This window comes from Schistocerca serialis, chromosome 7, assembly GCF_023864345.2.
Source record: "Schistocerca serialis cubense isolate TAMUIC-IGC-003099 chromosome 7, iqSchSeri2.2, whole genome shotgun sequence".
Lineage (NCBI taxonomy): Eukaryota > Metazoa > Arthropoda > Insecta > Orthoptera > Acrididae > Schistocerca > Schistocerca serialis.
The window spans coordinates 340,827,991-340,900,079 of record NC_064644.1 but is presented as its reverse complement, the minus strand read 5'-3'; the positions used below and the strand labels follow the sequence as shown (position 1 = coordinate 340,900,079).

The window sequence follows — 72,089 nt, the reverse complement described above, 5'->3', positions numbered from 1 at the left end:
ATTTTGTGAAGACGCTTTTAAGACGTAGGTGAGACAGTTGTCTCTATACAGATTCATTTTGTTGCACTATCAGAACACTTAATAATCTTTGGTGACTGTAATCTTTTTCAGATCTAACTATTAACTTACACCAAATTCGCTAGTGTAAAAGAAGTTCAGCGGTCATTCCACAACGATTCGTGAGTTTTTTCTCATATTCATATGAGGTAGCAGGAATAAATTTTCTGCAGGAGGGCGGAATCTAGAGCCTTATGGCGAACATTTATATTCCTATAATAAAATGTGGACAACACATTTCTGCATGTACATAAGCCATTTCAAAGACATTTCAGTCGGAAGATTGATAGTTTAGTTTCTACGGACTCATACTATAAAGAAAAAAAAGAGAAAAGAAAAATAAAGTAGTTTTAACAGTAAAGTTTCCACGTGTACGTAAATATTGGCCAAACTCCCGCAGTTTTGTAATTAAGGTATATGGCTGTTGAGAAGGTACACTGATGTCCATCATCAGATAGTGTGTCCGTGCTATGAAATGTAACGATACGTTCAACTTCTCCTCTTCTTTCACATTAGGACTACATCATATTTTACCAAACGGAATATTCATTACATAAGAAAATGGAAAACATAAAACTTTTTCCAATAAACGCTCTAAAACCGATATTATTAGTGATAAGTCTATGATTATACCTATTACATATTTTGTGTCTGCAGCGTAAATTAATTTTTTAGCTTCGTTAATTGCATCTTCATTACATTTATATTTCCTGCTCCTTAAGCGTTCTTACTTAATTCCATTAGAACCTAGTGGCATTTTAATCTTTTTATTATTACTTTTTCCAAATTACATGGTGCATTTCTTGTAAAAGTGAGCCGAAATTTGAGAAGTATGGCATTTTTCTCTTCTCCCTTTTTTATAACGTCTGCTTCTGCCATTTTCCAACATTTATGAAAGCGACCATGGATGAAGCGTTCCTTAAGTAATCTGACCACTTAAGGAATTACATAGCGACTTAATGATTGTAATTCCTCGTGTCGTTAAGCCGTCGGGATCTGGAGTTCCTTTCACGTTAATATCGCATACGACTTCAGCTAGCTCTACGTCAGTACATGGTATGTGGCGGCTGTGTTATCATAAAACTTTACGAGCTCTCTCTCACTTTTTTGTGATATTCATAGAACCCCTTTTTCTCGTCAACTGGAGGAAGAACTTGAAGGAGATCTTCAGCGTGATCCCTCCAGTTTGTTGTCATCCGGATTTCAGTCTGGACTGTGATTGATAGTGTAGAGGGAGGATACCTATTTTCTGTTATAATTCCGTAGGGTGTACTCCAAGGGTTACTGCCATGTTTTCAAGAACAAATCTCTCCTAGCTAGCTCGTCCGACAGACCATATCTCAAATCTACACCTCTCTTTTAGTTTCCTATATTGCATCGGTCTAAATGCTCTGCCGTACAAACTTCATTGGTATATTCTTCATGCCTACCGAACTTGTCATCTAAGTTCAGCAAGATGTGAGCTCCTAGGTGGCAACTGTACAGCATCGACATATTTATTCAGTGGCGAAGCCCTTTCTACCGCTTTCTGTATAGCACACGATAATTCGATGGCTTCTGCTTCAGCACTACCTCCCGTATAGATGAAGGATTGGGAAACGTGCTCTATGTGCAGAAGCTCCCATGCAAATGGTGTGTCCTGTGCGATAATATTGCAATGTTTTGCAGTAACCAAGGGTCGTGTCCACAGTCGAGTTCTTTGTCTAGTGCCGATGGGCAGTTGACGCCTTGAGCATAAACACGGAGAAGATAAAGCTAAGGAAAGCTTTCGGCGGGACGCCGTTTGCTGGACCATAACTCGAAATCTTTGCGAACGGCGATGTGCAATATGCCGGCACAGGGGATGTCACTGAAACTGCTTAAGTCGCTGGAAATTTTACCGAAAGAGGAGCATTTCACGTCATACAGCCACACTTTCATCTGACCAATACATCAATGTTTTGATTCTATCAGAATGACCACGAGTTCGTTCGATATCTGTCGGTCGTGCACACTAAAATCGATCATACTAGCGTCTTCGTTTATAGAGAATACACTGAAGAGCCAAAGAAACTGATACACCTGCTTATATTGTGTAGGGTTCCTGCGAGCACGCAGAAGTGCCGCAACAAGACATGGGATGTACTCGACTAATGTCTGAAGTACTGCTGGGGGAAACGACACCATGAATCCGTAAGAGCACGAGGGAGTGGAGATCTCTTATGAACAGCACGTTGCAAGGCATCCTACATATGCTCAATAATGTTCATGTATGGGCAGTTTGGTGGCCAGCGGAGGTGTTTAAAATCAGAAGAGTGTTCTTGGAGCCACTCTGTAACAATTCAAGGCGCGTGGGGTGTCGCATTGTCCTGATGGAATCACCAAAGTCCGAAAGAATGCACAAAGGACATCAATGGATGCAGGTGATAAGACAGGATGCTTTCGTACGCGTCACCTGTCAGAACCGTATCTAGGCGTATCAGGGGCCCCATATCACTCCAACTGCACATGCCTCACACAATTACAGAGCCACCAGCTTGATCATTCCCCTGCTGATATGCAGGGTCCATGGATTCTTGAGGTTGTGTCCATACCCGTACACGTCCATCAGCTCGATACAAGTTGAAATGAGACTTGTCCGACTAGGCAACAAGTTTCCAGTCATCAACAGTGCAATGTCGGTGCTGACGGTGGTAGTCGAGGCGTAAAGCTTTGTGTCGTGCAGTCATTAAGGGTACACAAGTTGGCCTTCATCTCAAGTCCATATGGAAGATGTTTCATTGTATGGTTCAGACGCTGACATTTTTTGGTGGCCCAGCATTGAAATCTACAGCAATTTGCGGAAGGGTTGCACTTCTTTCACGATGAACGATTCTCTTCAGCCGCCGTTGGTCCCGTTCTCGAAGGATCTTTTTCCGGCCGCAGCGATGTCGGAGATCTGATTTTTCCCCGGATTCCTGATATTTACGGTACTCTCGTGAAATGGTCGTACGGAAAAGTCTCGACTTCATTGCTATCTCGGAGATGCTGTGTCCCATCGCTCGAGCGCCGATTATAGCACCACGTTCAAACTCACATAAACCGACCTACAACTGCGCCAGACACTTGTCCTGTATAGGCGTTGCCGACCGCAACCCCGTATTCTGCCTGTTTACATATCTCTGTATTTGAATACGCATGCTTATACCAGTTTCTTTATCGCTTCAGTGTATGTGTTTGTGTATGTGTGTGTTTGTTGTAGGATAGAATAGGACAGGATCAGAATTCAGCAGAATTAAGTGCAATTGGGAAGTGCTGATTTATTTACTGGATTACAGCGTGTAAGCGTACAGTCAAAATACCGGCACAAATATTACGTATCTTGCTCTTGTTGCAACATCTCGAGCCGAACACTAAATTCTGCTGTATTGGTCCACCTCTGTTGAGTGTCGCGATTCTGCATTACATGGATTAAACAAGCTGTTGACAGGTTGAAAGGGAAGAAATATTGTCTACAGAAAGGGTATAAAAAGTTCTACAACACTGAGCGACCGACTAGCGTTAGTGATATAGACCTGTGGATGTATGAATCAGAATGTTCCATGCACATTTCTGACGAGCAGTGCAACTTTTGAATCGGCAGATCATTTTTCATCTTTCTTGTGGATCAGACACATGCACACAAGCTGCCAGGGCAGAACACTCATAATGCGAAAATGCTGATTGTGCTTTAAGCTATCCAACAGTCATATTCTCTTTACAACTGGGTCACTTTTTTCCTTATTTAAGTTATTATGTGGGCGGCAATCGATTTTGCACATAATCGAATGATAAAGGGTAGCGGGAATTCTATTACTATGCTTACACGCTTCCATATAACCCAAATCAATAACGACGCAGTGAGTGTCAGGTGAGAGAAAATCTGTAACCCTGTGCAAATACTACGGAATCCGTTCTTCGTAACGTTAGTTGATTTCGCGATTTCCTATCGAACTCACGAAATGTAGAAGCTTTTACATCTGCCGGTGCCACATCCAAAGGGACCACTTTTCTAGCATCTTAGGGGAAACTTCCCTTTCGATTTAGTTAAATTGGCGTCTTAGATGAACAGTGATAAGAGTTGTAGAAGACCTTACATATCCATCAGGAGGTATATGTATCTTAGAAAACACCTGGAATACTACTCCAAATGTTTCTGTTACACCTACAGAAGCACACAAAAGGACAGAAGCTGTATATTTGCTCTTGCTCTTAGCTTGCGAAAAGCAGTATCTGACGAGCAAGATCTAGAGAAAAACACTTCTCCTTCTCAAGAAGAGTTCTGTTCCAACCAAAGAGCCCCCATCTCGTGGTCGTGCGGTAGCGTTCTCGCTTCCCACGCCCGGGTTCCCGGGTTCGATTCCCGGCGGGGTCAGGGATTTTCTCTGCCTCGTGATGGCTTGGTGTTGTGTGATGTCCTTAGGTTAGTTAGGTTTAAGTAGTTCTAAGTTCTAGGGGACTGATGACCATAGATGTTAAGTCCCATAGTGCTCAGAGCCATTTGAACCATTTGAACCATCCAACTAAAGTCATGAAGGGCGTAAGCCAACACGCTGCAGTCCCCTCGAGACTGTACGGTCTACTGAAGAAATATAAGAATGGGTCTCCTCTTCGCCTAAGAAACATTGGAGTTGCTACGTATTTCGTGCTAAATATCTTAATTAACGCTTGCGACCCTCATGCCCGGAATTCAGAGTACTTCACAACACGCGTGAAGACATGTAGCCTGACATTGTGTCTCTATTTACGAAAGTACCTCTGCAGGGCGTTTTGGAGCTTATTAGTAGCAAGTTTGAGAAAGAAATCGTGGCATTGTTTAAGCATATGCTTACCTCAACTTATTACTTATGCAATAGTCAGCATTTTGAACAAGTGCAGAATGTCGGCATGATAAGTCCTCTGTCTCCCATAGTTGTCAACAATTTTATGGAAGACTTGGAGGAAAAAGCGCTGCAGACGGCAAGTCTCCAATCTTCCTGCTTCTGGTGGCATGTAGACTATACATCTCCGATGCGGCCCCGCGGAATAGTGACATTACCTGTGTTTCCCCGGCAACTGAACTCGCTCCATCCAGATACATAGTTCACTATGGAAGTGCAAAAAGGTGGCATCTTACCACTCCTGGATGTCATGTTTAGAAGAAAAGCCGACTGTACACTGGAACAGATTGCCTACCGCAAACCAAGTTTCATTTGCGTGGCTCAAGCTGTCGCCATACTGCACAACGAGGTAGTATATTATGCTCGTTGGTACATAGAGCACAGGTGGTCTCGGATACCGACAGTCTTCGTGGTGAGCTACACCTAGGAATAGCACTCCTACAGAACGGCTATTGCGATAGACAGAGATGCGATGCCTTCCGCTCTAAGCAAGTTCAGTGCAGGTATGTAAACGAAAATGAGGAGATACCCATTGCACATATTCAAGAATAGAAATAGAACTCAAGAGACACGGCATTTATTTTGTGCCACCAGCAAAACTGAGGAATTTTTTGTGTTCGGTCAAAGACGATTTTGGTTTTAGGAGACGTGACGTATGTAAGATCCATAGCAATGGGGGAAATCTTACGTTGGGCAGACTTGCCGAAAGGTGCGAGAGCGTTATCTGGTCACCATACTCATACCCGCACATGCCTGGGGCAACCTGATAAAATCAGTGTAGCGGAACATTGCCTGTAAACGGAGAGTCGCAAGTTTTACGAGAATACGTGTCATCTTTGTGGAACCGTGTTCTTAAGGTGGGCCACACATATCCGCACGGCAGACAATCTTGTCGAAAAGGATGCTTGTTTTTAAATAAGCGCCTCCTGGAATCGAGCACTGGCTGCCATTAATTTAAAACAGAAGAGACATGACCTTACACAGCGCACGGTTGAGATTTAATTCAGTTGTTAACCACAGGAGCGTACGACAGTTCAGTTTTGCCCCATAGCGCACGCGCGGAAGGCCTTCCTGCGGTTCCCAGCAGGGGACAATATGGGTGCTGCTTTTCTCCACTTGCGAATGTCTTCTTCGCCCCTGGCCTCATAAATATCGATGCCGTCGATCGATTTTCACCAGTCGCGTCTTGTAATAGTGACAACACCAACTACCATGATCCGGCGGCAAACCCACGAAATATATTTGCAACAGATCCGTCAAGAAAGCCTGAAAAGTCTTATGAGGCATTTTTCTATTGTTCACTGGATCATTTCTCACGGAATTCCTCAAAAACACATCTCAGAACGTTTCGGTTTCGCATATGGAGGACGGGAAGCATATTGTTCAACGTACTGGTATTTAACCAAGTGACATTTAAGTGACCTGTCCTTCCGAGAACGATAGGACGACTTCTACGAGTCTGGAATCATTAACAGCTGAATGCTGTGATGTCTGAGGAAAGACTGACACCAAATAACAGCGGTATCATTATTGAATACTACTACTGAGGGGGATATTTTCCTTTGCAGGTATTACTTCTGTCTGCAATAGATGTTGATTGCGACAGACAAAGCTTTCAGCACTGGCAGAAGAATGCTCTGATATCTGGGGAAATGGCCATATTATTATTGTAGGCTGCTGTTGAAAGGGCTTTGTTGACAACAGGAAGGGCGGAGAGCTGAGTCTGAAATATCTCAGGAAGGACTTTGGCTGTGAAACTGATTCTCAGAGTACTTTAGTTACGAACTGAGAGCAAGTCTGACGGCGTACCACAAGCAGGTTTAAAAAAAAAATATCCAGTTTCTCTTCCCCTGCAGGTGTTTGTTATATCAGACCGAAGCCATCTGATAGAAGCAGCAACTAGAGTCGATAACACGATCCAGTAATAGAGTCAGAATTTAAACGACCTGTCGAAGATTTGAGATGCAATTAAAGTAGAAGGGATAGGAAACATCCCATAGGAATTTCTAAAATCATTAGGGAGTAAAGGCAGCCAAACGACTATCCAAGTTGGTACGCAGAATCTGTGAGACTGGCGGCGTACCTGTGAGTGGAAGGGATAGGATGAAGTGGGTGTGACATCCATTTAAGACAACATCCATTTGTTACAATATTAGAAGCCAACAAATAGTTCATTAACATAATTTTAAAAATCCCCACTAACAATTTCTGTGTTACAATTTTAAAATTTCAATAATCCCAGCAAGTTTATTGTAATGTGTCCCTCATACAATAAGAACAATAATGATGATAATAATAATTATGAATATGAAAACACTTCTGACACTTCCTCACACAATTATATCAGTAACAAGGGAGATATTCAGAATAATTAGTTACAAGTAATTTCTCAGAAAACTGTAACAAGCCAGAATTTCAAACACTTGCCTCCATCCAAAAGAAACCCTGATATAAATTTATGACTTAGGTTTGCAAGCTGTCGCATAACATAATGAATTTGCGAATGCACACCTTTTACAACTGAAAAGCTTTAGCTGAACAGTACATAGCCATATACTCGATTTACGAAGAACGTGCCTGGATAACGATTCTGCAAGGCACACAGGTAACACTATCTCTCTAATTTACCAAATGATAAAACATTACAGTTCAACACCATTATCAAATTGTGTTCTTCCACAGTAAATTCTAGGATCTACAGCGAAGTCAACATTACTTGCTTCTCAATAACATTGGCCCCTCTTTACGTGCCCTAACCAGCAAAGCAGCCACATAGGCACATCAGCGACGTCGTTTAACGGCGCCCAACAAATTTAAACCTCAGCAGCAAGCTGTCTTGACCCGTAGGCACCATCTAGCACACCAGTGACATGTGAGATGGTGCCCGTCATGGTCACCGATCCGACCAGGTGGACGAGCTGCGTCGGTGTATCGAACAGTGTACTGCAAGGAGAGCGAGGAGAAATTGACCCTTGCAGTTTTGCAGACTCCCTCCAGACAGCACGTTCCCCGATGTGTCTGGCAAGCTGCAGCTGCATGTAGGCGGCGCCGCACTTGGCGCTGCTTGTGCACAGCACTGTAGCGAGTTCAGCAGCGGAGGGCGCGGGAAAACAAGTGTCCACAACTTGGAGCGAATAAGCTGGCACAGTACCGTGAGACATTTGGAGAAATGTCAACCTCATAGTTCCGAAGATAGCAGGGGCGGACAGGAGCGAAATCTATCGCACAATCAGGCTAACATCGTATGCAACCAAACTGCTGAAAGACTAATATTCAGAAGAATGAAAAAGAAAAATGTAGAAATGTTGCGACATGATTTCGATGTCTAGGACCAATTACGTTTACACATAAGTATCTGTCTGTTGCGTGACTCAGCTGTGCGAATAGCTGTATAACGGTGACTGGAAAATTCGATTTCACTGATCGTTGTTAATTATTCATTAAAAACTACGGATTTAAAGACACATATTTCCAAACCAGGATGATGTAAGTTTGGAATGTCTACATTCTAACACATATTAGTATACACTAATAGGGATTTGGATACATTTGATAGGGCTGTGATATGACTGCATATGTCGATCTCATTGGCATATTTGAGTTCCATCTACTCTGAGGTATATATATTCAAACTCCACTCATTAATTTGGTAGGAACCAAAAGAAACGCTTGTACAGGGGGAAGATCCTGGTTGGCGGGTTCAGACACATTAGGTGTTGTTGCCCTGCACAACACAGGTGAAACTAAAACCAGTTCTTCTTCTTCGAGGATGTTTCTGTCGGCATTCACCTGTTCTCCCAGAAAAAAAAATCATCAACGCCAGTTTTAAATCTGGGATGTGTATTATTCACAAGGCCTGCGTTCCAGAAATGTCTTTGTCAGTGTCCACCAATCCACTCCAAAAAGTGGTTGGCGGCTGCATCAGAGCTAAGGTCAGCATCCTGGCATTTACCACACAACTTTTCCGGATGCCTTCGATGCAAACTGTTACATGTTGAATAGGAAGCACAGTGTTCTTAGTCAGCCGTTCTAGGAAAGTCTTTGAAGCTGCCACTAAGGTCTACTGGCTCAAACATGCTAAAAGATGGGCTGGTTTGCAAGGGAAGAGTGCTTTTCAGCCCAAAAGTATGCTGATAAGTGTGAACACCTTGCAGGACATGTAATTAATGCAACCACCACAAGCAACCAGACCACATCAAAGTGGGACCAATACAATGATCACCATACCCTGACAAACATGGGCTTTTGGGGCAGTAACGAAAAAAAAAGTCTACACCGTCTGGCTGCAGCCACTGCACACAGGGTGACATATTCTTTCTACCAAGTACGGGATGTATTTTAAGCAGCTACGACTGGCAAATAGACATAATGATAAGCAGGTGGTTGGCTACTGACAAAGAAGACAGCCACCAGCGAACGTCTGTAGAGGATTACAGCTGTTCACTGACTTGGGTGGGATGCCAAGTGCAGACAAAATACAGGGTGGTCGGAAATTCCAGTTACAAACGTCTAGGACTTGTAGAGGGTAGTGAGTACAGAACATTTCGAATGGGAACCCATGTCCGGAATAGTATCGTTTCCGTTCTACGACAGTTTCAATTCAGATGTGTACCTCGTCAACGTCTGCTTAGAGCAAGAGAAACGTCTCAGAGCTCCCTGACCTGGAATACAACAGGGTAGACACGATGACGTGTACTACGTCAAACGATCCTCAGATGTCACTTACTGTCCGCTTTACTGGGAGACCGAGTCAATACCTGTGCGTCAGCGACAGAGGAAACATGGTGCAGTACACGTTTGCGGAATACACAGACATGCTCCTTGTGTATGGCGAAGCTGGAGGTAACGGAAGAGCTGTAGTCGGCTGTATCACGAACGTTTCCCATACCGTCACACTCCGTCGCACAAACTGTTTGCCCAAGTTACACAACGGCTACGAGAAACGGGTACCTTCACCGTGAGGAGGCTGGACTGTGGTGATCCACGACGACGACGCACTCCCGAATTTGAAGAAGGTGTACTGCGTCGCATTGAGGATAGCCCGTCAACGAGGTCGCGAACAGTTACGTGTGCAATGGCTGTCAGTCACAGTAGCATTTGGAACGTCCTGCATCAACAACAATTATATGCGTACCACTTACAAAGGTTACACGCTAGGGGTGCAGCAGACTTTCTACAACGCATCGCCTTCTGCACATGGTTCCTGCACCGTTGCATCGACGAGCCCCTGTTTCCACGTCGAGTTCTCTTCGCAGATGTATATAGGTTCACAAGGGATTGTGATCTGAATGCTCGATGTGGTGTTACCGCCAGACACCACACTTGCTAGGTGGTAGCCTTTAAATCGGCCGCGGTCCGGTAGTATACGTCGGACCCGCGTGTCGCCACTATCAGTGATTGCAGATCGAGCGCCGCCACACGGCAGGTCTAGAGAGACGTCCTAGCACTCGCCCCAGTTGTACAGCCGACTTTGCTAGCGATGGTTCACTGACAAATTACGCTCTCATTTGCCGAGACGATAGTTAGCATAGCCTTCAGCTACGTCATTTGCTACGACCTAGCAAGGCGCCATTATCATTTGCTATTTATCTTGTGATGCATGTACCGTCAGACCGATGTTCACCAATTATGGATTAAAGTTAAGTATTCCAGCAGCTACGTACGTTATTGGCTATATCCATTACCTTGTCCTGTTCCAGACCTCACGCCAGCCTGCGTGAGCTTAAATGGGTGCCTTTCTGCTTCACCTCCTAGTGGCTTGGCTGTCTTGCCAAGTCACAACAAATGACGACGAGGATTTTGCGTTCGAATTGATATATTGATTTGCCCGCATCTCGTGGTCGTGCGGTAGCGTTCTCGCTTCCCACGCCCGGGTTCCCGGGTTCGATTCCCGGCGGGGTCAGGGATTTTCTCTGCCTCGTGATGGCTGGGTGTTGTGTGCTGTCCTTAGGTTAGTTAGGTTTAAGTAGTTCTAAGTTCTAGGGGACTGATGACCATAGCTGTTAAGTCCCATAGTGCTCAGAGCCATTTTTTGATATATTGATTTACTTGTCATGGCTTCGCCACAATCTCCAGATGTACTGTCCGAATTTTATCGCTTGCAGAATCAGCAGACGCAGGCCTTACTGGATGCACTTGGACAGCTTGTCCAGGGTCAACGTGCAATGCAAAACGATGCGGCAGCCGCCGCTTCACCGCTCACGCAGCCACAACACGCAGTTGCACCACCTTTTCGTCCTTTTGATGCGGCACTGGAAAGCTGGATGGAGTGGTCACGCCAATTTGGATTCCATCTCGCCGCCTACAGAATTCAAGGTAATGAGCGGCAGCCTTTTCTCCTTTCCGCCGTAGGCGTCCGAACCTACTGTGTGATAGTGAAATTATTTCCCCGACGCGACGTGGCAACGCTGTCCTACGAAGAAATTTTGAATGCATTAGATGCTTATTTCAGAGAATCAGTCAATGTAGTTGCAAAAAGGTATACCTTCTTTCATACAAAACATACGGCAGGTCAGACTAATAGGGAGTGGGTTGCAACTTTGCAAGGCCTTACTAGGGATTGTGCTTTTGAGTGTGAATGTGGACTCCCTTATTCAGATACTATGGTACGTGATGCAATTGCACAGAACGTTTCTGATGTTCGTATACGGGAACAGATTTTAAAACTACTCAATCCCTCCCTTCAACAAGTGATGGACATATTGGATCGGCAAGACACACTAGACTTTGCTCAGGAATCATTTGCAACTTCACCTGCCGTGTGTTACATTAACCGGCCCGCCGGGCGCGCTGCACGGAACAGTGAACAGCCCTCGCGCCCGTCCGCGCAGCTGCCGCCAAGCTCTCCGCCACGTATGCCGCGTCAGCAAGCAAATGCAGTGCTAAAATCATGCCCGCGGTGTGCTACTAGACATTCGCGTGAGAATTGCCCGTCACGCCAAGCTGTTTGCTTTTTCTGTAATAAATGAGGACATGTTCAGAGTGTTTGCCAGAAAAAGATCTGAGCGGACACTCACAACCATTTCAGGCCCTTAGCTTCGCGCCGGAATCGGAATCGAACCCAGAATACTCAGGCTCGTGAACCTTCGCCCATGGAAATTCATGTAGTTCATTCCACTCCGCCTAGTGCCACTCTCTCTAACAGTGCCTGTGTTTGTCCCACAAGAAGTGTGCGTCGACATTGACGGAAATCCTGTCAAGTCGCAAGTGATTCTGTACCAGCGTCAGTTCACGTTGCACAAGACAGTCGCTCTTGTCGCCAGCAGGACAGTAAACTTTTTGTAGACTTGGACATTCATGGCAACATGATACCATTCCAGCTCGATACCGGAGCTGCAGTTTCCTTGATCAATCAAGACACATACAAACAGCTGGGCACACCTCCGTTGCGTGCCGCTAATGTTAAGCTCAGTAGTTATTCAGGACAAGCAATCTCTGTGTTAGGACAGTGCAGCCTTCCTGCAACATACAAGGGACAAACAAAACTTGTGTCATTGTACGTCCTTCGTTCTTCTTCTGCAGTGAACTTGTTTGGTCTAGATTTGTTTCAGTTGTTTCACTTGTCTATTGTAACTCAGGTCCTATCTGTGAACCAGACTGTGCCTTCAGCAAGTGTTACTCGTCTATGTGAAGAATTTGCAGACATTTTTGCACCGGGCCTTGGTTGCGCTAAGAACTATAAAGCACATTTGGAACTGAAAGTACACGCGCAACCAAAATTTTTCAGAGCGCGCAATGTTCCCCACGCATTGCGTGATGAGGTCGCAAGAACATTAAACGATTTGGAATCACAAGGTGTGACTGAACGTGTGCAGGCTTCTCTGTGGGCATCACCCTTAGTAATTTTGCCAAAACCTTCCGGAAAATTGAAACTTTGTGTGGACTTCAAGGCGATGGTGAATCCACAACTAGTGATTGCAACTTTTCCTTTACCCCGCCCAGAAGATCTTTTTGACAAACTGTGCCCGGGTAAATATTTTTCGAAGTTGGACCTAGCAGATGCGTACTTGCAAATACCGGTGGAATAAGAATCCCAGAGCGTCTTGGTGGTTAACACGCATCTTGGTTTGTACCGATTCAAACGATTGCCATTCGGGTGTGCATCCGCCCCTGCATTGTTTCAGCAATATCTACAAACTGTTTGTGCGTCAGTCCCTACTGCAGCAAACTATCTGGACGATATTGTGATCTCCAGAAAGACAGAAGAAGAACATTTAGCCAATCTCAGAACATTATTTCAGGTCTTGCGACAAAATGGTTTTCGCTTGCGGAAGGACAAATGTGTGTTTTTTGCTCGTGACTTACCCTATCTGGGTCACGTAATCAATGCCCAAGGCATACATCCCAGCCCAGAGCACCTCCGTGCCATACAAGACTTGCCTTCGCCGCAGAATTTGAAGCAGCTACAGAGTGTGCTGGGAAAAATCAATTATTATCATCGCTATGTGCGCCACGCCTGTTCCATTTCAGCTCCGCTTCATCGCTTACGCCGTAAAGGTGTTCCGTTCGTCTGGACGACGGAATGCGAACGCGCCTTTCGCCAGTTGAAATCGGCGTTGCTTTTCAATACTTGCCTTACGCCATTCGATCCCCAGAAACCCCTTTCGTTGATGGTGGATGCATCGGATTTCGGGATCGGTGCTGTGCTTGCGCACAAAGATGGATCGCACGATCACCCTATTGCCTTTGCGTCCAAATTGCTCTCGTCTGCGCAAAGAAATTATTCACAGATCGAGAAAGAAGCTTTGTCTCTAGCATTTGGTGTTACTAAGTTTCATGATTTGCTGTATGGTCGTCACTTTACCATCATCACAGACCACAAACCTTTGGCATCGCTTTTTCGTCCGGACAAGCTTGTACCTCCACGTACAGCGCAGAAATTCATTCGCTGGTCTATTTTCCTCTCGCAGTACCGCTACGATATCTTGTATCGGTCCACTGCTAAGCACGGAAACGCCGATGCGTTGCCCCGTTTGCCTGTTGCGGAGGATAGAGTATTCGATTCCTCCGGACTTGCTTGCATGTTCATTGATTCGGAAACCGATGACGTGGTCGAATCGTTTCCGATTGATTTTCGTCGTGTAGCTACAGCCACAGCTGCTGACCCTGTCCTTGCTACCGTTCTGCGTTTTGTTGCTACGCAATGGCTCTTGTCACAGTCACGGATCGAGGATCCGTTGGTTCGCTGATTTTTTGCTCTCAAGGAGAGACTTTTTGTACGACGTGGTGTTTTGCTGTTGCGTTCTGATAATGATCAGTCCAGGGTCGTGGTCCCACGTTCGTTACAGTCCTCTGTCTTACAGCTTCTCCACCAAGGACATTGGGGTATAGTGCGAACGAAACAACTTGCTCGTCTGCACTGTACTTGGTTCGGAATCGATGCTGCGATTACGCATTCTTGCATGGCGTGTGCCGAACAACAATCCGCACCACTACGGAAATTCTTTGCATGGCCAAAAGCCACTTCCCCTTGGCAACGCTTACACATCGATTTTGCTGGTCCATTCTGGAATGCTCGATGGTTGGATCTGGTCGATTCATTCAGTAATTTTCCTTTTGTTGTCCGGACGTCTTCCACGACGTCATCTGCCACCATCCAAGCGTTATCAGCTACCTTTTGCATTGAAGGTGTTCCACAGACTATTGTTTCCGACAATGGCCCACAATTCATGTCCGCAGAATTTCAGTCATTCTGCAAGGCCAATGGTATTCAACATCTGCCGTCCGCGCCGTTTTCGCCGCAGTCAAACGGTGCCGCTGAACGATTGGTCAGGACTTTCAAGTCACAGATGTTGAAGTTGAAAGAGTCTCATTCTCGGGAGGACGCGTTATTGCTCTTCTTGTCATCGTATCGCTCTCAGCCCCGAGATGGTCGCTCGCCGGCTGAGTTGTTGCACGGTCGCCCTCATTGCACCTTGCTGTCTTTGCTACATCCGTCGCATCAGGTTCCTGCGCAGCGGCAGACACCTGCTTTTGCCCCAAAAGACGTTGTATACTATCGCAACTATCGAGGTTCACGGCGTTGGCTCGCAGGGCGCATTCTTCGCTGCCTCGGCCGCGCTATGTATCTGGTTTTGGGGGCCTCTGGTGAGGTGCGTCGGCATCTCAATCAGCTGCGCCTCTGTCGTCGCCCGGGTTCTGCCGCTCCCCGTCTGCTTTCAGCGACGGTGCCGTCCGGTCTGCGTCCTGGGGACCCATCTACTGGCTCGCCTGAGCCCCAGGTGTTACCGACGCTGCCTTCCATTTTGCCCCATGGCGACGCGCCGACGCCGCCGTCGCCGCCGCCTGTTCTCCCGCCGGCGACGCCCACAGTGGACGCGTCGCTGCAACCGCCGGGCGCCTCCTTGGGTCACGCGCCGCCAATCGCTTCCCGTGACCAGTTGTCCTCTGCCATGGAACTCTTGCCCGCTCCGGACCATATGTCGTCTTCGCCCGTCGGGTGCCTCGGCTCGATGGCGGTCGACCCTTCGGCCCCTACTGTCTAAGGGCGCATACACCGCATGTTGGCGTGCAGCCTGGACTAGGTTTTCAGGCGTTTCCTAGCTCCCCTCGGACCGAATGGCAGGGTGCTGGTGGCAGAGCCTCGCCTGTTGTTAGGCTCCCCACCTCGTCGCATACGTCAACATGGGGTCCTCCCCACGGTGGCCGGAAGCCTTATACCACAACCATACGCCGATTTGCGGGGAGGGGGGGGGGAGGGAATGTGGTGTCACCGCCAGACACCACACTTGCTAGGTGGTAGCCTTTAAATCGGCCGCGGTCCGTTAGTATACGTCGGACCCGCGTGTCGCCACTCTCAGTGATTGCAGATCGAGCGCCGACACACGGCAGGTCTCGAGAGACGTCCTAGCACTCGCCCCAGTTGTACAGCCGACTTTGCTAGCGATGGTTCACTGACAAATTACGCTCTCATTTGCCGAGACGATAGTTAGCATAGCCTTCAGCTACGTCATTTGCTACGACCTAGCAAGGCGCCATTATCATTTGCTATTTATCTTGTGATGCATGTTCCGTCAGACCGATGTTCACCAATTATGGATTAAAGTTAAGTATTCCAGCAGCTACGTACGTTATTGGCTATATTCATTACCTTGTCCTATTCCAGACCTCACGCCAGCCTGCGTGAGCTTAAACGCGTGCCTTTCGGCTTCACCTCCTAGTGGCTTGGCTGTCTTGCCAAGTCACAACACTCGAAATAGCCATGTCTGTGCGGACAAAAACCCTCTTGGCAAGCTTGTTCAGGAGTTTAAAGACAGGTTTGGAATTAACCTGTGGGCAGGTATTATGGACGGTCATGTGATTGGACCATACCTCCTTCCATCCAAGCTCACAGGTCCCGCATACTTAGTCTTCCTACGACACGTAATGGACCCGTTCTTGGAAGCTGTGCCATTGAATGTCCATCAGGAAATGTGGTTTCAGCATGATGGAGCACCACCTCACTTTTCACTGGCTGTCCGGAGACGTCTCAACAGACGGTATGGTGAAAGATAGATAGGTCGTGATGGTCCAACTGGCCACGTCGCCGGATTTAACCCCTATGGACTACTTCTTGTTGGGTCATATGAAGAGCCTAATTTGTGAGACACCTGTAGAGACAGTGGGAGATCTGCTGGCACTAGTTCTGGCCAAGACATTGAAGAGACACCAGGTGGGATGGAGAGAGTGTACCAGAACATGCTTCGGACGTACAATGTGTGTAACAACGTTGGTGGTCGCCATATCGAGCCGCTGTTGTAATGCATCGGTACGTTGCGGCTGGAGCCGCAGATGCTGGGTTCTTGTTGTTGTCGACTAATATAAACTATTAGGTGTAATTTGTAATGGAAATGCGTAAGTAATAATGGAACGAGTCAGTATTCTTTTCAGATGGATTGCAACAATTGTACTGGGTCACTCCTAAGTACATTCCTCACATGGATGTGGATGAGATAATCATCTGCATTGAAACTGTAATAGAAGGGAAACGATACGTTTCCGGACATGGGATCCTATTCAAAATGTTATGTACTCATTACCCTCTACATGTCCTAGAAGTTTGTAACGGGAATTTCCGACCACCCTGTATGAGACCTGTCCCCTGGCAGCGCCACCATCTGCTTGCCGCTGTCTGCCAGTTGCCACGCTGCCGACTTATTGTATAGCACTGCCCTCTGATGGCAGCATGCAGAGCTATGACATTAACTCACATGCCTGACACAAACAGAGGTAGGGTGTCAGCAGACAGTGGTCTGTCTTCCGAAAGAAGTATGAGTTCAATGCATGTTCACAACATACAGGGATTGCTCCGATCCCATGAAAAATGCAAGTGTTCTCCGAGGCATGTAATTACGTTTTCCATATGTGATCTTTTTCACTGTTTAGTAAAATTTTTGTAAGTGGCTGAGGTGCTGTTTTTCGTGATTTATACGATATCACATCAATTTCTGCATGCGTGATCGGAAAAAAAGAGGACAGGTTTCCTGCAGTTTTCCGCGATTATTTTTAGCTACATTCCTCACTTGGGTGTGGATGAGATAATCATCTGCGTTGAAACTGTAGTAGAACGGAAACGATACTTTTCCGGACATGGGTTCCAATTCAAAATGTTGTGTATTCACTACCCTCTACATGTCCTGTGTTTAGTTAAATACACGTTTTTTCACGATATGTATGATTTATCATCAAAATGACCTCTCCTTTTCCACATATACCAAGACTGTCTATATTTAGCGCTATAATTGCATTCCGTCGCTATGTAATTATGCGAGGTGAGTGTATATGTTGACGCCAATTTCGTGGCGCTGTTGCATGCACGACTGGAGAAAAGGGATCTATTTGCGTATTTAATTATTTTTTGATGGGTCGATAATTTTGAAGTATTTTGCAGCATTTGCAACTTCCACAATTAAATAAAGAAAAGAGAATGATGAGCTTCGTATTTCAAATAACGAAACACACAACCTTCAAACTGATTAAGTAAAGGATATGAAAACTTAATTTTATAAATAAACAATATACCCACTGCAATACAATTGACATTGCTTTTAATTTTGTGTCATGAGGTCCTTCCAGTCCAACAGCTCAGCACAGATTGAGTGATTTCTCCATCAATTTTGTTCTGGATCAGGCGGGAGATGGGGGGAAGGGGAAGGGGGAGGGTTGGGGATTTAGCAGAGTGGGAGACGATAATTGATTGATAAATTAAAAATGTCGCAGGATGAACATTATCCCACTACTTACATGGTGCCCCAATCTATAACATTTACCACAGTGAAAAAACTCGTAAACTTCAAAGTTTCTTTGTTATGGAGCAATGCACTTCTTGAAAACTTTGTTTCACTAACTGCAGAGCACAGACCCTTAGACAACAGTATGCATTGAAAACTGAAAATTTTAAACTAAACTCCACCCGAACAAATCTGAGAAAGGTACTGAACGACCGCCATATCACCCTCAGACTATCGGCGTCGTTACATGCGTATATGAAGAGGCGTGAGGTCAGCACACCGTTCTCCTGGCTATTGTTAGTTTATGTGACCAGAGCCATTCCATCTCAATCAAGTAGCTCCTCAATTTGTCTCACCAGGGCTGAGTGCACCTTGTTTGCCTACAGCACTAGGCAGACTAGATAGTGAGCTATCCAAGTGCTAGTCAAGCCCAACAGCACTTAATTTAGACGATCTGATGCGAACCTGTGTTACCACTGTGGGAAGGCCATTGGCAACAGTATGCACTAGCATTTGAAATAAAAACTGTCTTTGGAAATAGCACATCAGTAGGGCCCAATGTTAGTTTACATCTAACATGGTGGCCATCTTGTCTCCTCTTGAGTGTGACACTGAAAGTAGCCGAAGGAACTTCGTTATGCAATGGATACAAATGGCATGTGTATTTGGATACAATCATAACACAAAGGACACTGGGATCGATGATAATCCCCTGGATATTACAAAAGGTGAGACATGGCCCTTAAAAGTGTGTGTGATCACCACAACGACAATGCCTGCTCGGTATTGCGCTCCCTATCTGGCTACAAGTTTAGTATGGAATTCTTGTGGTAGGCTTTCCATTCACCCACCAGTGCAATTGACAAAAACACAGTGGATGTGTCACAGTACGCCTCTACAACATATATGACACACAATCACAACCACTGAGGACAGTAAAACACTTTTCTTTTATTACAAACTTTTCCACTTACACACACCTCAAAACACAAATAAAACCTACTAAAAGCGTAATCACAAAAAATGTATTGTCCCAAGTGTACAATGTCTACATTCAGAGCGAAGATTGGCTCTACACACCTATTTTCTTGTTGCTATAAGAGAGGCACAAATTAGTACACTGCATAAAACTTAGGTATTACTTATTTTCTTGTAGTTCATTATTATTATGATGTTCACGTACACTTTTCTGGTCATAAATGTAATAAAAAATAAAAATTCACTATGCAGACGACAAATTTTTATGTATCGCTCCATAAGGGAGACTGGATAAATCAGAAGAATACCAGGGATCGGAAAAATACTGGCCCATGGTCGATAAATTCATAAGTGAGGTGACAGTTGAGCAGTTTAGCATGCATGATTACACTACGGATAATTGCTTATCTAATGAAATTACCAGGTGTGGCATATTTAAGTATGAAAGTACGGGTACTGCACCTCACACAGTCATATTCATAATAAGATCCATCAACCTATGAAAGAAAACTAAGGGTCACTATAACCATCTAAATTATTGCTAAAAGACACAAAAATTGTTTTATCCATTAAATCACGAATGCAGTCAGTTATTAACCACACAAGGGATTGTAAATACATACAATAACTTGACACAAGTGGGTGGATACATGATAGAAATTATATAAACTGTGTAGTAAACTTGACCGTTCAGTGCAGAAAACGTTAATAAGTTTAAAAAAGGTAACCAGAAAACCAATGATAATTTACTAAACATGCTAACGAATTCCCCATGTGTGTATTTTCTTGCCATCATGAACCAATGAAGTATATTCCTCTCTTGGTTTTGGGAAGAAGGCAGAAAATCTCACTCATTATGTACATATTTCTAGTTGTAGCCAATGAGATCACATCCACATACACGTGTGCGACAGATCTCCCCCACTGGAAAACTAATTACTACGAGCTACTCTTCTAACCAGATTTTGTGCGCAGCTCGTGGTCGTGCGGTAGCGTTCTCGCTTCCCACGCCCGGGTTCCCGGGTTCGATTCCCGGCGGGGTCAGGGATTTTCTCTGCCTCGTGATGACCGGGTGTTGTGTGCTGTCCTTAGGTTAGTTAGGTTTAAGTAGTTCTAAGTTCTAGGGGAGTGATGACCATAGATGTTAAGTCCCACAGTGCTCAGAGCCATTTGAACCAGCTTTTTGTAACCAGATTTTGGACAAATATTCCATGTGACCTTCCCTGGACTTAACGTGTGGTCGCATTTTCCTAGTCTCATGTTCTGTCCTGTCCTTCAGATCTTGATCTTTGCTATAAGTAATTCTTTTCTTTTACACTGCAGCGATGGATTGGCAGAGAGCTCTCCCTTCCATCACGTGTGTGAAACTCTAGCTTTCAGTAGGAACATCCTTATGACCCTTGCGGTTCCACCTTGTGACTCTTTCCGTTTACCGGCAATATAAAACCACTGAGGCTGCCCTGCCATAATTGTGTCCCAGCTATCTTGTCCACCCAAAATATCTCTGGAACAATAACAGCAATTGGAAAACGACTTTCACCGGTATGAATGTAGGGCTGTGGCCCTTGAATGTACATATTTGGAAACATTCTAAAACGAAAGCATATGTGTTTTTTAACAGAAACTTATGTTTTTTTAAATGGATCTCTTCAGCAATCCATAGCATGACAAAGCACACACACAATGGCGTTGATTGCATCGCAATATTCCCATTACATCCCGAGATATTAAGACGCGAAGTTGACGCTTGGAACACCCGACATGCGCTGCTAGCGCACGTCCTGAGGCTCAGGCGTGAACCCCATGCTGCCCGCAATCGCGATGTGATTGACATGCGTAATCACACTTCCATACTTATCAAGAGGTCCGAAAAGAATAATACGGTCTGCTGCCATCCTGCATTAACATCATACAATCCAGCAGGTATTTATCCCACAGGCTAGGGTTAATGCGGTTCTGTAACATATCTGTGTACCGCAACGTTAGTCACAAAGCAAACTTCGCTTATCGTTAATCCGTTACTAAAAAGGTAGTGCCGTTCAACGTTAAAACTTTACTTTACTGTAGATCTAGAGCAAGTGACAGTTAATCATTCACTCGTAATAGTAAATTTCAGGTTGATGGTTTTAGTGAAACGAGCAAGTGGACTAAAAGTTTTACCGTTGTTTAGGTAAAAATGTTTTGATTTGGGAAGTTCAGGTAGGACATAGAAGAGGAATGTAAACATGTTTAACCAATTAGTTTTATAATCACATAATTATCAATGTTATGTTTATCTAATGTGTTAAATGACAAATTGTTGCAAACAAATGTTTCTTAACATCACCGGATAAAATGGCCCTTTGTAGAAACTTCCACTGTGATACCAGCACTACATACTAAACATAGCGTTCACATCTCATGCTCAAAGTGATGCCCATTGGCTTGCGTACATAGGGTCACTCTGCGGATGAAGGATGCCCTACTTCGTGCTACTGTTTCCTCTTTGATGGCTGTACAAGCATCAATAATGCGTTGCTTCATGTCCTCTGGTGTTGTTGGTTCATGTTGGCAAACAGCATCCTTCACTGCTCCCCAAAGAAAATAATCCAGCGGTGTAAGGTCCGGAGATTGGGCAGGCCACCTTACTGGGCCACCTCGTTCAATCCACCTACCAGGGAACTTACGGTTCAGAAGTCGTCGTGCTCGTAAGGCGTTATGCGCAGGGCATCCGTCATGCTGATACCACATGACCATTCTCCGGTTCGGAGGTACGGTGTCCAAGAGAACAGGAAGATTGTGTCGTATAAATCTGGAGTATTGTCTGCCATTTTGGATGCCATTTATAAAGAAAGGTCCGATAATGGTATTTCCAATAATCCCACACCAAACATTAACTTTCCACGGACGTTGATGCTCTACCTGACGGAGCCATTTTGGATTGTCTGCGGACCAATAATGCATATTCCTTATATTGACAATTCCTTTGTTGGAGAATGGTGCCTCGTCGGTAAAGAGAACATCTGCAAAAAAATTTGTATTAGTCAGAAGTTTTTGCTGAGCCCACCGACCAAATGTTACCCTATTGCGGAAGTCATTTCCATGAAGATCCTGGTCTAAATAAACATGGTAAGGATGAAATTTATGACGTTTAAGAATACGCTGTGCACTTGATTTCGACACACCAACTTCACGTTCAATTTGACGTGTGCTGATTTGAGGATTCACAGCTATGGTAGCGAGCACAGCAACTTCAGCACGTTCATCTGTGCGTGTTCTAGGACGATGTGGAGGGCTTGGATTTAAGCTTCCCGTTTCACGTAGACGAGATGTGAGACGACCAAACATCCGGCGCGAAGGCGATGGCTTGTCAGGGAATCGTCTTCTGTACAGTCGTTCTGCCTGAACAGCATTTCGTCCACCTACAACAGGGTACAGTACGGGTAAGTAGAGTAGGGTAGAAAACAGACATATTAACTTAATAATCATAATGTTCGCTAACAGTACTATCAACAAACAAGCTATCTCATAAAGTATTTCACGTCAACGTACATTCTCCATAGATCAGCAGCATTTCTACCATATCTTCATGTGTGTACATTATACTGTACAGTATAAGTTCCACAACACAACGTTTATTCACAATGTGTACTACCTCCGTGCCGTCACTAGATTACTCGGATGCACGACTACACTGGCAAGCGGTGTACTGCACGCCAAAGCAACAACAAATGGGATGCTCGGAGAATGGTGGAGTGCAGGAGTTTGCATGGGTTGCAAATCATAAACAAGGCGAAGTGGTAACTGTGGCAGTAGTGGAAACTACGTCGGACACTTGACTAGGTAAAGCCAGGCCCTGCGCGACAGGCACAATGGGTCATATAACGCATTAGATAAACCTTATTTTGGGTGTGCAGCATAAATAAGACAACCTGATGGGTGTACACCGATCGGTACTTTGTTCATATTGTGTACGTAGATACGTAAAACGTGCAAGAGGGAAACCATTATGTGCTTATGAGAGTTGATGGCAGCAGACCGTATTATTCGTTTCGGACCTCTTGATAAGTATGGAGGTGTGATTACACATGTCAATCACATCGCGATTACGGGCAGCATGGGGTTCACACCTGAGCCTCAGGACGTGCGCTAGCAGCGCATGTCGGGTGTTTCAAGCGTCAACTTCGCGTCTCAAAATCTTGGGATGTAATGGGAATATAGCGATGCAATCAACGCCATTGTGTATGTGCTTTGTCATGCTATGGATTGCTGAAGAAAAGATATAGGAGGCCCATTTAAAAAAAAAAACATAAGTTTGTGTTAAAAAACACATATGCTTTCGTTTTAGAATGTTTCCAAACATGTACATTCATGGTCCCCAGCCCTACATTGATACCGGCGAAAGTCATTTTCCAATAACTGTTATTGTTCCAGAGATATTTTGGGTGGACAAGATAGCTGGGACACCCTATATATATATATATATATATATATATATATATATATATATATATATATATATATATATATACACAGGGTGTTTCAAAAATGACCGTTATATTTGAAACAGCAATAAAAACTAAACGAGCAGCAATAGAATTACACCGTTTGTTGCAATATGCTTGGGACAACAGTACATTTTCAGGCGGACAAACTTTCGAAATTACAGTAGTTACAATTTTCAACAACAGATGGCGTTGCAAGTGATGTGAAAGATATAGAAGACAACGCAGTCTGTGGATGCGCCATTCTGTACGTCGTCTTTCTGCTGTAAGCGTGTGCTGTTCACAACGTGCAAGTGTGCTGTAGACAACATGGTTTATTCCTTAGAACATAAGATTTTTCTGGTGTTGGAATTCCACCGCCTAGAACACAGTGTTGTTGCAACAAGACGAAGTTTTCAACGGAGGTTTAATGTAACCAAAGGACCGAAAAGCGATACAATAAAGGATCTGTTTGAAAAATTTCAACGGACTGGGAACGTGACGGATGAACGTGCTGGAAAGGTAGAGCGACCGCATACGTCAACCACAGAGGGCAACGTGCAGCTAGTGCAGCAGGTGATCCAACAGCGGCCTCGGGTTTCCGTTCGCCGTGTTGCAGCTGCGGTCCAAATGACGCCAACGTCCACGTATCGTCTCATGCGCCAGAGTTTACACCTCTACCCATACAAAATTCAAATGCGGCAACCCCTCAGCGCCGCTACCATTGCTGCACGAGAGACATTCGCTAACGATATAGTACACAGGATTGATGACGGCGATATGCATGTGGGCAGCGTTTGGTTTACTGACGAAGCTTATTTTTACCTGGACGGCTTCGTCAATAAACAGAACTGGCGCATATGGGGAACCGAAAAGCCCCATGTTGCAGTCCCATCGTCCCTGCATCCTCAAAAAGTACTGGTCTGGGCCGCCATTTCTTCCAAAGGAATCATTGGCCCATTTTTCAGATCCGAAATGATTACTGCATCACGCTATCTGGACATTCTTCGTGAATTTGTGGCGGTACAAACTGCCTTAGACGACACTGCGAACACCTCGTGGTTTATGCAAGATGGTGCCCGGCCACATCGCACGGCCGACGTCTTTAATTTCCTGAATGAATATTTCGATGATCGTGTGATTGCTTGGGGCTATCCGAAACATACAGGAGGCGCCGTGGATTGGCCTCCCTATTCGCCAGACATGAACCCCTGTGACTTCTTTCTGTGGGGACACCTGAAAGACCAGATGTACCGCCAGAATCCAGAAACAATTGAACAGCTGAAGCAGTACATCTCATCTGCATGTGAAGCCATTCCGCCAGACACGTTGTCAAAGGTTTCGGGTAATTTCATTCAGAGACTACGCCATATTATTGCTACGCATGGTGGATATGTGGAAAATATCGTACTATAGAGTTTCCCAGACCGCAGCGCCATCTGTTGGTGAAAATTGTAACTACTGTAATTTCGAAAGTTTGTCTGCCTGAAAATGTACTGTTGTCCCAAGCATATTGCAACAAACGGTGTATTTCTATCGCTGCTCGTTTAGTTTTTATTGCCGTTTCAAATATACCGGTCATTTTTGAAACAGCCTATATATATATATATATATATATATATATATATATATATATATATATATATATATATATATATATATGTGTGTGTGTGTGTGTGTGTGTGTGTGTGTCGTGATACAGCTGTAAATTGCATGCCTGGAAACCGAAAGGTCTAGGTACTGAATCACAGACAAACATCAGAGTTTTCGGTCTTAGTTTAACCTTCCCTTCACCACTCAGTGAAGTGAGGAGTCACCTGAAACAATGGGTTGTTTGAATTCCACTTGAAAATGTAGGACCACTTTGCTGGTAGGATAAATATGGTTGGTGGGAGTGATGCAAGTTAGTGAAGAATTGCACCGAGCCATTGTTCCACACACAGTTAAAAATGGTTCAAATGGCTCTGAGCACTATGGGACTTAACTTGTGAGGTCATCAGTTCCCAAGAACTTAGAACTACTTAAACCTAACTAACCTAAGGACATCACACACATCCAAGCCCGAGGCAGGAATCGAACCAGCGACCGTAGCGGTCGCGCGGTTCCAGACTGATGCTCGTAGAACCGCTCGGCCACTCCGGCCGGCCCACACACATTTATTAATATTGCTTACACAGGTACTTAATTTTGTACAGATTCTCCAGAGTGTGAGTCCTACTCACACTTTTCCTGTTTTCCTGGATAACACAACGTGCGACGATGTTAAACTGTGCAGGTGGATGAGATCTTGGAGTGAGAGTACATTCGGCAAACGGACTGGCCTCTCCTTTCTCCAGACTTACATCCCATGGAGCACTTGTGGGATGTGTTGGGGATAAGTTTTACAGGACGTCCACATGCTACATTCAGCAGTTGTCAGCCACGCTGGTGGGAGAGTTGAGCACTCTCCCACAAGAATGCTGCACCAATCTAATGAACAGCATGGAAGTATGTTCCGGAACATGCATTTCTGTCTCTGGCGATCACACAACCTGTCAAGGACCACGTCGCACCTTTCTTAATGTGTTGGAGACCGTCGTGAATCGTTCTGGCTTCAGTGTAATTATTGCCTCTGAATAAATGTGTTATATCTTATCGTCTCACTGTGTATACATTATGTAGTATACTGTCGTAGTTCTGTACATGTGTGGTTGAAGTTTCATCGAGCTGTTTCATTTGGCATTGACACATCATGGAACGTTATTTTCGTCCTAAGTTTTGCAGACGAGCGTGTTTCTGAAATATTTATCACAATAAGGATATTTATAAAAAAAAATGGTTTAAATGGCTCTGCGCACTATGGGACTTAACTTCTGAGGTCATCAGTCCCCTAGAACTTAGAACTACTTAAACCTAACTAGCCTAAGGACATCACACACATCCATGTCCGAGGCAGGATTCGAACCAGCGACCGTAGCGGTCGCACGGTTCCCGACTGTATCGCCTAGAACCGCTCGGCCACCACGGCCGCCTATTTATGATTTACTAACTGATAACAGTTTCTTTCTCAGTTTGTATATTACTTTTCAAGACTGATATATCTCAGAAGTTTTATCTGATTGATCACTGTTTTGTGAGGTTCTGTTAGTTATTTAAGTGGATTTTTACTGACTGTAGACAACATGCGATGTGCTAAAACGTAAAATCTTTTAGTTTCTCTTCTTTCCTTGCTTCGTTAACAAAGTTAGACGTTAAAAACGTGTCGAAAATATCCCATTCAGCCATTAGACATAACGTTTGTCTTTGTAAAGGCGGAACTCATTACCTTCGGCAGAAAATTCTGGTGAACAGAGCACAGATATGGATCTTTCAAAACTCCTATACTCCAAAGAAAGTAATAGTTCTGATAGTTAGGTTCGAGTCATGATATACAGGGATCCACTCCAGCATTTCAGCTGCTGCATGCAATAAGATAAAGATCAAGTCGCTACTGAGAGCGTGTTCTGACAATCGAGAAAATGTGCTCGATTTCGTTAACAGTTTGAAGATAGACTTCTGAAATAAACTGGTCTTAGTGAAATGTAGTCTCGATTTTATTATTGCGAATAAAATCGTAAGACAGTGTGCCTTTGAGACGAAAGGGCAGAATAAATACTGCATGCAGAAAACTTGGAGCAGCCGCGGGAAATCGAACGCCAGGAGAAAGAGGTAGAATCGGCTCTCCGGGAGAAATTTACAATGCAGCCAGAAGCTATCAAGTGCGAATACAGTGGAGCAGCGGCGTTTTATGGCGCCATCGACTAGGGCGCCAGGTGCGCCATAACTAATTTCCGGTCATCTGGTCGGCCCGCCGGGCACATAAATAGGCGCCGGCGCCGGGACTCAATCTCGGTTCTTGAGCGCAGTGGCCGGCGGGGGGCGGCGGGGGTGGGATGGCGAGGGAGGCTGGGGGTGGTGTGGGGGTGGGGACGCAGGCGACGCGGTCGTGAGTGGAGCCCCGCCGGCGGCTCGTAAAGTCAGTGGCGGCGGCTGTAAAACGGGGGCGGCGGCTGCGGGGGCGGAGCCGGAGGCGGAGGCGGGCCGGCGGATAACCGGCCGATCGGCCGGGACAGGTGCGCCGGAAATTGCTTCGGGAAGCCGCGTCCGGTTCCCCGCGGCGCGATGCCGAGTGCCTGGCGTACTGCGGGCGGCCGCGGCAGCCCTCTGCGGATACAGGCGGGCGGGCGCGCTCCTCACGCTGCGGGCAGCTGTCACGCGCACGTCCGACTGCGAACCTGCACCTCGTAGTAGGTGGGGAAAAGTCACTTCAGTGTGGGTAAAAGTAGCCAGAGCGTACGGCAAGTCGGTGTTGGTGACAGATTGCCGCCTTAGAATTTTAATAGCACCTGTACAATATATGTGACACGTTTTTAAGGAAGAACACGATACTCTCGTTTATATTTTATATCTTATAACTTGTTTATTTCATATACACGACTACTCTGAAATTCACACCTAAGTGCCAGGTAGAGGGTTCTTCGAACAACTTTACGCTATTTCTGTACTGTTCCACCAACAGAACGTGGGAAAATTGAACACTTGAATCTTCCTGTACAACCTCTGATTTCTCTTATTTTAGTATAAGATCATTTCTCCCTGTGTGGGTTGGTGACAGTAAAATATTTTCACATTTATGGGAGAAAGCCGCTAATTAAAACTTCGTGAAAGGATGTCGCCAAAATGAATTGGCAATAGTATACAATTTTTAAGTAGGCAGTTGTCAGTTTTGCTTAATATTTTAAGCATTTTATTTCCTCTTAACTTAGTTATCAGTGTTTGTGTAATTGACAAATTGTAATTGTACTGCACAGGTGACAGTTATTTTTTAGTTTTCTGTTCTGTAAACTTACTATTTGTCATACCCAAATGGTAGGTATATGATTTTGTGTATTCTGTAATTACTACATTTATCAGGTTTTAAAATCAGTATGAATTTAAATAAAAGTGCGGCAGTTTGCGAAATTTATCAAATGATCACATTTTTGTAGTAGAGGAACAAATTTTGCGAAAGAAAAGCGACAAATTTAAACGACTGGATAACTTTTCACATGTAATCTGATAATAAATTGTTTAAATATAATAAATATAACGGAGAATGCGCACAAACGATGCCTGGTTTGCTCTAAACAAGGACACAGAGTGTCAAAGGATCCTCTGGCGGGTGTCGAGAGGCCACACATCGTGGCAGAGCGTTTTGAGACGTTACTGGCAAGGCGATAGTCAACGGGCTCTCTATCAAATTTCATAAAGTGCTGATTTCGCCACTAGGAGCAGAATTATTCGTTTCTCTGTGAGCAGGAAAAACCAGTCTGCTCTTTTTCATTGAGACTCAGGCGTTTTGAAGTGCTTCTTTATGTCCGCAAGCTTGAGTCAAGTCTCTGCTCCTGGCTTACGAGCGAGCAGAAATCTTGATTCATATCCGGCATCGTACTGAAGTAGCTTTCGACACTAGGAGTTTGTGGACTGTATCTTATATGTGGTCAGGATTTCAAGCTACACAAAGCTCTGCAGACGGCAAGCAGCACTCAGCAGATCGGTGCTGAAAAATTGTCCTTCCCAGCACTTGTTTGCTGTAAAGAATATCTTCACAGGACTCAGTTGCTCTACTTTTCAGAGTATTAGATTCCAAGTACCGGTCCTGAGTAAGTCAGAATATTATCACAGCCTGGAGATTTATTCACATGTTCTCCCAGTTGTAAGTTGTCAGTGGCGGGGCTAATTTAATGCACTTCTTAGGAGTGAGCGTTCCATTGCAAACACAACATTGAGAACTATCACAAATTCACACGCCATATGTACAAGCGTACCGAGAGTAGCACTGAACTTTCATTCCCCCAAAAATACAGTTTGAGGCTCAGTAATACTCAGAAATTAACTGGATGGATTGTGATGTGATATATCGTCTCCCAAATTGTTGAAAGAAATTAGTGATGATGGGATTAAGTCGCATATTCAATGTGGCTCAGTTCCTAATTGGGATAGGGTAATCTATAAGTTTTCCATTTCACACACAGACGGTCGACCGATATGTGGAACGTGGGAAAAGTTTGGACTGATGTGCGTAGGGACAGGTTCATTAGCACTACACTGTGTGAAAATTAGCCACGCCAAACTTTAATTAAGAAATCATATTTCTGAGTACCTACAACTGAGAATAATACAAAATATTCGTGGTCACTTGTTGATAAACAGCCTGTTGGCTTCTGTCTCGGGTTCTTCAACTTCGGCTGATGTTTAAAAATGGTTCAAACGATTCGGAGCAGCATGGGACTTAACATCTGTGGTAATCAGTCCCCTACAGGGGTACAAAGTAGACTAGCCTCCAAGTGGTGTACCCCGGGCAACGTAACTAAGTCACGGCTAAATAGTCTGCAGATATGGGCTGCTGGACCTCTGGTGGTTGAAAATCACCTTAGGATATCCCAGCTGTTAGAGAATACGTAGCAATGAAGCAAAAGCGTTCTGCCAAGAACTACCTGACAAAGGACTTAGGGAATACCCTCCAGCTCTTACAGCTAAACATAGAGGGAACAAGCAGAGCAAAAAGTGAGTATCTCACTCAAATATTGATTGAAAACAAGGTGGACGTTGTTCTACTACAGGAAACCCACTGCTCAGACGAAACCCAACTTCATTCCAGGTCTAAGCTCCCTGCCTACACGTTAGCTGCTGCGACATACCATGCAAGTTACGGATCTGCAACATATATCAAGAATGATGTTGAAGAGGTAACATGTCCAAACAAAAACGGAAAATAACATCCATACCATCAGGCTGAAAGTCGCCAACACAGAGATTGTGAACATCTATAAGCCCCCAGCACAACCATGGGTAAATGAAGCTGCTCAAACGAATGAAGATGGTGGGAAAGTATCATTATGGGCTGAAATGGAACGCCTTTTCTTACTATTTGACGGGAAGGACAAAGGGACATTCCGCTCAGCTAAATGGGCTCAGGACTACACTCCCGATTTCTGTTTCGTTACCACTAACAACAAAGGATTACCCTTGCAGAGCAGCAGGAAGGTGCTCAGTGATTTCCCTAGAACACAACGCCAACCTGTACTGGTAAAAATTGGACTCGAAATCCCAGTTGTGAAGTCTATACCAAAGCCACGATGGAACTTCCAAAAATCCAAATGGGAAAAGTTCTGTGAAGAGGTTGATCATATTATTCAGTTTATTCCACCTAAAGTTAGGCACTACGACCGCTTTGTTAGACTAATTCATTCCATTGCCATAAAACATATTCCAAGAGGCTACAGAGAGAACTACATTCCTGGATGGAGCCCTAGATGTCAGTAATTGTATGAAGAATTTAAAACGACTTGAGATACGAAGGTAGCAGATGAATTGATTTCGGCCCTAGATTCAGCTAGGCAAAAGAAATGGATGGAACTAACTGAAAACATGTCTTTCCAACACTCGAGTAAGAAAGCTTGGAATTTATTAAGAAACCTTGGCAGTGCCACAAAAGTTAATATCTTATCAGACAAAATAAGTCCTAACAAAATGCCAGCCAGGATTGTTAATATAACAAGAACACCAAGCAACAACAACAAACAGAAAGCCAAAGAAATAAAACATGAGCTGAAGTCTAAAATGTCTCAAGTACAGCCTTCCGAATTTGCACAGAAAATCTCTGCAGCCGAAGTTGTTTCAGCCCTAGATACTCTGAAATCTGGTAAAGCGGCTGGTTGTGATGGTATATACCCGGAGTTCCTTAAACATGCTGGCAAAGGTGCAGTGAAGTGGCTAACTGCACTTTTTAATGAAATTCTTGCAACAGGAAGACTGCCAAATCTTTTTAAGAAAACTAAAATAATTGCCATCCTGAAACCGTCAAAATCTGGTAACAATCCTGAAGTCTATAGACCCATTGCACTTCTAAGTGTCTGCTATAAACTGCTGGAGAGAGTATAATAGAATTGCACCAACTATCCTGAAACATATTTCTGTAGAACAGGCTGGCTTCAGACGAGACCGCAGTTGCAGCGATCAAGTGCTACCGTTGGCAACATACATAGAGAAGGGCTTCGAAGACCTGAAGAAAACAATGGCCGTGTTTATTGACCTAACATCAGCATATGATACAGTGTGGCGGAAAGGCATGCTTCTTAAGTTCTTAAGAATAATTCCAAGTAAAAGAATTGCACAACTACTCAATAACATGCTGTCCAACAGGAAATTCCAAGTTCACCTAAAAGGTCAAGTAAGCAAGGTATACAATTTAAATGACAGACTACCACAAGGAACAGTATTGGCCCCCCTACTTATCAATTTATATGTCGCTGACTTGCCAGAAACGAAAGCAAGAACATTTATCTATGCTGCTGACATAGCCTTGGTGACGCAGGCTAACGATTTTACAACTTCAGAAATGACTCTCACTCAGGATCTGCGAATTTTAGATGAATTTTTTAATGGATGGCGACTCAAAGTAAACGGAAATAAAACTGAATCCTCCACCTTCCATCTGAGTAATAGGCATGTTCGCTATAAACCGCAAACTTCCTTTAGAAATCAGTTGCTGTTATATAACCCATTGCCAAAATATCTCGGCGTGACCTTGGATCGTTCGCTAACATATACAAAACACCTAACTGAAACAGCTTTAAAAATGAGAACCAGAAACAATATATTACACAAACTCTCCGGAACAAGCTGGGGAGCTAAGGCATCAGTACTCAAAGCAACTGCCCTCTCACTTGTATACTCTGTTGGGGAATACTGCAGCCCAGTATGGCTGAACAGCGCTCATACAGCCATGGTAGACACGCAGCTGAATGTAGCCATGAGAAGCGTATCCGGGACAATAAAATCCACAACCACAGAATGGCTACCTGTTCTGTCTAATATTGCACCACCGAAGTTACGACGTCAAGCAGCGTTGAAAAGGGAATGGGAGAAATGCTCCAAGAATCTCGAGTTACCGCTACACCAGGACTGTGATGCCACTCGAAGGCAACGTCTTAAGTCCAGGAAACCCTCCTGGAGACTTGGAAAAAGCTTACTTCTGAAAGATTCCAGCCAGAAATAGCATGGCGAGAAGAATGGTTCGCAGCCAATCCCGGTTCTGCAGGTCTCATTGCTGATCCTACACGAGTCCCTCCTGGATTCCACCTACCTAGGAGATGTTGGACCACCCTAAATCGCACACGCACGAAGCACGGAAGATGCCAGGACTTGAAGCATAAGTGGGGAATCGCTGAAAGTGCCAAGTGTGACTGCGGACACCAACGACAAACAATACACCACATAGTCACGGAGTGTCCCCTACGGAAATATGCTGGAACTCTGACCAGCATACATGAGGTCTCTGAGGAAGCAAACTCCTGCCTGGATACTTTAGATATCAAACTATAGTTTTTATTGCAACTTGAAGCTCTGTTTGTCAATATTACTGTTTATGAAAACCACATATTCTCTTTTACATGTAACTCATCCTAGTGTTTTTATCCATATGTATATTATTGATTTATCGATCTAAACTAAGACTTTTATTACCATAAATGAATGTAATCTATTTTATTTGTGGTATATGCGTATTGTGTTACCAGTAACATCATTGCTGTTCAATTCAAGTAATGTATCCTTGATGCCAAACGAAATAATAAAAAGTCCCCTACAATTTAGAACTAGTTAAACCTAACTGAGCTAAGGACATCACACACACCCATGCCCGAGGCAGGATTCGAACCTGCGACCGTAGCGGTCACGCGGTTCCAGACTGAAGCGCCTAGAACTGCACGGTCACACCGGCCGGCGTTCATTTCTCCCTGTGCAGGCTGGTGACAATGAAATATTTTCAGGGTTAGAGGAGAAAGCTGCTAATTAAAACTTCGTGGAAAGATCCCGCCAAAATGTATTGGCAATAGCATACAACTTTTAAGTAGACAGTTTTCTGTTTTGCTTAATATTTTGAACATTTTATTTGCTCTGAACTTAAATATCACTATTTGCATAACTGATAAACTGTAATTGTAGTACACAGGTGGCAGTTATTTCTTAGTTTTGTGTTCTGTAAACTCGCTGTTTGTCATCCTCAAAGAAGACACTCGATACAGAGTGATCGTTGTATCATTTTGTGTACTGTATAATTACTGCATTTATCAGGTTTTAAAATAAGTATGAATTTTAATAAAAATGCAGTAGTTTGCGAAATTTATCAGAAGGCCACATTTTTGTAGTAGAGGGAGATATTTTGCAAAAGAAAAACGACAAATTTAAACAGCTGAATAACTTTTCACCTGTAATCTGATAATAAATTGTTTAAATATAATAAATATAATTGTGAGAATAAAAATTAACAAAGAAGGAAAGGTGTATTGTTAAAAAATTATAAATAGGATGGCATTTGCGACAGTATGGCTCATTACTATCGCAGTCTCCGTTTTGTTTTATTATTCTGTTATCTCGGTTATGTTTGGTTCACAGCATTTTGGATGGATTCAGTATTTGTTAGCTTTATTAAGCATTGATCAGTTTCTCAATGCTGTGACAAGTTAACGTAATAAGAACTTGAAGTCAAGTGATCGAGAAATGTTTTCATTTGCGTCGTTACTCATCCCAGGATTGAAAAGCATTCCCTAAACGAGCTAAGTCTAATTTACGTTTATAAACTACCGCTCTGTAAATAATATTAGTAGCAGTATGAGCAAGAGAATAATATTAATAAGCAGTAAATTTTCCTAAAAAGTACTAAGAAGTACTATGAAAATGTGACTGAAGCTGAATTTTTCATTACGTTATAGGGTATCCTCCTTGAACAATGGTAAGAAATTGGAGAATTTCTTTGACAAAACTTGCTCTTGGTGTAACGAATGACAGATCTCTTTATATATCGAAATGTAATATAGTTCCTATAACAAATAGAAGAGACGTATAGTACCTGAGTACATTGTGTGAGTGTTTAGGGATTATACTAACAAAGGTCAAAGGTTCTATCAGTGATAGAGTAAGACAAAGAAATTCAAACCTTTTTTCGAACCATAACACAATGGAAAACGGGACATAAACTTGGGGAAAATGAATCAAACTGATTCATATCTTCTGCTCTCGCATGAGCATATCGGAAATTTGCAAAAAATCACGTCTTCAGCAAAATAATTCTCTGTACTACTTACCTTGTCGCAGTGGAAGTGTAATTAGTGCTTTATCATTCAGGCCGGAAAATAATTAGAAAGAAGAATGATTTAAATCTGTCGATGTCCAACAATCACGCAACAGCTGTCAACTTTAACAAAATACCGAGAAAATCTGATGATGAACCTCGTACATATGCTCTCTGGCTTTGGTCAAAAAAAGCCAAAGCCAGTCCTCTCCCCCCCCTCCCCCTCTCCCAACCACCCTCAGCCCACCTATGCTCTCTCCAGAGTCGGTGAAAACCTAAGTGACTCTGAAAAATGTCCAGTGATTGCCGTCAAGAGGATTTATTGTCAGATGTCCAATATAGAGATATACTAAATAAGGATTACTAAGATCTACTCAATATTTCCAAGGCAATTAAATTGCCCTGCCAAATGAATTTGGCTGTACATGATCCTGATCCCTTGTCACTCTGCAGGTTCTTGTCAACAGCAAACAGAACTATCAGACTGCAATTGAGTGAAGAATGTTGGCTTCGTGAACTCAAATGGGAATCCCTGGAGTTAAGACGACGTTCTTTTAACGAAACACGATAGAAAAATTCAGAGAACAGGAGTTTGCAGCAGATTGCAGGAGTATTATACGGCCTTTAACGTACATTTCGCGTAAGGTCCTTGCAGACAAGATAAGAGAAATTATGACTGGCACGGAGGCCTACAGAAAGTGGTTTTTCCCTCGCTCCATTTGGGAGTGGAATAGGAAAAGAAATTAGTATCAGTGGTACACGGTACCCTCTGCCATACATCATACGATGTCTTATGGAGTATATTTAGATGTACATGTAGCTGACAGGATCGGAAGTGGTTGCTTTGCACTGTGGTTTTTTATTTAAGCAAATAAGTAAGATACAAATAGCCCAAAATATGTGACTTATTTACTACAATCTCCCGATACTTGCCGTTAGATTTATCTGCACCGTGCGGACTAAGGCGCTGCAGTCATGGACTGTGCGGCTGCTCCCGGCGGAGGTTCGAGTCCCCCCTCAGGCAGGGGAGTGTGTTGTCCTTAGGATAACTTGGGTTAAGTTGTGTGTAAGCTTTGGGACTGATGACGTTAGCAGTTAAGTCCCATAAGATTTCACACAGATTTGAACATTTATCTGCTTCTGCTGAACCTGTAATCGAATAGAACAGCTTTTTTCGCCTTCACAGAGCCTTTGACCGTGGCCATTACTCAAGATAAAACAAGTCGCATGAACGAATCACATTACAGAGGTCGGTTATTGACAAATTTTGAATGCTAGAAGCCTAGATTGAGACAAGAAAAATATCAGGATATTTGTAAGGCTGCAAGATTTTGTGCGATCCTGCCCACTCGTTTCTTATAGGGTGCCTAGGAAGCTGTTTCCTCGGATAGCTAGACAACATACAAGCATATCATATTAATGGAGCTCATTACAGTAGCTGAATTCACAAAACTTAGCTTGCGTATGTACAAGGTAGTTAGCAAGCAACTAGCGACTAGCAAATAATCAATGTTCTTCGCTATATACAATGTTCATGCAAGTAATCGATGTGAATCACAAGTCACGACTCTTCTAGTGCTGCTCTATTACTGCGACTCTTCTAGTCCTCTATTCTAGTGCGGCTTAGGCTAGGAGGCGCGTCGCTTTTATTCTCTTCGTGTAGAGGCTTCTCCTGTCGTGGTGACGTCCTAGTCAGCGTGAAACGTCCCCTTAGAAAAAATTATGAATTACTGTGCTGGTAAACCTCTTACATTATTTGATCTTCAAACAGCTGAGCAGAACTGAACTTACTGAGACATTTCTCTCTTTACTTATTCTGATCAACACTAAACTGACACACAAAATTTTTTGCGCAATGCAATCTGACTTTCAAAAATCCCTACAAAAGAATGGCCCTGACTAACAATAACCTATACCTTTCATGAATCACTTACCTCACAAAAATCTTCGTTACTCGAACTACTGCAATACAGCGAGCGCCACTACTGCCAGCTAAATATAAGATTCAAACTACTGAAGGCACTAACTACTGGTAGGCATAGTTAGCAAATGAAAGATTTTGATAGAGAACAAACAATGTGTTTACCTTAATAGCGTTGAAAAGTTATAATATATATATCAGTTCATGATATCCAGTATTACAAATTTACTCTCTCTGATGGACACACGTCCAGATCATCCGCTCTCAAGACTGCACCATCTCTTTCCCCACATCCACCACTGCTGGCGGCTCACCTCCAACTGCGCAACGCTACGCACTGTTAACAGCCAATTGCCCAACACTACAATAGCGAATTCCAACAATGCAAACCAGTCACAGACTTCACACAGCATAGCCAGTGATTTTCATACAGAGCGCTACGTGGCGTTACCAATATAAAAACCTAAACAGCCTACTTACAAGCGTGCTATTGACTGACATCGCCTCACAGCCCTCTCAGCTGTATCGTTCTTGCCCTTCGTGCCGGTGCTTGTCGTTAAGCAGGAACAGATTTTGCAACCATACAAGAATAATTCTTACGACGAATATTTCACATTTATTTAATATTTCGTATGGCATTGTATTTTAGCTGGGGTTATCGAATTATTAATCATTTATTTGTTGTTACTGGATAGCCCCATACTAAAATTACTATAGAGTTGCATGCTTGGAAAGTCTAGGGCCTCCGCGGTCTTCAATAGAGACAGAGGTCAAGGGAGATAGCACTGGAGGTAGGGCAGTTTTTATGTCTCTGAAAAGAATAGGACGGTGGGAGCGTTTGTTCCGAAGTTTGCCACCCTGTCGAGAGGCCAGCAGGAAAAGTTCCTCGCACTGGCCCGTGTCTTTGATACAAAAGACTTGGTGGTGACGTGATGGCTGAAAGCTTAAGATCGTAGAGAAAACATGTTACAAACGTCGCCACCAATCTTTCCAGCACGAAGGAATGTGCAGGGCATGCCTTCCACAGATGTGACCTAACGGCCTCAAAAATTCTCACGCGCGATGCCAAGTCGTATTCCTCCAACAAGGCAGAGAAACGAATCTAATTGGCTGAACTTGTAGTCGTAGGAGGATAGGGAATGTTCTATAACATTTTAACAAACTCAGTATGAATTGAAGGGAGCTGGCTGACAGCTTCATGACCTGTAGGGTGAGAGGCATTCCATTTGTAATGGGCGCTATGATTGGCGTTACGGACAGTACGCACAAACAATGCGAAGTGTGCCCTAAACCATGGCACAGAGTGTCAAGGGAGCCTCTGGTGGGTGTCGATAGGCCACACATTATAGCAGAGCGTTTTGAGACTTTACTGCCAAGGCACCAGTGAACAGCCTCTCTATCAAATTTCATAAAGTGCTGATTTCGCCACTAGGAGCTGAATTATTCGTTTCTCAGGGAGCAGAAAAATAAGTCTGTTCTTTTCTATTGAGACTAAGGCATTCTGAAGTGCTTCTTACGACCGCACGCCTGAGTCAAGGTTCTGCTCCTGGCTTATGAGCAAGCGGAAATCTTGATTCATATCCGGCATTGTACTGAAGTAGCTTTCGACCCTAGCAGTTTGTGGACAGTATCTTATACACAGTCAGAATTTCAAGCTACACAACGGACTTCGTCTGCACGACAGCCGGCAGATTTGAGCAGATCGGCGCTGAACAATTGTTCTTCCCCGCACTTGTTTGTTGTAAAGAATATCTTCACAGAACTCTGTTACTCTACTTTCCCTAGTATAAGATTCCAAGTACCGGTCCTGAGTAAGTCAGAATATTATCACAGCCTGGAGACTCACTCAGGTGTTTCTCTCAGTTGTAAGTTGTCACTGGCAGGGCTAATTTAATGCACTCCTTAGCGTGCGCATTCCATTGCAAACACAACACTGACAACTATCACAAATATACGGACCGTATGTACAAATGCACGCAGGGTAGCACTGGACTTTCATTTCCCCAAAAATACAGTTCTAGGCTCAGTAATACCCAGAAATTAACTGGATGGATTGTGATGTGATTTATCGTCTCCCACATTGTTGAAAGAAATTAGTGATTATGGGATTAAGTGGCATATTCAGTGTGTCTCAGTCCCTAATTGGGATAGGGTAACCTGTAATATCCCATTTCACACACATACAGTAGATCGATACGTGAAACGTCGGAAATGTTTTGATTGATGTGCGTAGGGACAGCTTCATTAGTACGACACTGCTGTCAAAATTAGCCATGCGTAACTTGAATTAAGAAATCATATTTCCAGGTACCTACAACTGAGAATAATACAAAACATTCGTGGTCACTTGTTGAGAAACAGCCTGTTGGCTTCTGTCTCGGGTTCTTCAACTTCGGCTGATGTTTATTTGATGATTTTGCTGACGTTTCGGCAGCACGAGTGGCTGGCATTGTCGAAGCTTCACCATGCAGTCCACCACTAGCAATGGATAGTGAAGCTTTTGCAAAGCCAGCCACTCGCGCTGGCGAAACGTCAGAAAAATAACCAAATAAACATCAGCCGATGTTGAAGAACCCGAGACAAAACTACCAGGCAGTTTGTCAACTGGGAGTCAGTTAGAAAATATAGGGGTTTTTGTTACTTTCTTGGACTTTTCTCTGACAAAAGAATCACAGTTTCTTTCAGTATTTAACACAAAAACAACTTTTTTCAAGTTTACTGAGTTTCAAAATAATTTGTTTTGAAGTATTGTAACTTACATCGGTGAAACAGACAAGGGAAAAATCTATAGGCTGTTGATAGTTTCATCCTATAATTACTGTCTACTTTTTTGAAGTTTTTTTTCATTTTATCATTAAATTTGAAGGCAATGTGCTACTTGAAGAAATTCACGAATTAAAATATTATTTAACATTGATTTTATCCCTAATGGAATTGAGGTCATCGTTGTAAAAGTCGATTGTAATATGTCAACTCACTACCTATTTACTGTGTACAAATCACTAGAATTTACACATTTCGAAAGTAAAGCATTTCTCATCAGAATAATGGTGCAAGAATCTCTAAATGGGACAAATACAAAACATGAACGAGAACAACAGAAGTAATTATAAGATAACGTTGCTGATTCCCTTGCAGCCGTGTCCTGTGAAGATGTACAGCCACTCACTTTCAGTCGACAAAATGGATGAAAATGGAGTTCCATATGTTGTCGTGGGTACTGGCAGCGTCACAGAATCAGATATATGTATACACGGTCAGTGTGCCGCCCTGAATGCCAAATCCCACAAGCAAACATTATATTCTGTTGACGGTAATTAGATACGCATCTTAAGACGACAAGGCTGGAAGGGAAGTAGCCACGTTATTTTATTATTACTTTTCTTGCTCTTTCTTGTAATTTATATTGATCCTTTTTGGAGATTCTTGTACAGTTATTCTGATGATGAATAAATTCTAGTGGTTTTTACGCTGTAGGTAGGAGGCAAGCCAACATTTTAACATTAATATTTTAACAGTATTTTCTGTGTTTCTATGGCACAACAATTTCAGCCGGTTCTTTCGGATGCTTGCAGGTCGACTGATACTAAAAACTGTTGTAAAAATGAGAATTTTTGCAAATTTCTGTAAACTTTAGAGAACCTGTACAGCCAGAAGATATGAATCCAGTTCATTTCTTTTTTCCCTTTTTTCATCTCCGTAGCCGGCCGTTGCGGCCGAGCGGTTCTAGGAGCTTCAGTCTGGAACCGCACGACGCTACGGTCACAGGTTCGAATCCTGCCTCGGGCATGGATGTGTTTGATGTCCTTAGGTGAGTTAGGTTTAAGTAGTTCTAAGTTCTGAGGGACTGATGACCACAGATGTTAAGTCCCATAGTGCTCAGAGCCATTTGAACAATTTTTTTCCATGTCCGTAATTGGCATCTTTCTCGTAGCATTATGGCAAAAAAAAGGAATTCATTCTGCCCACCCTGACGATCATGTGAAATAAATATTATGGAAGGCGAATAGAAGAATTACATTTATAGGAATTGGTACTCGGACATATAACACCGTGGGGTGGGCATTTCCTGAATATTCAGGGGGAAGGTAGCTTACTGTGACAAACAGCTCTCAAACAATTTAACCTGTCACTTTAGGTACAAAGCCAGGGTAGCCACAGGGATACCTCCTGGAATGAGAGCACAGTATGAATCAACATAATATTTTTAGGTATCTGATCACGAATAATAACGTGTGTATACACCAGAAATTGCTCTTACAATCAAACTGCAACGGACTGAACGCCATAAATGAGAAGTACATTAGTTTCTAGGTATTTTAATGAAAATACAGACAACTCGACAGAACGTGAGCTTTGACTGCCAAAAGTGGCTAAGTTAGAATCTGTAATTTTACGCCCTCTCGTCGGCGTGAAGTACGTCATTCTGCAGACAGATTGTCGAGCGAAGTGAGTGTCCCTGCAGCTCGAAACATCTGCTATTCATCCCACAAGAAAGGTGGTATGAACTGGCCAATCAGGAAGCTTCCCCCCCCCCCCCCACCCCCATCCACCGATCTATCTAGCTACTGTTACATTCTTAATCACTAAGAATTTTGATATTTCTGAGTTCAACGTGTGAGAATGTCACTTTTCTCGATCTCCATTTCCATTAATTAAGGGCTAGCTCAATATCCAGCGTTGCCTAGGCATGTAATTATTCCAGTATGCTCCACTTTGTCCATCTAATCCTTCACAACCTTCCATTAATCTCCTCCTCCACCCTCACGGCTCATTTCCTCTTCCCCCCTTCTCCAACTCATCTCCTCGTTTCCCATTTCTCTTTTTCATTTTCTCTCTTTATGTTCATCAGCTCCTACCCTGTCTTGTTGCCTGTCCCACTTCCCCCCCCCCCCCTCCTATGTCCATCTACTCCATATTTTCTTCTCTCTCCATCTCCTCTTCTCACCTCTCTCTGTCCATTTCATCCTCCCACTCTCTCTTCATTGTTATCTGTGGCCATCAACTCCTTCAGCCTCACAGTCTGTCCGACTCCTCCACCCGCCCCTCTCTCTCCCCGTTATCGCGATCACCCCAATACGATGCTGGTGGTTCTTACCCCCACAGTATTTCTTTTCAGGTCGTAAATAGTTTGTGTACCAAATTTGGTTGCAAACGTTCTAGAGGTTAAGCGAGAGCTTTTTATAGACCGATTTCCTCGTGAATGCGCATGTCAAATACATTTCACATATATTTAACATCTTTCACACGTGCTTGTTCCTACACATTTTATCGGTATCCCTTTTGGATGTCGTCCTGCAGTTTCATTCTTACGGAGCTTAATGTTCAAGAGGTCGTATCTCTTTAAGTATGCGTCGTACAATTAAACAGTATAGCTTTGAGCACACATCCAGTGGTATTTGTATCTGCTATCTGCGAAATATGTTCTGAATAGACTTAGTGGTAAATAAATAATAAATTAAAACGTCACGCATGAAGCGGCATTTTTTGACTGATCTCCAGTGTTAATGACGTCATATCTCCACCATATATCCTGAAATAAAAGTCTAACAATGATATATTTTCGTAAGTTCATTCAACAACATATGTCTGCGAAACGTGTTGCGTGCAGATTTAGTAGTAAATAAGTAAAAAATTGAAACTTAATGAATGATGCGGCAGTTTTTCGTGCATCTCAGTCTTTATGACTTCATATCTGCTGCACTATGTGTCGTACAATGGTATAATTTTGCTGATACTTTTACCATCTAAAATGCGTGTCGCGAATACAGTTAGTAGTGCAGAAGTAATAAATCAAAATGTTATTCTTCAGGCGGCAGTTTTCCTACACGAACAGCGAAATGGTAGTAAGCGATAAACTTCTTTCCTTAATCATGTTGTGTGAGTTGTCAGTAGTAAAAAGATTCGTAAAGGTTTGAAATTATGTGTAAAAATTATTCCAAGTCAGTAAGCGCTCTCATCGTCACATATTAGATGAGAAAACTATGGCCATCCGCGAGTCATGCCTTACACTGCTTTTTCACTCTCGCCCCTTTAATTGGTAGATGGCTTTTACCCCAGCAGCGATGACTTCTGTATTGTAAGTGGTATATGTATCAAGTTTGGTTGAAATCAGTCCAGTGGTTTAGGAGGAGATAATGAACATACGTAGATACCTAAATTAATTGTTATAATGCGTGTGGATTTCATTACAGTTTTCTCAGCAGACTTGTACCCATAGATAAACGGTAGAGGCAAATGACATCTCTCGTGTTACACCTCAACTGACCTTGCTGGAGGGCTGCAAAGTTCGCACTTGCTACGGTGTCTTTAGGAACATCGTCCTAGCTCAACGACTCAGCTCAACCGTGGAAGAACGAAATCTCCAGTGCTGCGCACATGCTCTCTTACATTCAATTATTACTTATTACATGACGAAGGTAATGCCTATAATAACAAAAGAGAGGGGTAAAATATATGGTTACACAATTATTAGTAAAGAATAGATTAGATCACTAGCAAACATCTAAGGAGCGTCAGACAGTAAAAGTATTTGAGAGTATTACTGAGAAATGAGACAATAACGCAAAATCAGTGTTACAGGAGGCGACTGCTAGAATGAAGTTTTTTTTTAAGGGTTCTGAAAAAATACAGTAAGTCTTTAAAGGAACCCATAGAAGTGCGACCACCTCTAGACTATTGTTCCATTGTTTGGAGTCCGTACCAAGTAGCGATGGCAACATACTTCGAAAAAAATTCAGCAAGACACGACTATAGTTATAATAGGTCGGTTTAGCCCAGCAAAAGGGTAACTGGTATGCCCGGGCAAAGTAAATCGGAAACGTTGATACAATACTCAAACCCTGTTGCGCAAATGTAGAGAAACTTTATTGTAAGAAGACTGTGCAGCCATTTTGTTGCCACCAACATATACCTGTCTCTCGCATAGGGATTATGAGAATAAGCTTATACCGCTGATAGTAGTATATGGTCACTTTTCCCTTATTAGATACACAAACTGAATACGAATGAAAATCAGTAATGCTGATACAATGTGTCCTTCGGCAACCAGTGTACACAAACCTTTGGAGAATACTCCATTCGTCCAAAACGTCCCGAGACACTTGTTACTCTTGGCGTGAAAGCCACGTTAGCGCAGTAACTGCGGTGGCAGCTTTAGTTAACATCAGCAAAAATATGCATTCGACCAGTGAGTTGCGAGCACGCAGTGACAACCATGGATATATGCCGAAGTATGTCAACCTCGTCGCGTCACAAATTACAGTGGAGCTAAATCTCTAAATCAAGTAGTCAAGACGTTCTCCAGAAAGTTCCGAAGAAGAGAAAATCGTGTGGAAAATTTGTCCCTCACACCACGACTCCCAAAGAAGAACATGTGGACTTCAACCACAACTTGATTGAAATTCAAAACAAAGAAAGTTATTTTCTGAAACGAATCGTCAGAAGTGATTACACTTTATTTAACAGAATTGACCTATAAAAAAAACGACAAAGTACAGAAATTCAGGTGAAGAGTCATGCTTTCGTGACATAACCGACACGTTACATAAAAATGGAATGACATTCCAGAGAAGGCCTTTTCTGACATTTTCACATCAGTGTATGAAAGTTTTTGCGTTGTACTCTAGTACGTAGAACACCAGAAGCGTTGAAAACCTATCTTAACTTATCTGTATTTTTTTTAATTAATCCAGTTTCGAATTTGCACTGCACAACACACAACACGACAGAAGGGCACTTTTTGGTACCACATAATTATCTTCGATAGCGACACGGAGTTTTGAAATATGGCTCAAAGGTGATTACATCCTTCGTTTGTATGGTGCAAAAGCTTGGCGCCCTGCGACTTCATCCTGGGGTCGGAGACTCTTTAAACGGCAAGGTGTCGACACTTGCAAATATAAGACCAGAGCTCAGAAGTTCATGTTAGGTGTAAGGGAGGTTAATGATGTCACCTTGACACCAAATATAAGCACACGTCTCCCCAATGCCATCGTGTAAGTGTCATGCGATGGGAAGGCCACCACGCTCGTGATGATGATGTTATGATGATGATGATTGGTTTGTGTTGCGTTCAACTGCGCTGTCATAAGCGCCCGTACAAATTCCCAATTTGTACACAGAAAAATGTAGCTACTTTCACGAATGATGATGTAATGATGAGGCCAACACAAACACCCAGTTCCCAGGCAGAGGAAATCCCCAACCCGGCCGGGAATCTAACCCAGCCCCCTGCGATCCAGAGGTAGCAACGCTAGCAACTAGACCACGAACTGCGGACCACCACGCTCGTCTTACCCAAAATTCGCCAATTGCTTTTACGCCTCTGCGGTGGAGATCGGAACGGCAAACCCAGCGTTGAAATCAAGTGGTTTTCTCACGGGTGGCCCAAAAAAAACATTTCAGACACACCGACGATCAGCGTAATTTTCTCAGGTGTTGACATAATGGGCATCAGTGAAGCTACCACGTCGATTGAGAAGTTGATAACCACATATTTTGCTGTCGAAAACGACAGTTCGCTGTGTGATGACCAACAGTATATGGTTCCTGGCAACCTTTGACACTGCTGTACCCCTCGGACAATACAGGCTGGCTCTAAGAACATCGTGGGCCTGAAACCCCACTGAGCCGCGCGGGGTAGCCGACCCGGTCCGAGGCACCTTGTATTGGTTCGCGCGGCTCCCCACGATGGAGGTACGAATCCTCGTTCGGGCATGGGTGTGTGTGTTGTCCTTAGCGTAAGTTAGTTTAAGTTAGATTAAGTAGTGTGTAAGCTTAGGGACCGATGACGTAACCAGTTTGGTCTCACAAGACCTTACCACAAATTTCCAAAGAAAAACTCCTCTGAAAGATGTAGCGGATGCCTTTGAAATGTAGCACGACCGCACTTTTTGCTTTGGTATGTAGTTTGGAGCCACTAGCGACCGTTGAAAACCATTCGACCTAATTTCAAAGTTATCCGAGGCACTTTTGGGATGTTTACGATTTTAAGCCCTCCTGAGGCGTGATCACGGCAGGAGTAGGGGTAAGTGAGATTGACTCATGCGTGAATAAAACAGAAAAGGGTCCCTTTCAGACCCTTCCTGCTGGACGCCACCCTTCGTACCATCTACACACTTTTTTAAGCACTTAAAAAATGTAGCTCTACTAAGCGCTGGAGAGACAGGCTGAGCTGAGTGGCGCTATGTCGCTGAAATAGCGTCTTCTGATCACACCACCGCCTAGTAATCAGTGACTGGCTGTCTGTGTATAGGTACGTTTTTAAAGTTATCTAAAAAGAAGCACGGGTGGCACCGAAGGTGGAGAGGAGGGGGGTCTTCGAGCGACTCTTTGCACTTTAATTCATGCACGTGTCAATGTTGCACCACTGCGCTATCACGCCACAGGCGTGCGTGGAACAGGAAGGCTGAAAAAGCGTAAAATCCTTTGCTGATTCTGATGGTTCAAATGGCTCTGAGCCCTATGGGACTTAACTTCTGAGGTCGTCAGTCCCCTAGAACTTAAAACTACTTAAACCTAACTAACCTAAGGACATCACACACATCCATGCCCGAGGCAGGATTCGACTCTGCGACCGTAGCGGTCGCGTGGTTTCAGACTGTAGCGCCTAGAACCGCTCGGCCACTCCGGCCGGCATTGCTGATTCTGATCACGTCCAAATTACGTAGGATGGTTTTGAACGGTCTCTAGTGGTTTCAATCTGTGGATCAGAGCAAACATTGCTGTAGCGTTACATTCCAAAGGGATGAGATCACTTTCATTGGAGTTGCAGGCCCACAAATCCAAAGATAAAGGTTGAATCGTGCGGGAGGGGGAGAGGATGTGAACAGTGTCAGAGGCTGTCAGCTACGTCATCCTGTTGCTCACTGCATTGAGAACCGTCGTTTTCGACTGCAAAATATCTGGCAATCAACGCCCCAACTGAAGGAATGCTTTCATTGGTGTCCTTTATGCAATCCCTAAGAACTTCTCGGGTGGATACTGAGCGTCGGTGTGCCTGAATTTTTTTCCTTGGCCACCCATACGAAAACCATGTGATGTCATGGATAGGTGTCGCGGTTGTCACCTCCACCGTAGAAGCATAAAACGAAGAGACTAAGTTTGGGGAAGAGGGAGTGCGACAACTTTCAGATCGTATAGCACGTCCACAGTGTTGTTCAACAGAATTATGGTGATATTTGGCGCGAATGTGACATCATTTAGCCACCCTACAACTCATGTGAACTTATGAGCACTGGCCCGTTTTTCGCTTATTTCGATACCTTGCTGTTTGAAGTGTCGCCGAGCCCGAGTGTGAGGGGAAGCTGGTAAGCACATTTTAACCAAATCGCTGCATCGAAGTGGGATACCGTTACGTCGTTTGGAAAAAGTGACCCCTTAATTGTGCTGCACATAGTGTTTGGACTGACAGATATGTGTAGATTTTACAGGTATGTGTAGATTTTAGATGTAGATGGTGTAGAATACTCCAACATTTCGACCACTACAACAAATGTCCTTCACCAGGATTACGACCTTCAATACTAGTATTGCTCCATGTACTTTGCAGGAACTCGAACCCTGAACTTTGCCTATTCAGGCAGTTCTCTATTCGACTGAGGAATCCTACTCACGAATTGTTGTCACAGCTTTACCTCTTCTGTACTTTTCAATCTTCAGAGAAACAATCTTAGCCGGATTCCAAGAGATATGAAACTACTAGGTTGGAGACTAAACGTGGGGTGGGCAAAAGCAATTTAAAAACGAATGCAGGAGTAATGGAGATGCATAAAACGGTCAACCGTAACGATACTAAACATTTGTAGAAGGCCTTTATCAACATTTACATCTATACTCTGCGAGCCACTGTGAAGTGGATGGCAGGGGGTACGTCGCTTTATACTAATTATTAGGGCATTTTTGCCATTTCATTCAGGTATGGAATAGGACCAGAATAATTATTTAAACGCCCCCGTGCGTGCTGCAGTTAACCTAGTCTTGTCCTCACCATCCGTATGGGAGCAATACGTAAGGGATTGTAGTATATTCTAGGAGTCCGCATTAAAAGTGGGTTCATGATTCTATTTTAATAGTTTCCGTCTTCCTAAAAGAGACTGCCAGTTCAATTCTCTCAACATCTCTGATGACATTCTTCAGCAGGTCGAACATACCTATTATCGTTCGTGCTGTCTTTCTCTGTATCCGTTCAGTACCCTCTGTTAGTACTATCTGGTACGGTCCACACACACACACACACTCAGGAAAGTTACATGAGAGGTTCGCAGGTTCTTCGTAGACTGAATGCGTTTCCCTACTAATGTGCCAATAAGCCTAGATCTGCTGCCTACTTTACCCACTAACGAGCCATGTGGTCTTTCCATTTCATGTCCCTACTAAGTTCTACACGCAGGTATTTGTATGAGTATTACTGATTACAACTGGTGTTGTTGTTGTTGTTGTGGTCTTCAGTCCTGAGACTGGTTTGATGCAGGTCTCCATGCTACTCTATCCTGTGCAAGCTTCTTCATCTCCCAGTACCTACTGCAACCTACATCCTTCTGAATCTGCTTAGTGTATTCATCTCTTGGTCTCCCTCTACGATTTTTACCCTCCACGCTGCCCTCCAATGCTAAATTTATGATCCCTTGATGTCTCAAAACATGTCCTACCAACCGATCCTTCTTCTAGTCACGTTGTGTCACAAACTTCTCTTCTCCCCAATCCTAATCAATACCTCCTCATTAGTTACGTGATCTACCCACCCTATCTTCAGCATTCCTTTGTAGCACCACATTTCGAAAGCTTCTATTCTCTTCTTGTCCGAACTAGTTATCGTTCATGTTTCACTTCCATACATGGCTACACTCCATACAAATACTTTCAGAAACGACTTCCTGACACTTAAATCTATACTCGACGTTAACAAATTTCTCTTCTTCAGAAACGATTTCCTTGCCATTGCCACTCTACATTTTATATCCTCTCTACTTCGACCATCATCAGTTATTTTACTCCCAAAATAGCAAAACTCCATTACTACTTTAAGTGTCTCATTTCCTAATTTAGTTCCTTCAGCATCACCCGATTTAATTTGCTTACATTCCATTATCCTCGTTTAGCTTTGGTTGATGTTCATCTTATATCCTCCTTTCAAGACACTGTCCAATCCGTCCAACTGTTCTTCCAAGTCCTTTGCTGTCTCTGACAGAATTACAATGTCATCGGCGAACCTGAAAGTTTTTACTTCTTCTCCATGAATTTTAATACCTACTCCAAATTTTTCTTTTGTTTCCTTTACTGCTTGCTCAATATACAGATTGAATAACATCGGGGAGAGGCTACAACCCTGTCTCACTCCTTTCCCAACCACTGCTTACCTTTCATGCCCCTCGACTCTTATAACTGCCACCTGGTTTCTGTACAAACTGTAAATTGTCTTTCGCTCCCTGTATTTTACCCCTGCCACCTTCAGAATTTGAAAGAGAGTATTCCAATTGACATTGTCAAAAGCTTTCTCTAAGTCTACAAATGCTAGAAACGTAGGTTTGCCTTTTCTTAATCTTTCTTCTAAGATAAGTCGTAAGGTTAGTATTGCCTCACGTGTTCCAACATTTCTACGGAATCCAAACTGATCTTCCCCGAGGTCCGCTTCTACCAGTTTTTCCATTCGTCTGTAAAGAATTCGCGTTAGTATTTTGCAGCCATGACTTATTAAACTGATAGTTCGGTAATTTTCACATCTGTCAACACCTGCTTTCTTTGGGATTGGAATTATTATATTCTTCTTGAAGTCTGAGGGTATTGCGCCTGTCTCATACATCTTGCTCACCACATGGTAGAGTTGTGTCATGACTGGCTCTCCCAAGGCCATCAGTAGTTCTAATGGAATGTTGTCTACTCCCGGGGCCTTGTTTCCACTCAGGTCTTCCAGTGCTCTGTCAAACTCTTCACGCAGTATCTTATCTCCCATTTCGTCTTCATCTACATCATCTTCCATTTCCATAATATTGTCCTCAAGTACATCGCCCTTGTATAAACCCTCTATATTTTCCTTCCACCTTTCTGCCTTCCCTTCTTTGCTTAGAACTGGGTTGCCATCTGAGCTCTTGATATTCATACAAGTGGTTCTCTTCTCTCCAAAGGTCTCTTTAATTTTCCTGTAGGCAGTATCTATCTTACCCCTAGTGAGACAAGCCTCTACATCCTTACATTTGTCCTCTAGCCATCCCTGCTTAGCCATTTTGCACTTCCTGTCAATCTCCTTTTTGAGACGTTTGTTTTCCTTTTTGCCTGCTTCATTTACTGCATTTTATATATTCTCCTTTCATCAATTAAATTCAATATTTCTTCTGTTACCCAAGGATTTCTATTAGCCCTCGTCTTTTTACCTACTTGATCGTCTGCTGCCTTCACTACTTCATCCCTCAGAGTTACCCATTCTTCTTCTACTGTATTTCTTTCCCCCATTCCTGTCAATTGTTCCCTTATGCTCTCCCTGAAACTCTCTACAACCTCTGGTTCTTTCAGTTTATCCTGGTCCCATCTCCTTAAATTCCCATCTTTTTGCAATATCTTCAGTTTCAATCTGCAGTTCATAACCAATAGATTGTGGTCAGAGTCCACATCTGCCCCTGGAAATGTCTTACAATTTAAAACCTGGTTCCTAAATCTCTGTCTTACCATTATATAATCTATCAGATACCTTTTAGTATCGCCAGGATTCTTCCAGGTATACAGCCTTCTTTTATGATTCTTGAACCAAGAGTTAGCTATGATTAAGTCATGCTCTGTGCAAAATTCTACAAGGCGGCTTCCTCTTTCATTTCTTCCCCCCAATCCATATTCACCTACTATGTTTCCTTCTCTCCCTTTTCCTACCGACGAATTCCAGTCACCCATGACTATTAAATTTTCGTCCCCCTTCACTACCTGAATACTTTCTTTTATCTCGTCATACATTTCTTCTATTTCTTCATCATCTACAGAGCTAGTTGGCATATAAACTTGTGCTACTGTAGTAGGCATGGGCTTTGTGTCTATCTTGGCCGCAATAATGCGTTCACTATGCTGTTTGTAGTAGCTAACCCGCACTCCTATTTTTTTATTCATTATTAAACCTACTCCTGCATTACCCCTATGTGATTTTGTATTTATAACCCTGTATTCACCTGACCAAAAGTCGTGTTCCTCCTGCCACCGAACTTCACTAATTCCCACTATATCTAACTTTAACCTATCCATTTCCCTTTTTAAATTTTCTAACCTACCTGCCCGATTAAGGGATCTGACATTCCACGATCCGATCCGTAGAACGCCAGTTTTCTTTCTCCTGATAACGACGTCCTCTTGAGTAGTCCCCGCCCGGAGATCCGAATGGGGGACTATTTTACCTCCGGAATATTTTACCCAAGAGGACGCCATCATCATTTAATCATACAGTAAAGCTGCATGTCCTCGGGAAAAATTACGGCTGTAGTTTCCCCTTGCTTTCAGCCGTTCGCAGTACCAGCACAGCAAGGCCGTTTTGGTTAATGTTACAAGGCCAGATCAGTCAATCATCCAGACTGTTGCCCCTGCAACTACTGAAAAGGCTGCTGCCCCTCTTCAGGAACCACATGTTTGTCTGGCCTCTCAACAGATACCCCTCCGTTGTGGTTGCACCTACGGTACGGCCATTTGTATCGCTGAGGCACGCAAGCCTCCCCACCAACGGCAAGGTCCATGGTTCATGGAGGGGCCTCACTGATATTATAGTCAGAGGAGACCATCTTTTTTGGTTATATGAAGTGCGCTGTTTTCCTTTCCTGTTCTTTTGAAGGAAGTTTCCAATTCAGCTTCGTCGATATTGTACTTCACTATAAGATAACTGCGTCATACGCTCAAAGTCTGAGGTAACACAGCAGTATCCGCAAGGCCATTAACATACAATATGAGCAGCAAGGGACCCAACACGATTCTCTGGGGTACACCTGAAGTTACTTCTACATCTGTCAATGACTCTCCACCCAAAACGGCATGTTCCATCCTCCCTACCAAGAAAGCCTCAGTCTTGTCACAAATTTCGCCTGACACTCCGTATGATCGTACTTTTGATAATAAGAGTTGGTGTGGTATAGAGTCAAATGCGAAATGCGTACTGGTTGGCATAGAGAATATCGTTCTTCACGAAATACGTAATTAGATTTGAGCTCAGAATATGTTGTAAGTTTCTGAAACAGATGGGTGTCAGGGATAATCGACGAAAGTGTTATGGATGTCTTCTTCTGTTTTTCATGTAGGCAGGCGTGGCTTTTGCATTCTTCCAACTGCTGAGCATGGTCTTTGTTCGAGGTATCTACGATAGATTACAATAGCCAACGATATTTTAGATTTTCTCTGTAATTGACTTGAAAACAGGTGATCTTATGTTTTAGAATATGATGATAAAGAAGATGCATAATTAACTCTCGTTTTGAAATTATCATAACTGTACGTTATTACCTAAATAAGTTTATGAATGTATTTAGCTCGGTGCTGTCCCTCGAAGGAAGGTTACTGAACACGTAGCCGCTTTGCCTAGCGTTGTAGTTTTCTGCTGATTATTGTTCAGCAGTAATCGACTAACAACGATACTCTCCACTTCTCACTGTAGCACATTTCCACGTCCGAGATTAGCTGGTGGAGGCGTCCTCCGTGCTCCGTGCACCCCAGTTCTCACGAAAGACATCTAGTAAATATAACGTTAAAGATATGTTGCATCCTAGTCTACTGCAGCAGTGCAGAAGATTCACCACAAGATCATTATTGTTTTCCGCCCCCTTATTTCCTAAAAAGTTTGTTGAGACTTGAACAAAGTCATCCCAAGCTAACCTTTCATCACCTGTCAGGATGATGTTGATACACTCGTCTTTGTGCAGTTTGTGTGTATGTGGACCCACGAAAATCCCCTCGTATATTTTGGACTCACTAAGACATGGAAATTTCTTGACAGTATAACCCGTTTTGTTCGTGGCCTTGACGAAGTTTTTCATTAGGCTCAGTTTTATATGAAAAGCGGGGAGAATATTGTTCCTGGATTTGACAAATGATTCGTGCAGAATATTGAGAGATACTGGTTCAAATGACTGACGCTTGAGTCAGTATTTCTTTTTTATAATGAAATAGTGTGGGGCAGCTACCCAGGAGGCACAGGAAGCCTTTGACTTTCAGCTCCCCAAAAATTTGACATTTAAAAATGTCATAGTTCATTCATAAAAGCAACTATTTCTTGTATTACATGTTTGTTTAATGTAAGGTACACATCCAATCGGAATCGCTGGTAACACGGTGCCATTATTCAGTAGCACACGCTGGAGACTTAGTTTGGAGGAGTCGATGAACAACCTCCAATGATCACTTTAGTGGTCAATGCTCATAGCTGTCATTAGCCCTGTATATCAGTTCAAAATACCAAGCTCGTTTTACTTCCGAAAAATGTAAAGGTTGGCATATGGCGGTTACGGAACACAGTGACATTACCTTCTTGTCAAGGCAATTCCATTGTGACATGAAAAGTTCATCTCTAACTTTAGGCAAATCCAGATGTCACACTACGTTAGTAAGTTCACACAATGCTATTTTGTGAATCTCTGTACGCTCATCATTACACACAAAATCAGGATCTTTCGAAGAATTGTGTTTTAAAGGTGATGGTGCAGCACTAGTTTCAGAACTGCCTTCATCACTATCACAGTCAGGAGGGACAGGCAGCCCGTCACCATGAGGCGCTGGACTCATGGCTGACGTTATGTTGGGATATCTCAACGATGACTTTTTCTTCTTGGAATTACTATGTGTTAATAGAGGTATCATACAAAGTTAACAATCATTCACGTGGTTTGATGTTCTCGCCACACCATGGGTATAGCAAAGCCTATGGAAGCTCTTTCACAAATCAGCCACGAATGAAGGCTCAAGACACAAGACGTTCAACATACTGGTCGTAGTCCCTGATTTCACAGACAAAGCACAATCTGTACGCCTTCCTAATATAAATCGTTAGTGGATTACTTAGCGATTTCAATATAGCCTGTCCCCGAATGTAGCAAAAATTGTCTGCACTGTTTACGCATTAGCGAGGCATATTAGATCACAGGAATTTCAATGACCACATGCTCTAATTACACTTCAGTAACACTTTCTTCCAGCACACAAACAGAATACGGTTTGTAACAGACTGAAACTACGCTTGAATGAAACAAGCTCCCCTCCTTCCTACTTCTTCCCCTTGCCCTTGTTGCTATGAGCCCGTGCCAAAAATAGCGACAAATTACACACAGTTATTCTTGCCTGAAAATTCGTCGCTCTGTCTACCATCGGCGGGATTTAGAAGTCTATACGGGAAGGGATTGACAGTGGATAATAATAAAATATAATTGTAATTATGTGCATCCACTTTTAATTTAGGAACGAGAGCTAATTCTATATATCGATATAGTTGCCAAACATTTGCTTTATCCCAGTTACATTTTCACTATTTGATAGTGTTATAGTTAAAAGAGATAGCCGTAAATTGCCTGTGCAACCAGCGAGCTCTGAGGCTTTATTCAGTTTTAATGATTTTAGCTGTTTCTCAGAGCCACCGACAATATATATCTGTCTTTTCTTTTCTTGAGTCGTCAGTCATCTGACTGGTTTGATGTGGCCCGTCACGAATTCCTCTCCTGTGCCAACCTCTTCATCGCAGAGTAGCGCTTGCAACCTACGTCCTCAATTATTTGCTGGATGTATTTAAATCTCTGTCTTTCTCTACAGTTTTTACTCCCTATGGCTCCCTCTACCACCATGGGAGTTATTCTCTAAGATCTTAATAGATGTCCTACCATCTTGTCTCTTCTTCTTCTCAGTGTTTTCCACGTATCTCTTTCCTCGCCGATTGTCCGGAGAACCTCCTCATTCCTTACATTCCTTACCCTATCATTGCATCTAATTTTCAACATTCTTCTATAACACCACACCCAAATGCTTTGATTCTCCTCTTTTCTGGTTTTACCACAGTCCATGATTCACTATCATACAATGCTGTGCTACAAACATGTATTCTCAGTTATTTCTTCCTCAAAGTAAGGCCTATGTTTGATACTAGTAGACTTCTATTGACCAGGAACGCCCTTTCTGCTAGGGCAAGTCTGTTTTTTTTTCTTTTTTTTTTTTTTTTTTTTCATCCATGCTCCATCCGCCATGGGTTATTTTGCTGCATAGGTAGCACAATTCCTTAACTTCACCTGTTAAGTTTCTCGTTGTTCTCATTTTCGCTACCTCTCGCTACTTTCGTTTTTCTTCGGTTTACTCTCAATACATATTCTGTACTCATTACACTATTCATTCCTTTCAGTAGATAATCTTTCACTGAGGATAGCAATGTCATCAGGGAATCTGATCACTGATATCCTTTCACCTTGAATTTTAATTCCACTCCTGAAACTTTATTTTATTTCCGTCATTGCTTCTTCGATATATAGATTGAACAGTAGCTTCAAAAGACTACACTTCTGCGTTACACTTGTTTTTAATCTGAGGGCTTCGTTCTTCGACTCCCATTACATTTTTCCCACTTGGTTCTTGTATATAGTGCATTTTGCACTCTTTCCCTATAGCTCACTCGTATATTTCACAGAATTCCGAACACCTTGCATCATTTTACACCGTCGAACGCATTTTCCAGGACGAAAAATCCTATGAACGTGTCTTCATTTTTCATTAGTCTTGCTTCAATTAGCAATTTGCCTCTCCGGTGCCTTTTTTCTCCGAAAGACAAACTGATCCTCATCGTGCACATCCTCAGTTTTCTTTTCAATTCTTGTGTGTACTATTCTTGTCAACCACTTGGATGCATGAGCTGTTAAGCTTACTGCATGATAATTCTCGTTCTTGTCGGCTCTTGAATCTTCGGAATTGTGTAAATGAAGTTTTTCCAAAATTCAGATGGTATAACGCCAGACTCAAACATTCTACACACCATCGTGAATAGTCACTTTGTGGGCACTTCCCCGAATAAATTTAGAAATTCTGATGGTTTGTTATCTATCCCTTCCGGCTTTTTCGAATTTGAGTCTTCCAAAGCTCATTTAATTAGTGATTCTAACACTGGATACCCTACCTCTTCTATTACGACTCCTGTTTCTTCTCCCGTCATGTCATTAGACAAGTCTTCTCCTTCACAGAGGCCTTCAACGTACTCTTTCCACCTCACTTCTCTCTCCTTTGCCTTTAACAGTTGAATTCACGTTGCAGTCTTAATGTTACTGCCGTTGCTTTTAATTTCACCGAAGGTTGTTTCAATTTTTCTTTGTGCTGAGTTAGTCACTTCTTTTTCGATTCCTTCACATTTTCATACACCCATTTTGTCTTAGCTTCCCTGTAGTTCGTATTTATTTCACACCTAAGAATCTGGTATGTCTACATTCCTGACTTTTCCTGTACATTTTCATACTTCCTTCTTTCATTAATTGACTGAAGTATTACTTGTGTTACCCATAGTTCCTTCGCGGTTACCTTCCTTGTCTCCATGTTTTTCTTTCCAGCTTCCGTGATTACACTTTTTAGAGACGTTCATTCCTCCTCAATTTAACTGTCTTCGGAGCTTTTCTTTATCGCAGTATCTATAGCATTCTCTTTCCTTAATACTTTTGTACCTCACTTCTTTGGCAATTAAGTTTTCCTGACTACTATCTTAAACATCAGCCTACTCTTCATCACTACTAAATTCTTATGTGAGTCTATATCTACTCGTGGATTCGTCTTACAATCTATTATATGATTTCTGTGTCTCCACCAGACCATGGTGTAATCTAACTGAAATCTTCCCGTGTCTTCTGGCCTTTTCCAAGTGCAACTCCTCCCCCTATTGTGATTCTTGAAAAGAGTTATCGCTATCACTAGCTGAAATGTATTGCAGAAGTCGATTAGTCTATCTCATCTCTCATTCGTAGTACAAGTGTCTTTTTCACTTAAAAGAGGTTGATGCATTGCCTTGCACACTACACCAGACGCAGAGTCACTATTCACTGTCATGGTACCGACGCAGGAATAGCTCTCAGCTTCGATTAGTGTCTGAAACTAACTACGAGAGAGTGCACGTTAACACGCAACCTAGGTCTCATGTAAAATCCCGCCTTTACCGAGATTTTACCGCTTTTCTAAGCAAGGGCGTCGAACCGCGAAAATACGCAACAAAAGAATCACGCTTCCGTAGCTCCGAACTTGAAATCAGCGGTGGCTGCGGACAGATCTAAGCGTCTGCGTTAATTTTAAGCTTTAGTCGCGCGCCGCTCCGGCGCGGCTGAAAAGAAGTGGGGCCGAAGGAGGGAAGGTACGAGTGGAGAACAGAGCGGGTGCGCGGATGTCAGCCGCAGCGGCGCCGGCACTCGTCTTGCAAACGCCCTGTGACGTCAATTAGAGGGGCGGCGACAAGGAGGCGTCGCGGCGCTGCTGACAATGAAAAGCGTCGTTAGAGGCGGCGGCGCCGACGCCGACGCCGACGCCACCCTCTGTGGTCGCTGCCAGTCTTTCATTTGCGGCGTCGCCGTTCCATCCTGCATGAAGAGTGGCGCGGGCGAGTCGTGTGCCCAGCAGGGGTCAGATGGAGCTGACTCTCCTTGTTTGCTCTTTTTTTTTCAGCGGCCTTGGGGACTGTGGAAAGGGAGAAAAGTTGGAGGAGGGAGGGTTGGAGCAAGGCAGCAGTGAATAAGGAAATGCAGAGCGTCTAGTGTTCATGTTGTTCCGGTGCGCCAGCCGCAGAGCTTAATGAGAACTGCCTTTCATCCCTCGCGAACAAGAAGTCGCGGCCAGGTCACGACATCTTTGGCTCTTGCTAAGGGCTGACTCCACGGATATCGTGCGGAAACCCAGTAAATTCTCAGTTGCGAGCTGCGCTCCGTTATAAGGGAGAGATGAAAGGAGCAGAGGCTTTGCAGCTGCACAGCAAACCGGGTCACTTTCTCAAAAATGTCTTACAAGTCGATGGGTAAAGAGAAGATATGTACATGTAGAAAAAAAAGACAAGTTTCTGCATTGCCGCTTAGTAAAGAAAATTTTTTACAGAATATCAGACGAGATAGGTGACTGGACTAACGTACTTGAACAACAGATATTTCCGGGATAGTTCACAAAAAGGGATAAGTTATAAGAGACGTGCTCCCAGATCTTTAAAAATTTCTTATATTTTTTTAAAGCAATAAGATAATTTTGCAGAAAACCAGTATACTCGCTCTATCAACAATTTCCTCTCTTTAAGAGATATCAGCTCACTCACCAACATGAACATCTATTATCTTTCCCTGGTCGCAATACTGTGACATTCATTTCAGAGAAAGTGAAGAAGGGAGATAGGAATAGTTTAAATCCCAGCACACTTACAGATGCAAATGTGGATGAATTAGAGACAACTACCAAATAATTAGTCGCATGAGTTTATCTTATGACGATCGCAGAAACTCTTCACTAGATGGAACGTACGAAACACTGGAAGCTTAGATCCGCCGACCTCATTCAGGGCAGCTTAACAGCTGCGTAAAACACGAGTGCGGTAGTAGGACAGAGGCACCACACAGTACGCTATGCTTTGATATTCGTGAGAAAACTGAGATCAGATGACAAGCAAATGTTGAAATTGTTCCGGACTAACAACAAGTGACGGCACGAAGATGAAGAACTCAAGAGCAGAGAAGGTTGCGAACGACGTCAGTCTATAGTACGCTGACTACGACTGCACCACGACAGGAGCGGCCTTTAGACGAAGAGACTATAAGCGCCGATCCTACCACCCTCGACGGACAGTAAAGGGACAGTACAAGACGGACACTAGTAGAAACCACGCCTAAGAAGAGAGAACTACGATAGCCGTAATCAGTGACCCACAAACTGTCTGACAAACTTGCATGAACTTTGTAAATAGCAAAAGACACTAACTTGTTTGCATCTCGCCCATCGCTCGCGACAAATCGTTGTAAATCCAAAGTTAAGTAGTGTCAACCTTCTTTATTGTAATAAAAACTATTTATGTGATTTGTTGAACTGTTGTACAGTTATCCGAGAAGGCAGCATCCTTTACACGCCCTGTAAGAGACGAGTGGGCAGGAATCCACAGAAATTCCTCGGAATTGAGACTGGGAGGAGCTATCTGTATTTGCTTTGAAGCGACTTTTAATAGTCAAGATCGCATTCAGTATTATTTATTTCTGATGACTGATTTCAACATTAAGACTGTCATCTTCTGGTATTCGAAAAACTTGTTATCCCTCCTGTTTTTTTAACGACTATATCACGGGTACCAAGTTGACATTACAGTGGGTCGTACTCGCATGTAGCCCACGCCACAAAGGTTTGTAAAAAGAAAATGAACGTTTGTAGCAAATAAAAAAATACACTTAAAAAGCAGCACACTGAGTAACAAGGGATGTCCACATATATAACATTTCAACCGATGTTTGTTAGATGTTGAATTGCAGAACAGTAAAGTTTCGTGCATATATTTTCATTTACATGGCGAGTAAAATACATCGTGAATCCTAAGTCTTTGAAGCTGAAAGGTGCTGTTCACCTTGACAAAATCCAAATTTAGTTTAGTCATCGTCTGATCAAACGAAATTGTTTCTTAAACATCTCGATAACATTGTGACTGATTTTTATTTTGACATTTTTGTTGCGATTTTTGGTTTTGTATGTTTTCAGCCCTTCAACACCCTTTCAACCTAGTTCAATAAGTACGTTATAAACACCACTTTCCTGAGGACGGAACAGGTAATTTGTAACAGTCTCAAAGCATAATTTAGATGCACTGAACTGTCTTCATAATTGTACCACAAGCATAGCTTAAAATTTCATCAATCTTAATTTGATTAATTAATTTGATTCATAATTCTGATATCTCGGGCTCGTTTGACGCCACATGAATGACACCACAAGCTACTAGACAATAAGTGACTACCTCAGACGAAGGGGTCAGCAGCAGCGGTTGTGGTGAAAGTCTCGCCACGCAGTCGACAGGTATAACAAGCAGAACGCTTTGACAGCTAGAGGTGAGCATGTTTTTACTGTTGCGGGGTACTGGTTCCGCCTAGTGTTAGGGTGGCAACATTGACACAGCGAGATTTCTCAGTGTTATGCACTCGTGTTCATGCTTTTGTTCTGAAAAATAACGAACAAACATTACCTAAAATCTTTGTACGTTATTTTTGAAACCAAGATCACATGAGACATAAAAAGGACCTACGAACCTGCAACCCTGAACAACGGCGAACCACAAGACAAGTGTATCTGCGGAAGTTGTCGATTTGGGATTCTAGAACATTAGTGAGGGCTCTTATTGATACCATTTCAAGTAAGCTGTTGGTGTTGTAACAACAACGATGTTTTACTATTGTACATATAAATAATATTTTTTCCATCCGATTTTTCGTTAAACTTGTGTAATTGATGTTCTGATTTCATTTCTTTTTTTTTTTTTTTTTTGTTTCATGCCATTGTGATAAGAAAACTGTAAACAAGTTTCAATGTGAATATTAATGTTTATGTCAAATGTCAAGCAAAATTGTAATAGAATTGAAATGTAACAAATGTTGAAACTATTGTAAGATGTTTAAAATTGTAACTGTGCGTCTGGTCCATACGTAGGCAATGCTGGCGACCGTATTATTTTTGAATTGATAGCATCTTCAGTGTTGCTTTTGGTCCATCCTGACGTGTAGTTGCATTTCGGACTTGCTTGACGGATCATTGTTATTACAGAGTGTGTGTAAGTCTGATTTGCCACCATTCAGGTACACGCGGTCGATATCTATACGAAAATCCTTTCTCATAAGGTGAACCCCGCTCACTTACCATAGTACAGACTTTAACGAGTATTATGTGCCCCACGCACACGTTACAAGTGGCTCCCGGTGACAGGACATCCAGTTGTTGTCGGTCACAAATTAACGTGAATACCGAGCAGTGGATGTTCAGTGGCACGAATGGCAATATTATTCAGTAAAGTAAATAGCAGTGAACGTCAAGTACGGTAGTGAGGTGTAATTTGCGTTCAGTATGGACAAGAACGTAGACACAGTAGATGTGCCGAGCTTAATGGAAGATGCGGAGTTTACGCGGCCAGATAACAAATGGCGTTAGCGGTAGACAATTGGCGTACATACAATACCATGAACATGTTAACGAAGAGATTGAATTGTCGAGATTGCCTAGAACACAGCAAGGAATAAAACACCTTCGTTTGAAGGTGAGAAACTACGGCAGGCATATCAATAGCCCCATCTCATTCCATACAAACAACCTCAAACGACACTACATATTCCAACTGTTTGAAGAAGGTGCCATGCTTGTCCGCCTCCGTAGGGAGTCAGGGCTGCGGATTGATAACCAAAGGGGCTTTGGTTCGAGTCCCGGCCGAGTCGGAGTTTTTCTCTGCTCAGGGGCTAGAAATTGTGTTGTCCTTGTGTTCGTATCGTCATATTTGTCATTTCACTCCTCAGTTGGCTGTGTTAGCACGATTCGAAAACCAATCAGTCAAAAAAAAAAAAAAAAACTGCCTTGTTAGCCGGCAGTCCATCGCATCATACAGTTGTCGACCCACACGTACACTGCCATCGGCTTCGAAAAACGTGTGCGACAACCTTTTTCTGTGCAGTGAGACTCTAGTCACAGAGTTACTGCGCCGATGCTAGCCCAGTGTTCGTTTGAGGTGCAAGGAGCAGAAGGACATCTTTACAACAGTGGTTTAGGTACGTGTTTAGAGCAGTGGCTTGTGTGCCCTGCAGCAAAGAGTTGCTAGTTTCTTCTGATTAGTATGAGTCCGACGCAGTTTTTGTTGTATAACAGTGGACCGTCAACTGATTTGCTGCACTGTTGGTCTACTATTCGCTGTTACAATTTGAAAACGTCTTTGGTGGTTCGTGTCACCAACGTCTTATTGCCCGTTTGACACTGACTGTGGCAGTTTTCAGTCAATTTCAATTCCAGACTTCGTGTTACATCCTACACTACGACACGCTAAAGTGCAGTGCCTGCACGACCTCGGAGATGGAGTTCGGCATATGTCAGGCACACATGGCCGAGCAGGGATCACAAGCAAATGTCCTGCCCGTCCGACACGAGTGTGCCGTACGCTAGAAATCTTTGCCTCCAGTCGTCCTTGTCGATCTTCCGCGCCCTGCTGCCTGTTTGGTTTGATGAGTTGGGTCTTTAGTTGTCCTTCCAGATGGTAGCGAGGGCACAGAGGTGAGCTTCACAGGCGCGTGCGCGTTGTCACCGGAGGTCAGCCGGGTTGTAGTCAGATGACCACTGGCGCGGCGGCGTGTTCCGGCGGTTAAAGCCTCAAATTTGCTACAGGTACCGGTACAGTCGGCCCTCCGAGTGTGTGTGTGTGTGTGTGTGTGTGTGTGTGTGTGTGTGTGTGAGCGGTGGTCACTTAGATAGAGGATGACACATACGGCAGTATGTGCATGAATTCTTTGTTGTTACCTTCATTTGCGATCTTGCGAGTTGCCTCACTTGTAATTACGTAATTCCGATCATTAAATATTTTCTCGTGGCAGCAAGGTAGAGTCTTAGTATTATAATTAAGCATTAAGATCAGGCTTCGAGATGCAGGCATTTGTTATAGGTTGCGTAAATTATTACGAGCTACTCTTAAAATATGATACTGAGTGTTAAGCCAAATGTGGAAATTTAAATTTGGTACAGTTTAACACCACGTTCTTTTGTTATTAGTGGTTCAGGCTTTTATCAAAATTTTAAAAACTAGAAATTTTACGTAACTACAGTTGCTCTTAGGTAAGACTGGCGTTAGAGAAACATATTTTCTGAAGTGAATTTCAGGTTGTGTTAATGGTTCATTAGCTTCCCATGTTGTGGTTGTCACCGTTACATTGCTTTTTCTAAATTTTAGTTTCTTACTACTTAACCGACTTCAAAATAGAGTTTCCAGACTTCACTTTGCAAAGATATTAACTTTAATGTTCAGCTCAATGTTTCCGAGCAGAAACTTTTATCATTTTCTGCCAATGTTTAAAGCCATCATCTTACAAGTTTTCACAATTTCTTTAGTGTATTTTCAGACTGAATTTATTATCATCTTTGTCATAATGAATCATTTAATTTCGTTCCAACATCTTACCAATACCTTCCTACCGACTGGATACCACTACAACGGGACCGTCATGTTGACGCAAGGTCTGGTGACATCACAGTCACATTAACACCCATCTGTTTATGCATGTTTGGCTCCAGGTTGGCTGAAGGCTTTGGTAACGTTCCCTTAGAATTTCTAAAGTCGTTGGTGGATCTACCAACCAACAGGTTACTGAAGTTTGTTATAGAATCTGTGACTCTGGATACATATAAACAGACCTGTGAAAAAATGTGATCTAGACAATCCAGTAGATCGCATGGGCAGATAGGCGTAGCAACTATCGTGCATTTGCCGTAATATGTAATGCACACAAGTTGCTGACGATAATAATCTACAGACGCATGTAAGGATAATATAAGATTTGTTAGATAACGATCGATTTGCCTTTATGAAAGGTTCAGGCATCAGAGAGGTTCTTCTGACGCGTTCGCTAAAGGAGGCAAGATCTAAGAAAAATAAAGAAACGGTCAAAGGATTTGTCAACATTGAAAAAGCGTTAAATAAATTGAAATGGTGCTATATGTTCGAAATTATCAGTAGAATATCTGTAAGCTTTAGAGAAAGAGAGGTAATACGCAATAAGTAGAAGAACCTAGAGTGAAAAACACGAAGGGCAGACCAAGAACCAATAGATCGGATTAGTAAGGGTGTAAGGCGGGGATGAAGTCTTTCGTCTCTTTTGCTCAATCTATATTCGAATGGTCTGTAAATCTGAATAGTCAAACTGTACGCAATCGAATAAAGTAATTACATGCAAACAGCAGCCGAGGTAGAACCGTTACCGTGCCACACGACCAAATAGATGAAGTGAAGCTATTCTGCTACCGTGAAAGCAAAATAACGTGTAGTGAATGAAGGAAGGAGGAAATGAAAGCCATACTAGCACACATAGAAGACTAACACAGACCATTAGGACTATGGTGAGAAAAGAACTCTGCTGTTGTCAGACATCAAACATATTTGAAAAAATAAATCCTGAGAACCTACTTTTATAACATGGCGTTATTTGGATGTGAATCATGTACTATGGGGAAAACCGGAAAATAGTAGAGGAACATGTGGAATTCAAGAACAAGATGAAGGGCAGGATGGTATGGCATTTGTGAAGACATTAGGGATTTATCTCGAAAGTACTCGAGGAACTGAGAGGATAAAGTGCGTAGCGGAAGACATGGATTGGAGTTTAAGGAAGAATAGGAACGCTACCCACATTCGCAATCTCATTGGTTTTATATTATTCTCGCAAATCGAGATTTAAGCTGTAAATAGCTATCTTGAGTGCATTTGAGTGAGTTGCACTGAAGATGGCTTTTTATCGCTGAGATTTGGATATGCAAGGATAATAAAAAAAACTGTGGGACTCTGGCTGATTACTGTGTTCCTATCCTTCCATAAATTTATCCCACAAATAAGTGAGGTCGTTGGGTACAAGTGCTGCTCCGAGATGAAGAGATTGCCACTAGGAATGAAATCATGGCGGGCCTCATGAAACAAATGCACTGATGAGACAAAACATTATGACCAGTGCCCACCGCGACGCAGTAAGAGGAGTATATGAGCTTAGCACAGACGAATGTGGCATCATTGTTGCGACGATAAGTGACTCAAATGCAGAAATCCACAGACTAACCAGCTTTGAGAAAAGCCAGATTGTTGTGGCCCAGAACTTGGGAGCGAGCATCTCGGAAACGGCGAAGCTGGTCGGTTGTTCACGTGCTACAGTCGTGAGCACCTGTAGAATGTGGTTGAAGAATGCTGAAACCGCGAATAGGCGACAAGAAGCTGGACGCCCATACCTCATCACAGAACATAGGGATCCGAAGTTTACACCCTCTTCAAAACAGGATATGCGCCTATCTCTGGCATATCTGACGACAGAGTACAGTTTTGCAGCACAATGTTTAGCGCATAGTACAGAAAATGTTGTTCTGCAGCAGAGGAACGCATGTTGGTCCAACAACATCGTCAGTTATGATTACAGTGAGCACGGGATTATAGAGTTTGGACCGCAGGTCAATGGAATCGTGTCGCCTGGTCGGATGAATCCTGTTTATGTTAAACCAGGTCGATCATCGTGTCCATATACGCCGTCATCCATGGGGACGGCCACTCGAAGCATGCAGCACGCCACGAATGCGGGCTTGTGAGAGCAGTGTCACGCTGTGGCGGACATTCACATGGGTTTCTATAGGACCTGCGGTAATAATCGAAGGCACCACGACAGCTGTGGACTACGAGAACACTATTAGGGACCACCCGTAATCCCTAATGTTTGACGTCACCCCCAACAGCGATGGCATCTTCCAGCAACATAACTGTCCGTGGCAAAAAACATGATAGTGAACTCATGCTGATGTTCTCGCCATCACAATTGGCTTATCTGAATCTGATGAAACCCTTCTGGGACGTTATCGAGGGGCTGCACCGGGTCCTCCAACCAGCCGCCCGTAAATTGCGGGAGGTGTGTGACCTGTGCGTTGGAATCTGGTGAAACAAACCTCTCGAAACCTATCGGGTACTTTTCGAATCCATGGCTTCCAGAATCCATGGCTCACTTTTACGTACGTGGTCATAATGTTTAGGCTCATCAGTATAGGTAAGTAACAACAAAAATAAAAATAAATTAACGAATACTCTCTCTCTCTCTCTCTCTCTCTCTCTCTCTCTCTGTCTCTCTCTCTGCAGTGTTGCTGGTTAGAATTACAAGGTCTACAACTTTGCTTCTGCCGTTTTTTCTAGAAGTTCTAGACTTTACTGTGAAAAACTACACAAAATGTACGATTCAAAGTATTGGCCACTGCTTTTTCCTAGCTTTAGGGCAGCATACGACTCCCGCAGTGTATGAACTGATCATCTTTTGAGGGGAGCCATGAATTGATCCCATTCTGCACTTGTTCATATGACCACAAGTGCTAGTCAGCTAGGTCGTGTGTCACAGATCGAGAAAGGTGTCAGTCAGAGGGAGGAATATCTGCAGAATACATCGGGTGGGGTAAAACTTCCCATTTCAGCGTTTCCAAGTGCGTATTGACGGTATTTTCGACATGGGGTCGTGCACTGTCATGCTGCAAAATCGTTTTTCATGTCTATCGCTGTAGTGTGGCCGTTTGTCTTTCAGCGCTCGGCTCAAACACATTAATTGCTTTCGATAAAGATCTCCTGTGGTTGTTCCCATTGGTAGCAGTAGCATCGAAAGCTTTCTCTCTTTCACAACCATGCCGGTATTTAACGTCGAAATCACCATTCTTGAAGTATGGAAACCACTTTATGGGAAGTCTGTCACTAACAGGCGTCTCATCATAGGTCTTACCCAGCTTTTTATGAGCCTCAGCCGCGGATTTCTTCCATATCAAAGCAGAAAATTAAAACCTCCCGCAGATGACGAGAATTAGGCTCATAAGTTAACGTATTCTGTCGAGAATAACTTTAGGATGCAATCAAAAATCGACTGATGTTTTGATGGCGTTACGTTCTCAAATGCCTAAGCTTACTGTGTGACACTTAAGTCGAACGACTTGCATCACTACTTTCCACTACTGCCGTCTACTGCAAAACGGCGGAAGCAAAGTTGTAGACCTTATATGTAGAGACTGACAGCTAGTTACGGGAACTGGAAGTAATTATAAACGTTTGCGGACGTGGTATATGTGTTGTCAAAACACCGAGAAAGCCGGACTCACAAACTTTCTTTTCCAAACGAATAGAGACTTTCACTTTTCTTGCTTCCGATTGTTTTCGTCCCATCATCAGAGCAATGAAATTGGTTTTGGAGTCCTGGGCGTTGGCTGCATAAGGACGAAAGTGATGAGGGATAAACAGCGGAGGCTGAATGAATCACTCTGCCCGTGACTCATAGCTTGGATTCGGGGCAGTCTTGTCCAGTTTAGTTGTTTATTACTTTTCCCTCTCCTTTTCTTTCCTGCGCTATTTCATAGTTAACAACGTCACAAATGTTTTCTGACGGTAGATATTTGCAAATTAAGTGCTGATCTAAGGACGGAAGAAGGATGGTAGCACAAGAATGAGAGGGGTAGTTTGGTCTCATCACCAATGCTAACGAATAATCGAGAAGTCGGAATGGAACATTAGATTCAAATTTCTTTGGTTTGTAACTTCTTATTTCTGTTTAGTGGTCCTCTGTGTCATGTTGATTTTCGAGATAGACGCCACAAGGTTTCTCAGCCTTGGTAACCGCATGTGTTATTCCTATGTAACAGTCAGTTTGTGTTAGTTGGTTAATCGTGTAATTTACTTTGTTATATAGGTTTGTCTGTCGTACAAGTTGGTTGTAACCAAACTTTTGTACTTTAGAGGGCCCCAAGAAAACCGGTTGATTGTAGGACAATGAAACTTTGTGGAAATATTTCTAAACGTTTGACAGAGAGAAAGACCTTATATCCTGTGTCAAGCGATGGTGTAAATGTCAGTCCCCAGAATTTTACCAAAGTGCATTTACATCATGGAAAGAACGTAGGCCCAGATGCGTCACAGCTGATGGAGGCTACATTCAGTAGGCTCAATGTATAGCCAAATCTTCCAAGTATGTTCACTAAAAATTTCATTCTACTCCTACAAAAAATTAAAACAATTACAGACGACTATGCAAAACTTTTCCAACGCACTTTGCACTTTCGTAAAATACGCCATGTGTCAAGTACTTTTGTCGTAAGTTCCTGTACCGTGTATACTGCAAAACAACATCAATTAAGGGAATCCTGCAACCCAAATGGGCAATAAGCCTGCTGACTACACTCGCACCTTTGATGCGTAGAACACGGGCAATGTCAGAGTCAAATTAGAAAATATTCCAGGAAAAGAATCCCCTACTGGATGCCTGATTCACTAACGGAGCCAGCTATCGTACAACAGATGTTGCCCTCTTTGCCGTCATGGGGCACGTGCGGATCCTATCTGTGTGGGGTCTCTGCGCAGCTGGGCGCCTTCAGACTCCGTCACAAAGCGAGCCGCAGTGTGGCGCCCGATATCAATCTACTCTGCATGAAGCGGAATATTAAAAAGGGGCGTATGTAACAAAGAACGCGAACAATTACTCCTAAAACTGCCCACAACATTACTCTTGCCCAACTACTAAGTTACATCGCGAAAAATCTAATCACGAAATAGTACGCACGCAGCATCTGCATCAGAGTCAGCAATCTTGATATTACTGATAATCTATTTTTGTAGTACATTTAGTCGTGTTTCATTCAGATGTAGACAAGAAAAGACAGTAATGCATTCGCTTATCGTGCTTTTACATTTCTGTGGATATGAAACTGGATGAAATAGTCACACACGTACCAGCAGATTTTTTAAGACTAACAGCCCACACGAATTGTATTACTGTTTTGTTACCGAGGGCAGCAATGAAGTAGTTAACATACTGGGCTAGTATTCTGGAAGTGCTGAATTCAAATAAACGTTGAACCACACTGATTTTGGTTGTTTTCCTGAATCTACGCAGGAAAATGTCAGTATGGTTATTTGAAAACGGACTTAGTTTTCCTCCAAATCTTTGTCGTACCCGAATACTGCTGAGCCTATATAGACTCGACGGCGGGGTGCTAATCCCTAATCGCCATTCTTTACCTTATTAGCGCCTACTGGGGAATATAAACCCGTATACTGCCATTTCATCAAATCATAATTATTTAATTACCTTTCATGGCAGCTAATTACCTCTTCTTGATGCTGCTTGAGTGTTCCGCTTCACGTTTCTTTGTGATCAATTTGAACTTTTGTTGTACAATGTGTTTGTAAATACCTTCTAGACAGTGTAAGGGGTCAAGAATTCACACTCAGAAAAGTATCATTATAATTTTTCAAAACTACCTAGCTACTGACTGGCAAGTATAACTTACAGCACTGGCGTAGAATATTCATTATGGGAATAGAAAATATTCACATGTCACGTTCATACTTCAGCTCTTCTTCTGGTACATCTGCACATTTCGTTCTGCCCTCGCTTTCCCCACTTCCTTTGGGCGTTATAACGAACTTCGGTGTTCGGTCACAAATATAATAATTAATGTAGTTACTGTGGGTGACTATAGCAAGAGAATAAAATATATCGTTATATAAATGGGGTCACTCTTATTAACGTTTAAACAGCCGCGTAGCTGCGTAGATGATGCTGAGGCAAGTGATTTAGTATAACACACAGGGGCCCGCAAATGTAGGGCAAATGTAGGGAAAAGCCCCAGAATTGAATTATATATGTTGAACATGTGGCGTCACATACAGAATAAGGAGAGCAGTATCGACCGCGTACATGAAGGAATGATTGGGCGATGAAATGCTTGAATTCAGGCAAAGGGTGCAAATTCGAACACCCTTTGTAAGCGTGATGTGTTGTAAATGTAGAAGTTACAAAACTGTTGCCGTCCCTGCGAGCAAGGAAAAGCAGTTCCTATTTTGTGTTTCTTTCCTTTTCGTCTTTCTTTTCTTGCTTGCATACATTATGTAGTAAATATAACATAGGTTATTTGCTAGTAATGACGCAATCGGGGAAGCTTATACGTTACTCCTGACGCATTGCGGCAGGTTTCTGTTGTACTCCACTTTGCAATTAACCAGCGCAGATCACGAGACCGTTACATAAATTAATAAAGTAATAACTCAATGTAAACACATAACTGTTTTAAGCAATGAAAAACAATCCCGCCCGCTAAACGCTTGACTCAAACCCTGAACCCCACGCATGGAAGTCGCGCACGTAGGCATGAGCACAAACCGACGTGAATACTTGACTTGGTGATGTGACATGTCCAACATTTATCATCCACGTTTGAAGTATTTTTCGACATTTGTGGCCCCACTGCCTTATTTAAAATTACTTGCCACATTGTCTTCTACGTAGCTTTTGAGTTCTTTACACGTGAATAAAAGTGAAACTGTATCTTCATATATGTTAAGGGTCACTGTGCTCTAGAGATTGATCAATAATAAAAACGTCTTGGATCTCGGGCTCGATAGCACCAACAGCTAGTATTTACAAAACAAACGAGAAGAAAAAAGAAAATTTTGAGTAGTGACCATATTGGTCTCCTTCATTTTTCAAAACGCCTTGTACAACAGGGAGGAAGGGTGAAGAGAGGTTCTTGCAGCCTTAAGTGGAAGTATAAGCAATGACCAACGGGATGGCGGTGCACAAAATGATGGAATCCACTGTATTAGAGGCACATGATTGAAATCCATTTAAATTGTGGCCAGTAAATTTAAATACCTTATTCGGATCTCAGGAACAGGATTACCTATGGAGAGATCACCGTAAGGAAGGAATCCAAAAACGAACAAAACTGTACGAGTTTACAAGAACGAGCGTGGAACAAGAGAAATTTGACCGTAGCGGGGAAGCTAATAAGATCAGAAATTTTAAGTACAAAGGCTCAATCTATATTTAGTAGGAATCAGTGAAATGAAATGGAAATAAATACTGATTTCTGTTAACACGAATATGGGGTAACATTAAAAGCAACACAAAATGGTATAACGGTAAGAAGAACCATTGTCAACGGGAAGGAAGATAAAAGAATGAGTGATTGTAAATTGTGCAGTGAGGGGATTATTGCCATCGGAATCTACATAAAACCAAAGGCCGCAATTAACAATATAGGTATTCATGCAGACGTCACAAACAGATGAATGGATAGAGTATAATGAGGGCCATGGGAGAATAAATCAATATCTATAAGGAGATGAATATATAATGAGAGTGAAGCATTGAAAGGCTGTGGTATGGGAAGAAAAGGAGAGAGAGATAAGGGAGAATATGGCTCAGTGGTAAATATGGGAGTTGTATAAGACTCTTTCATTTCCGCAATAAAATTTTGCTAGTAATAGCAAATATATTGTTCAGTGATGACAAGGGGGGGAGGTAGCCTAGGAAAAGGCATACATATAATGGGCAGATACTATCTGGACAGAACGTGGTGGACAAAGCTTCTGGTATCATATATTGCATTGTAATTTGTACATAGGAGCAGATATAAATTGAGACCACAATTTAGTACTGATGTGGAGACGGATGAACTGTAAATTCGTGAAGAATTGAACAGTGATTATGCTGTCTCTCTTAGGCTGCAGTTAGTGCGATAGTTACTACAACAGAAAGAATTTTAGTTCAAGAAGATTGAATGTCTCTAAAAAGGGTAACCACAGGGGTTAAACAGTCAAATGTACACAATAATAAGGAAGGTAAGGCTGAAGAAACCTTTGTTAACCGAAGTATTTCTATTGACGGCTGGAAGACGGAAGTACAAAATAAAAAAGACAAGAATTTAGCAATGTAAGTCACTTACGAGCGAAGTCGATAGGAAGCACAGGGAACCAAAAGCGAAATCACTGCAGGATACATGTGAAGACACCGAAAATAATGTGGTTATCGGAAGGAAAGGTTCAGCATATAGAAAAAGCGTTCAGAAACGTAAAAAGGTTGAAGTGGGTCGAAAATTTCATATGTTGGGATGTGCTGTACAGGAAGATTTTTGTAGAGATAAATTTTGATTTCAAAACGAACTACTTTTTGTGTGGGTCAGCTATTACGCCAGAGCTTGCGGTTCAATAAAAGAAGCACCCAGAAAATCGACGGAACCTAGCGTATTGCGTTCGTAAGCTGGGGCTGCGACAGACTGTTCTGAATCTTGCTGAGAGACAAAACAATGAATTAAAACGCTCAGTAACACGTTGTAATGGAGCAGTTCCTGACTTCGTTGCAGCATATGCCCAGTACCATATCAAAGGCATGTAGGTCCAGCACAGCGGTTAAAAGCAAGTAAAAGAAAAAAGAATAAAAGGAAGGGGAGGGACTATATGCCACAGAAATTGATTGTACTATGCAGCAAATTTTCAATTATTTCAGTGAAAATGTTGAGGTTTGTCAGGTTTCCCTTCATCAGTTAATAGACCAGATCCACGGTCACTTCCATAATAATTTCAAGACTGTGAAAGATTAGCTGTTGAAGATATATTGACTTGATATAATGACTGTCTCATTTGTGAAGAAGAAAACTGTTGTTTGTGTCAACACAATGGTTACAAAATTCTTGCAGATAATTGGCATCAGTCAAAAAGGTCATCCACAGCGGAATGGTGTCGTCTTTTGGTTGAAACAGCAGCTTGGTGCCTTTGCAAGTTGGCCTGTTACATTAATCTATAAGACTTATAGCTATCAGTAAATAGTTTATGTGCTGCTCGTTTTAAAATGCAGTGCCTCCTATAAAGAAGCAGTCTGTTTTGAGGTATGAGCAGTGATGGCAGAGGGACTGAAATTTGGTCCGTCATTTCAATTTGCCTTGGACAAGGCTGACTGCAACACCCAAACTATTCAT

At 43.0% G+C, this 72,089-nt stretch overlaps 1 protein-coding gene across 1 annotated transcript; it reads right to left on the bottom strand.

The window, feature by feature from the left end:
• Positions 1 to 27,444: 27,444 nt before the first annotated feature.
• Positions 27,445 to 56,648, bottom strand: LOC126413072 (translation initiation factor IF-2-like). The gene is made up of 2 exons (XM_050082968.1): positions 56,570 to 56,648; positions 27,445 to 27,947 (listed from the first exon to the last, which is right to left on the bottom strand). Exons 1-2 carry the CDS (start codon positions 56,646 to 56,648, stop codon positions 27,445 to 27,447), a joined length of 582 nt encoding a protein of 193 aa, XP_049938925.1.
• Between the last annotated feature and the right edge of the window lie 15,441 nt (positions 56,649 to 72,089).

Excerpts from the sequence above, each read along its gene's own strand:
- LOC126413072 (XM_050082968.1), bottom strand. The coding sequence starts at position 56,648 with ATGACAGTGAATAGTGACTCTGCGTCTGGTGTAGTGTGCAAGGCAATG. Across the intron at positions 27,948-56,569 it reads TTTAAGTGAAAAAGACACTT|GTGCTATTAAAATTCTAAGG; the intron begins GTACTACGAATG and ends TATATTGTACAG.